Source organism: Periplaneta americana, chromosome 4 (assembly GCF_040183065.1).
Source record: "Periplaneta americana isolate PAMFEO1 chromosome 4, P.americana_PAMFEO1_priV1, whole genome shotgun sequence".
Classification (NCBI taxonomy): Eukaryota; Metazoa; Arthropoda; class Insecta; order Blattodea; family Blattidae; genus Periplaneta; species Periplaneta americana.
Window position 1 is genome coordinate 71,112,500 of NC_091120.1, and position 72,089 is coordinate 71,184,588.

Consider the following 72,089-nt stretch of genomic DNA (forward strand, 5'->3'; position numbering starts at 1 on the left):
TACATGCCCTGCCCATCTCAAACATCTGGATTTAATGTTCCTAATTATGTCAGATGAAGAATACAATGCGTGCAGTTCTGTGTTATGTAACTTTCTCCATTCTCCCGTAACTTCATCCCTCTTAGCCCCAAATATTTTTCTAAGCACCTTATTCTCAAACACCCTTAACCTATGTTCCTCTCTCAAAGTGAGAGTCCAAGTTTCACCACCGTAAAGAACAGCCGGTAATATAACTGTTTTATAAATTCTAACTTTCAGATTTCTTGGCAGCAGACTAGATGATAAAAGCTTCTCGACCGAATAATAACAGGCATTTTCCGTATTTATTCTGTGTTTAATTTTCTCCCGAGTATCTTTTATATTTGTTACTGTTGCTCCCAGGTATCTGAATTTTTCCATCTCTTCAAAAGAATAATTTTGTATTTGAATCATAATTTAGAGTGCTTTTCTAAATTTTTGTAAGTTCAGTGAAATTTTAATTTTTTATTAAGGTTCTTTCCATTTTCGTATCACATTTCACAGAATACGTATTTAAAATTTTATATCATTTAAAACATTCGTTACAAACTATATTTTAATTCTATTTCCTATTTTAGTGGTTATTTAACTATTATGCATCAATTGAATGGTTATCTAGGGTGCGTGGAATTGCAGGCAGAACACATTTGGGGTAGATGATACCAAGGATCATATATGATGTATAATTCAAATCGTTCTAAGAAAATATTATTCACACGCATCAGCTCCCCTGCACTAATAGAAAAAAATTTCTTTTCGAATGTTTTCTTTAAGTTCCTTAAAAGTATGAGTATTAGTTGTACATATTTTATTTGTGCGTGTTCCCAAGGAATAAAAGCAACATGGTGTTAGGCCTGAGGAATGAGCAGGCCATAATTTTCTGCTAATAATTCTAAGGCCAAATATACTAATTTTTTAGTGTAATACTATACGCACGTAACTTTTAATCTGGCGAAGCGCCGTGTGTTCACAGTCGCAAGCAGCGACGCGCGACGGTAGCAGAATAAACTTGCCGCTGATCGCCCGATAGGAACACGACGTTCTCTGGGACTGGGTTTAGGCGATCTAGAGCTTATAACTGATCATTTATAATGAGTGCTAACCCGTATTGACCATAAGATTTCCTATATTACGTATTTGACTTGATTTGAAATAGGCCTACTTAATGCAATGGCATGCTGCATTAGTTTTCTATATCCCTAAGCGGAAGAGAAGCCAAGTTAATTTAGTTACCCGTTGATGTAAACATAGCAGCTACGTCCGAAATATTGTGGAAGAAGTGAATTCGATCATTTTACCTCCCCTCCCTTATGCCCATGCATGATCTAACCCAAATGGTGGTATTGATTATCATGGTGATGATGAATTTTACAACTTCTTCGTGCTTATTTGGTCAGCGCGGCCTAAGGTTACCGCTTGAGACAACACATAATAACTTTGTGAAACAGGATCCTTTCCTTTGGTACCCACACTTGGGTGAAAAATGTTACTGTCACAGCACTGGAATTTCAAAAGAAAAAGTAAGTAAGAGGGTAAAACTAAAAGTGAGTTAGACTTCACAGTGCAGTGAGCATTTCGCCCACGCCTGCGTCTGGCAATGAAAGTGACGTTGCACACTGAGATTGTCATCTGACTGTGAAATTTATATAAAGAAGCGACAGTCGCCGCGCGTTAATCTGTTCCTATCTTCAGAGCGGCGACAACATGGAGACCCTTCTGGTGAGTATTAGGATCAGTGATGACTTCAGAGTGCATTCGGTGGGGGAGGGGGAAACTATCAGGAATTAAATACTCGTATTTCCCTCTTCTTCGAGTACTTGAAGTATCTGTACCATTATATCAATTTAATTTTAAGCTGCGTCCAGAATTTTGCACTTTTGGGCCATATTACGGACGTAGAAACATCCAGGGTCTCATTGTGATCCAAACGATAGCGTTTAAAAAGATAAACCGGATTCGATTCCCAGAATGGAAGTAGAGTTTTATCCCAAAGCAAATGATTAGTTATCTTGGTTTGTGATTTTACTGTACTGTCCCATATACTGTAGTTAGCATTGAAACACATTATACAATTAATAAACTTGCTTGATAGTGAATGTTAAAACGAAGATTTTAGTGCACTGTTCTCTTCTCCTTCTTCTTTAACCCGCGAGAGGCCGCAATATTTATAGAATATCTAAAAAAAGTAAGAAGTAAATGTTTAAGATTTGAAGAAAAATCACATTGTTGTTTAGTCAACTGTTCGAAGACAGGTCTGAATCTCACAAGTGATACCGCAAGACATCAAATATGAGGCAACTAGGCAAGTAGAAAATGGTGTAGGGTGGCCAGTTCTTTCCCCCTCCTTTGCATACATCGCCGACTAGCTATATATTACACTATCCAGACTTCAGATGCATACAAACATAAAAAAATCACATATTATATATATATATGTATATATTTATTTATTTATACCTGGTAGAGATAAGGCCATCAGGCCTTCTCTTCCCCTCTACCAGGGGGTTACAACTACAATATTAAGAATACAATTACAATTACAATTAATAGGCCTATTATAAAAATAATACATCCTTTTCATCATCATCTTCGTCATAAACTATCATGGAGTCGGTCTCTGTGATCCATTCCGTCCTCATTTATTCAGGAGTCTTCAGAAAACACCCTCGGTTTCTTCTAATTTGTTGCCTGTATCTGATTACTAGTGGAATTCTGTCCTCGTCTAGTCTCCATATACAGGTTGCACCAATTTTCTTCTGTATTTCTACTTGTTCAAATATGGGTTCATAGATAGCGCAGGAAAATTACCTAAACAAACTTTTCAAAGATGAACTAAACGGATAGGGAAATCTTGCAAATATGTGAAGAGATGACGCAAGGAAAACTATTCGAGCCTCCCTCTAAAAAATGACCTCAATCAATTTATCATACAGGACAAAGAAAAGCAGAAAAACTAAATTCCTATTTGGGATGAGGACAATAATAGCTAATTTAGCTTCTGTGGAAAATACGGATCAATTTTCTATCAAACCTAGGGACATAAGGAGAAGGATCTCTGAATTAAAACTCATAAATCAGTAGGACCTGATGGTATATCGCCGGAGACATGTTAAAATTGGGAGGGGGAGCCATGATTATCTAGTGCGTATATTTGAAATATCAATAAACAATGGCATTGTCACGCAAGATTGTAAAGATGCTATAAGTCAGGATCTCACTCGGAAACAAAAGATTACAGACCAGTCAGCCTCGCCTCTGTGGTTTGGTTTGCAAACAGATGGAACACTTGATTTCAGCATATCTAAGGCAGCACTGGAACGATTCAAATTGGTTACATAATTGTCAGCATGGGTTCCGAGGAGGCTACTCATGTGAGAGTCAATTAGTAACTATGTCAGGATTTAGCAGACGGAATAGATTCAAATAGCCAAGTAGATGCAGTGATTATCGACTTTTCACGCGCATTCGATGTAGTCACATACGACATACTGTTGGTTAAACTACAATCAAAGGGAGTTGGCTTCAAAATACTCCTATGGATGAAGGAATTTTCAACTTGTCGCACTTAGAGTGTAAGGGTGGGGGAGAAATTATTGAGTCCAATAGAAATAAAATTACTTCCCGAGTCCCACAGGGGAGCCCTTTCTATTGTGGCTTTTGTGAATGATCTGCCAGTTTACATCTTGTCCAGGGTTCGCTTATTCGCGGATGACTGTATCGTATACAGGGAAATTAAAAGTAATGAAGATACTACTCTTCTTCAGAATGACCACAATAGAATAAACGATTGGGCAATGGCCAACAAAATGAAGATAAATTCCCTAAAGAGCAAAGCCGACAGCTTTACAAGAAAAAGAAATAAAATAATTGTATCATATATGTTAAGGGGTGTAACCAATCCGGAAGTTAACAAATGTAAATACCTCGGAATAACTTTTAGTATCGATCTCGGCTGGGGGGAACTCGTTACTGACCCAGCGGGAAAAGCATTAAGAACGTTACACTTTGTGATGAGGGTACTAAGAAAAGGATCTGAAAAATCCAAAGAGATTGCATGTAAGTCACTAGTTCGTCCAGTAAGGGAATGGTGCTGGATATTGGGATCCTTACAGATTAGAACACATTAAGACATTGGAAAATATAAAAAAACGGGCTTTCAAGCGTTGTCGTAATATTCAACATTAAAATGGGAAACACGGACAGGAGAACACGAATTCGATTATGCGCACTGTTCAAAACATACAAAGGTGAGCCTGCCCGGAGAGAAATAAAAAGTAGGTTGCAGCCGCCAAATTACTCTTCAAGGAACGACCACTCATATAAATTGAAGGAAAGAAGGCAGAGGATGGACACTGGAAAGTTTTCTTTTCTCAATCCTACTATCAGGGACTGGAATGCTTTACTTACAGTCTTACTAAAGGCTTTACCAATAACGAAAACTGTATTTGTGCGAGATCGTGCGTATTTGCTTGTTTTCCGCACAGAACCAATACGCGGTAAGTGTGAAATACCACAATCAATATTCCCAACGTAACACACATAACAATTTCCCTCTTCTTACCGCTTAAGCGCGACATTCATTTTACTGCTTTAGGCTTTTAACATATTATTTTTAGAGACGTTTAACATAGTAACAGGGGAGAGTCGGGTAGAATCGGACATCGGGTAATATCGGACAGTGAGTTTCTTTCATCTACCACACGATGATAGTATCTGATTGGCATGGTTACGTTTCTGTGATGTCGCATAGAGAAACGTAACCATGTCATTCAGGTACTATCACATGGTGGTAGATGAAAGAAACGCACTGTCCGATACTACCCGATCTCCGATACTACCCGACTTTCCCATAATTATAAATTGGAAACTTACCACTGCAATTTCACCTTAATTGCAATGTTAATTATTGTTTTTAAATATTTGCAAAATTTAAGTAACGTCTACTACTCCACGAAACTTATTGCATTCCTGATACAAGTAACATTAAGGAAGCCGTGAAAAAATCAACAAGATTCCAGATGCCGATGTTATTACTGCAATATGTTATATAAATAATATTGTTAAAATATTAAAATGAAAAATAAATCATTACATAACCTTACCGTTTGTTTTAAGTTCGCATTTATAGACTGGGGGAAAAAAAAGACAGACGTATATCACGGCCTGCTGGAGTATAGTAAACACAGAAAACATTTTATAGCAACAATGTTGAAGAAAGATAATTTGGTTTTCCGAAGTTGCCGTCATTAAACAGAAACCAACATGAAGATTTCATTGCAACTAATTAGAAATTCGTCTTTCAGGTATGTAATAAACGATCTTCGCACAAAATAATGTACGATACACGAGCGGTATGTTTGTTTTCAATCTTTTCCTCGAACATGAAAACGTCAACATACCGCTCTTGTAACGTATATTACTATTAAAAATAGGTTTAAGGGCTTTATTAATAGATGATAGTATATTATGCACACTATTTAAAGGGTCTAATTGATGTTTTCTTATTTGAAATGTTGTATCAGTGAAGAAGTGTGTTGTGTCAGTGAACTGTGTAGTGTCCGTGAAGTGTGTTTGTGTCAGTGAAGTTTTATAGTTTATAGTAGTAGTGCAAAGTATTTGAACAGTGAAATGTTTTTGAAGTGTTAGTGAAATTAGGGTAGTGTCAGTGAAATGTGTCGTAGTTATAATGCAGTGAGTGAGTTGACAGCGAAATGAATATAGTGCTGAAGCATACTTGTGCATATATGAATATATACTCGTGGGTTTTAGTTCGAACTTAGGGTTAAGATACAAATTAGATTTACTGTTATTATTATTATTACTACTGTTATTATTATTATTATTATTATTATTATTATTATTATTATTATTATTATTGTGTAATTTATTATTAATTGTGTTTATTATTTATTGTCATTTTTGAGTGTAATTAGTTACCACTGCCACCGGGTATTTACCCATTTGCAGTGTGAATAAATACATACATATATATGTCTATTCCTTTTTGGATATTTTCATTGTATTTGTGATATTGTCATATGCATTTAGCTCTTTTGTTTAAAACATAATTTATCCTCACAGATATAATTGCGTTTAAGCCAACCTCCAAATCCGGAGCGATCCTGGGCCCTACAGTCCGATTTGAGTCTCATAATGGCCAGCTGGAAGAGATCAAGTTTGAGAAAAAATCTATATAGGACTCCACAATCGATTATTACAAATTAAAACACAATCTACACAATGTTACAGTAACGGGGTTGATGGTTGGAGCATGGAGAACCATTCCAAAATGTTTTAATAATTTCCGGACATAGCACTCCTTTTTAGATTGACCCTATTATTGCTATTAAGTAGTCTGTTTCAATTTTGACAAATCACCTGTATTGGTTTAACAATTAATGTGTTTTAATTAAGAATTCATTGAAGACTATTATAAAAATAAATTTCAAAATGCGTAAACTTCATATTTTAGTTTGTAAACAAAACATTTTACATTCACTAAATTTAATTGTTGTAACACTTTGTCCTTGTTACAACCCTTCAATAAGGGAAGTTTGTAGCAATAAACTACTTTATAATCAGCCTTGTTCAAATATAATAGACTGATTAGCCTAATGGGCTTTCAAGGCAAACCACTTTTATCAATTTCACTATGCTGCCATCTAGCGACTGCAAAAGAAGTCTCGTTAAAACCCTTATGGAATAGAATGGAGCAACTGTACTTGCATCTAGCAGTTGTTACCAAAAAATGCCTTTTTGACGGTGGAGGCTCTGTGGTTGTTTTCATATTGCCATTTCGTAACATGGGAAACGCCAATCTGATATATACTATATGTGATTAGGACTTTATATGATTTGTCTCGTCATTTTAAAAGTCAAATTTCGTAATAAAAATTATGTATAGAAGAGCAGACATTGCTAACGAGTCACAATATTTTTATATAGTTTGTTGTAATGTCGTGGAAACTTTGAAATATCTAAATAAATATCAGAGATCTTGCAAAAATTGAACACTTCTATTGTTGCAGCTTATTTTTTTATAAGATAACATGTATAACAGGTAATTGAAAGCGTTTTATTAGTTTTATAATTTTGTTATTTAAAAAAATCTTGAAATATGCGATATTTTGTCATTCATGTGTTACAAATATTTATTTTTAATTTATATAGGCCTATGAGATATAGAAATGAGTATTATGAATCTTCTATATGGGCTACATCAACACCAGAAGAAAGTATTTTAAGATCGAAATTATTTTTGACTCTTATTTCCTTTACAGCACCGTCATTTCATTCGAAGTTAATTTCATTAATATAGATGTCGAAGAGTATTGGTGATTGGCAATGTCTTAAAGCTTTATTAACATGAGCGAGCAGATGTTGAAGGCCCGGAATGTGAATTAATTTTTATTTAACTGTTTTTCTATATATTTCATTTACTGTCTGTAAAAGTTGATCTGGAACATTACTATTGTTTGAGATTTCAAATAATTTCTATGCATTAATTCGGTCAAAGGCTTTATTATAATCAATTAAAAGTACGAAAATTTAGAATTATTTAAATTCTCTTCTCCGATTCTAAATCCACTCTGAGGTTGTTCTAGAAATGTCTCATCCAGTGTTTTTAGTTTATTGTTCAATATATTTATTTATTTCTCTAATGGCATGGAACATTAACAAATAGTCATCAATTGTCCATCTGATTCATTATCTTAATCCTGGCTTCCCAATATTCTCCGGTCTCGGATGTTCTGCGAAGAGCCGGACAGCGCATTAAGTGGTCCCTGTCCATATCTTCATCCAGATTACAGAGCTTGCAGGTGGGCGATTGAAGTAACCCAAACCGATACAGGCGTTTGGCAAGAATGTCGTGTCCAGTTTGGAGTCGGAACTTCGCAACAGCTTGTTTTCTTGGTTAGTCAGATGTGCTATGTAAGGAAGTCTTCCAGGGCTTGGTTGTGTTGTTTGATTCTAAACTCATGAGGTATTGTTCCTTCATTTGCTTCTTTATGTAGAGTTTAGAGGAGTGATATGATGTTACTGATTTGAGGAAACTAGTGAGCATGGCAACTTTTTTCGCTAATGCATTTGCGTGTTCATTGCCAGAAATTTGACAATGCCCAGAAATCCACTGCAATAAAACTTCCTTTTGAGCTAATTTGAGTTTCTTCAGTGTCTTACGACAGTCATGAATCTCCACTGATACAATTGATTCTATGGCGGATCTTGAATCACTCAGGAATACAGTCTTGGAGAACATTTCAAGATGCAGTAGAAATTGGTTTGATGCTGTTCGAATGGTTTCGATTTCTCCATCGATATATTTCTGTACAGTTTATGACGAGTGTTTTGTTTAGCTAATCTAGACTTATTATCAGACAGTGTATGCGGGATGACTTAAGGAAAAGTGAAGTTGTTTCGTATCGGAGTATATGGCACGTGCCGCGCCGTCCGTCTTTTGTGTACCTGGCAAGTACAGCAGCGTACAAAAGGAAGGAACCCCGGTCCGTTCATAGTCATATTGCAACGCAGTGTGTGCAGTTGTGTTATCCTGTTCAAGTATTTAGTACGCGTTGAATAGTGTTGTGCTGATCTATTCATAATGTCGAAGGCAAAACGTTCAATTCGCCCAGAAATATGAAGTGCAATTAAGAAGTATGGGAGTGACATTTTATGTACGTATTAACGAAGACAATATCGTCCGTTATGTCGTCTATGTAAAAAAACCAGAACAGCTCAGGCTATAGGAAACCATTGCAACAGTACATTTCACAGGAAATGCGTTGAAATTAAAATCTCAGGAACCATCATCATCATCATCATCATCATCATCATCATTTAGTTGTGCGGGTCTAAACGAAACGTTTTGCAAAGACATGTGCAACATGATGCTCAGTGCAAATATTCCTCTAAAGAAATTGAGTGATCCCCATTTTAGAGGTTTTCTTCATAAATTCTCCCGACACAAAACAAACTATTTAAGCGATAGGCGAAGACGATTCAGCTTCGATAACTTACGAGAACATATCGTCATTTACTGCAACGCTAGTAATTCCATCAATGATGACAAGGACTGAACCTTGCAAGATATGTACTACAGTACGTCATTTTTCTTCTCCTTCTGACTGTACGGAGATACAGTAGCATGTTGACGTCGTCTGTTTACGTTTAAAACCTGTTGAGGCAATGGTCTGAATAACAAAAATGTAACATATAGTAAATGTGCACCTACATTCAACGATAAATCATCCCGCATCCACTGTCTACTTATTATTAATATATTATTATTATTATTATTATTATTATTATTATTATTATTATAAAGTTACATTCCTGTGGAATATTTCCGGATAGGTATACCTGTGCTATTGGGAAAAATGAGTAGCTTTGTCTTGAAATGTTTTCATGAAATGATTCTTATCATTATCATTAACATACACGACAAAGTTGCATACACCTCAGCTATAACCCCAGGAAATTGAAATTTCACGTTGGGTCTTAATTTGTTGCTGATATTGCAACAGTTCACATCAGCTTCTTGCATTCCAAGTTTCAAAGAATGGTAAATTTCATAATACTACTTGTTGTTTTGTCTTTTGTCTTCAGCTTTTCATCTTGGCGCCAATAGTCAACGTGGCTATAGGACATGAATACCAGAATGAAAAGCACGACAACGATGGTTACGCAGCTGCCTCTGAGCTCCACCAAGAAAGCGATTATAATAACGGCGGAATTCTGTTCAACGTGCAAGACGGCTCGGCACATTCAAACGTCAATCAGGTGACTGTCCCTGTACCGGTCGCCGTTCCAGTTCCTTTTACAGTTTTCAGAGCAGTTCCTGTCCCTGTACCTCAGCCGTACGCCGTGCCAGTGCATCAGCCACTTGCTGTAGAGGTGCCTCGATCCTTAGTGGGAAATTCAAACGGGCCACTGCTTGGTTCCTTGTACGGCTCTGGCCTGGGTGTCATGAACTTCGCACACAGGACGGGACAAAATCAAGCATTCAACTTGGGACAAGGTGCTCTGCCCATGTCTTATAGCTCAGGATCTGTAGGAAACGATCTTGAACTCGTCTTTTTTTCAGGTTACCCAAATCCTGGGTCTAATGCAATTGGGCATGCACAAAATTTTGTGTTGCAAAATCAAGGTTTCCAGCATGCTGGAGGCCACGTGTCCTGTCCTGCAGGATATAGTACAGGGCCCTCTAATCTCGGACAAATGTCTTCAGGACACAGCCAGACCACCACCTCTCCGAAGAGAGGAATGCCAGGACCTCGTAGAGGTCACAGATAAATCAATGTACCTTTCCGATTTTGCCATATTACGATTTTTGTTATGTAGTTTTGTTGTGTTTTTTTTACAATTTCATTGTTATAATTTGTGCACAAATAAATTAAAAGTTATTGAGAGTATAAGCCCATATATCTCTGTCAATTATTATACAGGGACACCATTTTAATTTTACTTCAATTTTTATTGTACCTGAGTTTTTTAATGTACTTTACTCTCACCCCCTCTACTAGTAAACTTCCAACCGCACTCCACACAGAACAGAGGCCGCGTACGCAGTCAAAGTCGCCTTACGGTCATAATAAACAGTACTGAATTAGTGAGTATAGTACGTTCCAGAATGTTCGAGTTTTCCAGTGACAAAGAACTTTCAATATTGAATCATATTTTCGCACAGGTACTGTCGTCCGTTTGTCTACGTAGCATCCCGGTTTTCCCCACCCGATTCTGCTCGCCCCTTTGTAAAGGCTAGTAGCTGGGCTGTCTTAGCTACTTTCAGAAAACATTAATTTCTGTTAGAAATTCGACCTCTACGTAATATTATACAACAGTTAAATTAACTTAAATAAAACGGCCTCGTTAAATGTCACGTTATTTCCCATCTTTCTATGACCCTGAGACAAAACCACTTGGACGGACAGTAGATAGCATGTCTGAGTAATTTTATCTTTTCTGATCGGGCAGAAGTGAAGATTGAATTTACAGTACGTAAAGTACTCTTTGATAGAGTCGGTACAGAATTATTTTGACATGAGTTGCTAGTACGAAGGACGAAACTGATAAAATTGGAATTAGGTACAACAGTCTATAGTGCGATAATATGCAAAAAAGATTTAAAGTGTGTATCGAAATGAACGATCACCATTTTCAAAATTGTGTTTAAATATTCATATTATGATTATTTTTCAATTCAACTTCATTCTCTATATTGTACACTAATGTGCTGTAGACAGTATAATGTATACTGCACAATGAATACATCCGAATGGATAGCTCAGTTCGTGTGTAAAAACACTTATTGTTAATACTGTACTGTATTTTGATTAAACAAAAACCTAATGAAAATTATCAAATTCAAAATCGCGATATTTCCTAGTTTACGTAAATGGATGAACTAGACTACTTTTCTTCCTTCCTATACCTAGTAAAATGAATTGTTTGTATTTTACGCCAGTATCATCGAACTCCAGTCGTGAATGGGGGTAGCAAACGGTGTTTCTGGTTCTCAACCGTTAATCCAAAGGTATAGCAAGGTTAATATTAGAAATGTTAGTAAAAATAAAATGATGTCCCTGTACATATTACACTCTACAATTATCTATATTCCATGCTGAACGTGTATATTAAAACCACAGCTGTGGAGTCAGAAACGAAACAATTATAGAAGGACTTAGAAGCAGGATTACGTGCATTAGCAAGTAATCAAGGGTATAGTTGGAACAAATTCTATGCAGTTGTAAGATATTTCGGTAGTCTCAGTTAGAAGCAATTTTCGAGAGAATCGCAGTCGGAAGTAATTTTGGGAAAGTCATAGTCCGAAATAATAATGGGAGCAGTCTGAGTCGAAAGAAATGTCAAGAGAGAAAAATATTTTGGGAGTCATAGTTGAAAGAAATTTTGGGTGCCAGAGTTGGAAAACATTTCGGGTGGAATTGGAAAGAATTTTGCCAGTCTCAGTTGGGAAGAATTTTCGGGGAGTAGCAGTCTGAAGCAATTTTGGGTGGAAACGGAAGCAATTTTTGATGTAGTCATAGTGGGTACAACTTTTAACAGTTTCTCGTGTAAGCAGTTGGTGATTTCATGTTTATGGATATTCAATTTCGTGTACAAAACATTATTAGACTTTTCTTTTCAATGCATTGTCCTATACCGTTATAAAGAATGCCTCCAAAATATCGTATGAAAATAATAGCACGTAACAGAGAACATAAATTTATGTAAATTGAATTTCGGAACCTATCTCTAATTCGTGTGTTTAGTGCCTTAATCAAATGCGGCACAACATGTTTCTGTTGGTTAACGAAAGCATATTCAAGTTTGCAGTCCATGATTCACTACAATTAATAGTTATCTTATCTTAAATGGAGTTATTTGCCATGAACCGTAGGATGTAGCCTAGTGCTTCAATATGGGTACAATAACCTGCTTAAACGTCTTGTATGCCATTTGACTAAGGAAATAACATTTCTAGTTAAAAAGATAGTTTGCTGTACCGGTACTGAATTTACATAACTCGATCTCCTTGATCACGTGCTGCTTTTCAGACACAATCCTAAAAACATCCCATATAAGTCTGACAACTTAATAGTTTTTACATTTTATATTTAGCCTACTTCCAATAAGTGCAAAAGACTACTCAATTTTACGATAGAGAGATACGACATGCGTATGACGTCATGACATCCGCTACTTATGTGTTGTTTAACACAGCTCAAAATGGATGTTTTCACGAAACAGAACGTGTTGTTGATGACAACGATGAAATTAATTATCAGTGAAATGAAACAGATTATTACCATGAAATATTTATACAGGCTGTAAGGGGTATAACTGCCATTATTTTAACTGATGATTATTCATGTCATAACGAAGAAGAAATGTGCTTACAATTTTTTTCTAATTGCAATATTTAACTAATTATTAAAGTTTACAATATTAGACGTTTTGCAACGTTGCTGGATAGGAAGGAGTGGGTTTATAAGTACACAGTACATCTCAAGCGGGTACACACATACCGGTACAGATGCTCTGTTCTAATGCAGGAGCGGACCGTGATAATACTGTTGTTTACATAAAACGAGCAGCAAATACAAACTTTCAATCTCATTAATGGAACATTATGGTAAATTTATATTTTATGTAACAATATTGCTTCATTTTTATTGTATGTCTAAAAAATAAACAAAAATGGCTTTCTGCACAAAATCACACGAACTTTTTTCTAATGCAAAATTTTAATCTCTCCCGCTTCTGTGAAGCAGTATCATTTTTAAACAAATTTCTGGTTGTGTGATTTTCGAAATGGGGTAAGAGACTTTTAGTTTCTAAAAATCGTTGACAAACAGCTACAAAAGTTCGACAATTAGGTAACCTTCTTTGAGGAAAACGTTGACGGTACATCTTTCTTGTCTCACTGGAATTACGACGACTTTCTTCATAAATTAATAACATATGATATTCCTAAACTGTAAATGACATTGTAATTTTTTTTATTGAATACCCTGTATGAACTACCATCCGCTTGGCAGTTACCTATGGATAGAGAGCTTGAACTCAGCTGACTCGTACTTACGTCTGTGCGGAGTTCTGCCTGCTGAACAGGTTGCCACGTCTCTCACGCCAGAATATTAACAAATTTAAGAATGGATTTTTATTTAATTTCACGAAAACGTAATAGACTAATATTAACTCTTTGCTAGATATATCTACTAATGTAATTGTTTTCGTAATTTTACTAACAATATAAGCCGTGTAACGCGAATAAAATAAGAAAAGGAATTTTTTTTCTGGGAATCTATCAAATTTTGACTCTTTGTAGTATGGAGATTTTTTGATCTTGTGGAGCGTCCCCGACGACTGTGAAAAGGACGGCACTTATACATTTTACACCCTGTATAAAGGACGCAGCAGGTTAGCTACTCCAATGCAACTAGAACATAGTAAAATGTTGTATAGATGGAAGAATGAGTAAGGATAGGATAGGATTGGATGGAACAGCAATAGAAAGCAGATGAAAGGACTAAAGAGAGCAGGAGAAAGAGACGAGTAGCAAAAGAGAGAAAGGAGGATGAGTGGAGAGAATAGAATTGACATTAAGAGGGCAGAAAAGAAGAGGCAAGGAGAGGGGATGAAAAGAAAGAAACGGTGAGGGAAAAAAGAGCAAAGGAGAGATTAGAGTAATAAATAAAGAGAAACTAAAGCGTGATATGTGCTATATTTGACCAACCTTTACTTTTATTTAGAAACACATGCGAACTTACTGTACATACATACATACATACATACATACATACATACATACATACATACATTTTTTATTTTAGTAGGCTAATTTACGACGCTTTATCAACATCTTAGGTTATCTAGCGTCTGAATGAAATGAAGGTGAAATGAGTCCGAGGTCCAGCATCGAAAGTTACCCAGCATTTGCTCATATTGGGTTGGGAGAAAACCCCGGAAAAAAACCTCAACCAGGTAACTTGCCCCGACCGGAAATCGAACCCGGGCCACCTGGTTTCGCGGCCAGACGCGCTGACCGTCACTCCACAGGTGTGGACTGACTACTTACATACATACACACATACATACATACATACACACACATACATACACACATACATACATACACATACATTACATAGGCCTACGTATATGCATACATTAGGTAGATATAGGCCTGGATATGCTACTGGAGCTAAATGACAGCTGTGAGCAGTATGGAATGAAGGTAAATGCCAACAAAACGAAGAGCACGGTCATAGGAAGAAAAGTAAAGAAGGTAAACTTGCGAATTCTAAATGAGGCAGTGGAGCAAGTGGACAGTTTCATATACTTAGGATGTACTATAAGCAGTAGTGTCGTGCAATGTTCGAACATGAGAGGGGATATCAAGATACGAGTCGTCCTACTCCTTAGGCATTCAGCAGTACATAGAAATGAAGCATATAGACTAAAATAACCGAGTCTATTGAAAACCAGCCAGAGGCCTTATGTTCGGCTCAAGTTTGCCGAGTCTCTGTAGAACCGAAGCTCCTTTTGCGTTTCTTCAATCTTTCCCCTTCCTTACATATGTTCGTGCCTTTCTGCTTAGCTCTTCCTCTCCCTGCACCTTTATACTTTAGCTGCATAAGTATGTCAGGCACATTATCTTGAGAAATTACATAAAGATTAATTTTTTTCGTCCTACAGAATACATCTATTATGGTAATAATTGATATTAGAGGAGAAAAATTCTCTCCGAAGCCGGGGATCGAACCCGGATCCTTGGTTCTACATACCAAGCGCTCTAACCATTGACGAAGATAGATAGATTTAAGCCGGATAGAATCCATCTCCTTCTGTGTTTTTCCCATTGTGGCCTGACTCCAAGTTCGACATGTATGTTGACATAAACTATTAAGTCAACTGTCATTATACAAGGAGCGCACTCAGTTAAGTGACTTGGTAGGACCAAAAAATTAATCTTTACGTTGACTCTTCGCCCAACAGTGCGTCGGAGCGAATTTTTCTCCCCTAATATCAATTGAGAAATTACGCATAGTAATGAGTAAAAGGTAATTTTTGTTCTTATTAATAGCCTATGACTAAACATTCACAGAAATATACACATAAATAAAACAAACAAAATATATTAAATAAACGCATATGTTCAGAGTACCGACTAGCATTGTGCAATGTTCACACATGAGGGAGTAAACAAGACTTCGTCTTATGTCATATGAAAACTAATCGCAAAATATGTGCTTAAATCCTTAGGCGGTTTAAAATAGCGTCCTGCAATGTTTGGACATGACAGCGGCAACCAATATTTTACAAACTTCGTCTTATTTCATACGACAAACTGATAGCAAGATTTGTGTTAAAATCCTTAAGCGGTTAAAACATAGGTAAAGGGATGAAAATGGAGGACAGCGATTTTTCATAACAAGATGGAACAACCACGACAAATAATGAACTTCGTCATACTCAACAAAATGCACCAAACATAGGCCTAGTGTTTGTCATAAACGACGATAATGGATAGTATGAAAATTAAACAATTTATTTTATGTAACAGGCTGGATAGTAGGCTAATGTTGTAATTATGTATAACATTACGAAAATGAAAACATTTATTTAACATCTTGGATATTATTTATTAACAGAGTGGGTAGTATAAGTTGTAATTATGTAAGTACGAAAATGAAATCTTTTCTTTTCTATTTAATAACAGGTAGAGTACTGTAAGTTTATTATGTGTAATATGAAAATTAAATCTTATTTATTCCCAGGTTGGATATTTCAAGTTACAACGAATTATGTGTAGTACGAAAACGAGACCATATATTGTTTTTATTAACAGATTGAATATTATAAGTTATAATGATGTGTAGCATGAAAATGAAATCATTTATTTTTTGGACTTACACATTCATCATCCGTACAATCACATAGGCCTATCTATTGTTACCGAGTGACTGTGATTTATTTGACTATTATGTGAATAATGTAATTATATCTACTTTCTGTCGGTATTTGGTATAGTAAAAACTGTCATATATTTTTAAAACAAAATGTGATTTACCTATATGTACGTATATTTCTGTCGATGTTTAGTGATCATTTTGTAATAAAAATTACCTGTTCTTACATCTAAATAAAACTTCTTACGCAGCTAAAAGCATGAAGAGATGGATTGGGGAGGGTAGGAGAGGCCAGCGAGCTTGAAAGGGCAGATTCGAGCGAGCGGGATAGATCCGCTTCTTCAAAACAAACTTCTGTTCTTGTCACGCTCGAAAAACTTGAACCGAATATAGCGCATGAAATCCACGACACTAATAAGCAGTAACATGAGCTGCTGCCAAGAAGTCAAAAGGAGAATAGAAATGGCAAAGGAAGCTTTTAATAGAAAAAGAAGCATATTCTGCTGACCTCTGGAGAAAGAACTAAGAAAGAGACTAGTGAAGTGCTTTGTGTAGGTGTAGCATTGTATGGGGGCAGAAACATGGACGTTACGACGAAGTGAAGAGAAGCGAATAGAAGCATTTGAAATATGGATATGGAGAAGGATGGAGCCGTGAAATGGTCAGAGTAAGAAACTAAGCTGTTGGAAAGAGTGGGTGAAGAAAGAATGATGCTAAAACTGATCAGAAGAAAGAAGGAATTGACTGTCTCACTGGTTGAGAAGAAACTGCCTACTGAAGGATGCACTGGAAGGGATAAAGAACGGGAGAAGAGTTCGTGGGAGAAGAAGATATCAGGTAATAGACGACATCAAGAATCATATGCGGAGACAAAGAGGAAGCCAGAAAATAGGAAACACTGGAGAATGCTGGATTTGCAGTGAAAGACCTGCACTTGGGCGGAACACCATGAATGAATGAATGAATGAATGAATGAATGAATACTTACTTACAAATGGCTTTTAAGGAACCCGCAAATTCATTGCCCCCCTCACATAAGCCCGCCATCGGTTCCTATCCTATGCAAGATTAATCCAGTCTCTATCATCATATTCCATCTCCCTCAAATCCATTTTAATATTATCTTCCCATCTACGTCTCGGCCTCCCCAAAGGTCTTTTTCCCTCCGGTCTCCCAACTAACACTCTATATGCATTTCTGGATTTACCCATACATGCTACATGCCCTGCCCATCTCAAACGTCTGGATTTAATGTTCCTAATTATGTCAGGTGAAAAAACAATGCGTGCAGTTCTGCGTTGTGTAACTTCCTTCATTCTCCTGTAACTTCATCCCTCTTAGCCCCAAATATTTTCCCAAGAACCTTATTCTCAAATACCCTTAATATCTGTTCCTCTCTCAAAGTGAGAGTCCAAGTTTCACAACCATACACAACAACTGTTTTATAAATTCTAACTTTCAGATTTTTTGACAGCAGACTGGATGATAAAAGCTTCTCAACAGAATAATAACAGGCATTTCCCATATTTATTCTGCGTTTAATTTCCTCCAGAGTGTCATTTATATTTGTTACTGTTGCTCCAAGATATTTGAATTTTTCAACCTCTTCGAAGGATAAATCTCCAATTGTTATGTTTCCATTTCGTACAATATTCTGGTCACGAGACATAATCATATACTTTGTCTTTTCGGGATTTACTTCCAAATCTATCGCTTTACTTGCTTTAAGCAAAATTTCCGTGTTTTCTCTAATCGTTTGTGAATTTTCTCCTAACATATTCACGTCATCCGCATGGACAAGAATGAATGAATGAATGAATGAATGAATACATACATACACACATAGAAAAATACGTACATGTTCGGAATATGCCTGTTATGCTTACATAAAAACATATGAAACTGAGTTTAATTGTTTTACGTTTAAGTTCACATATATTGCATACTGCAAAAAGGCTATCCTGACGCTTTATTACTAAGAAAACCAGACATTTCTTCAGCGCAAACAGTTTCTAACCTTTGTACCTTTATTAGTACAGTCATATTAATAATTTTAAATTCGTTCCTTTCTTAATCTTTGTTTACATGTAGGCTATTCTTTGAGCTGAATAATTCGTTCTATCTAAACCAGCCCTTTTCTATGGGTGTGCCGTGAATGATCTGCTAGTGTGCAGCGAGAAATAGACAATAGTAAAGGTTATCGTAGTAAAAACTGGTAGAGTAAAAGAAAAAAGAGTAGCAAAAAAAAAAATGTGAATCTACAAGAGCCAATTTTCAACGAAGTGTAATGTGCGAGCGGCAGAGAAAAGAATGACTCACGCCCAGTAAGGTTTGCCAAGTCAGTAAAGTTGAAATATCGTACCAACCTTGAACTGAATTGAATTGAATTTGAATTTAAGGCAGGGGGAACTACGACCCAACACTGCGATCTTATTTGATCTATTGCACTGACTCTCAAGGTAGGCACATTTTCAATCTACACCGATTGACCACACCTAGGTTTGCTGCGTACCCAAATTTCGAGCAGGAAACTCTACTCATCCCTAGGACAGCCCAATCCATGCATCGCCAGCCGGCTTTCGGGGAATACTAAGGGCTAATGATGATATGAAGAAATTTTGATGGAATAATGTAGATGCCTAACGTGTAGAAACGGGAGAAACCCGAAAAAAGCTCCTACTGCAACTTGTCCACCACAAGTTCGCAATGGACCAACCTTAAAATTATCATACTTTACATGTTATATGAAAAAAAATCCACCCTAGTTAAATAGATACCACTGTTTTAGATTATAGACTACGAGTGTACCGTAGGACTTTAAATTAAACTTTAGTATACCAAATATAGAAAAAAGTCCAATCGTTGATCAAAACAAATTGGGGAACCGAATTATACCTCTATGGAGGAAGCATAGAAGGCAGACTGGGCTTAATCTGGTTTCGTCTAAGAGCCTGGAGGGCACTTAAACTCGTCAACGAAGAGGGGGCGAGAATATGTCCTCTTTTGGGTAGAGGCGAGACATCACACCATATTTTATGGGAATGTGAAGCCACAGAAGCTCTGAAGAAACAATTCCTGCCAGAGTCCTTCATTACATCTAGCAGGGGGCAATTGGCGACATACGATATATTAAATAACGCTAAATTCTGTGACAGTGTGGGAAAATTTATGGTAAAAATTCGACAGTTGAGGATGGAACTGGCCGAAGGGGAGGGAGCCGAGGAAATAAGGGCAATAGTTATTTATTGGTGTTGTAATGAGTAGTATTAACACTGAGCGAATGAGGTAATTATGGGATAATGTTCTTTTTGTATTTAGTGTATCTTTTTTTTCCATTTGTTTTTTATTGCATGTGTATGTTTTTTTATGTATTACCTGTATATTTATTATTTGGATTATTTGTTGCAGTTTCAATAAGGATAGAATTGAATTGTTTATATGTAAATGTTTCACCGTGTGTGTATGATTTTTTCCCTTTTATATCTTACATTTATTTTATTTTTATTATTTTTGTAAAATGTGGTATGAAGTTAGATTAGTTGTAATTGTGATAATTAATGACAATGGTAGTAATAATAATAACTGTTGTTTTACTATGTTATTATTAGTAGTATTATTCTTGTTTTCTTTGAAATTTCAAACTGTGCATAGTTATAGCACGAATGGCCGTACGGGCTCGTGCGAAGGATCTTGTGTACATGAGTTTGTATAATTTATTATGTATCAATAAATGCACTTCATTTATTCATTCATATAGAAAAAGGTTCTGAATGATCAATGTTAAGAAAACCAGGACGTCTCGGATGAAGTTATGATAATTGAATGTTAATGGAAAATTTAGTAATAATGATCAAGAAAATGAAAGAATTCAGAGAAGATATAATCATCAAAGTTACCTTCATTGAGCACAAATTCCAATCTGCTTTCACCGGACTTGAACCTGATTCTCTGGCTTGGAAAGCAAGCTGGCAGATAGCATCAAATACAATAAGCTTAAAATAAAATGTTAGAAATTTCTTCCTTAGATACTTTCTTCTTCGTGTCGGAAATACAAGACGTGTGACTTTTGCGACTAAATCGCGTGTAATAGGTCTATTCTCTCTTGCAACTTCCGAATGAGTAGGCGGATTCTTACAAACCTTGGCAGACGCCTGATTAACATCGTCATTTAGTCTAGCATGGCGAAAAGTAAGTGCGCAGTGACCTTATAATATGGCCATAAATTATAGAAACTGGCTGTGGACTCAATTGTTATGAAAAAGAAATTCCTCAAATGATATACAGCAGTTGCGCTTCTTCCATTCTTACTCTTCTTATGCCACTTTTTCTTCTCCTTTCTCTTTACTTTCTCATATTTCTTTCCTTCCCCATTTCTTCTTCCCTTTATTCAAATTCAAATGTATTTACAATTTACAACTGAAATGAATATACTGTATATGAATAGATACCCGAAATGAGCATATGCTCGTGCTCGGGTACAGTCCAGGAGTCTACTTAAATTTTACAGGTATCAAATAATAATGCTGATGATAGAAATAATAGTAGTAACAACAACAACAACAACAATAACAACAACAACAACAATAATAATAATAATAATAATAATAATAATAATAATAATAGAATAATCGTGAGAGAAATGATACAAAGATTATAATACAAAATAATTCATTAATAATAATAATAATAATAATAATAATAATAATAATAATAGTGATAAAACAAAAATATTTACAGTAATAAAATAAATACTAAGACAGATAAAATAAAATATAAAATCACTAGCGAGAGTTAACACAACTTAAATAAGCATATTATAACCGGAAAAAATGACGAACTTGAAAATCAACAGAAAAGTTCGTTGTATCGCAGACGACAGCAACCGCCGTATTGACATTGTATTGTGCATTAATGGTAGTAGGGGGGAGCCGAAAGTCTACGTAACTGCATATCTTCTTTTCTTTATTATTTTCTTTCTCCTCTCTCTTTTCTTTGCCTTATCTTTTATCTTCTAATACCACCTAGTGTGGTAGAATTGCTCACATTAATGATTCTGTAGAAATCACCTTATGTATACTGTATTTGTGTGCCTCGTTTTATGGTGACAACACTTTTTAGTTCTTTCAGCACTCTGATTATTATATTATTTATGTCTTTGTTATATTAAGAATTTTAGATAAGGACGCAAATAGCCATAGTATTTGACGCGCCCTTCTTAAACCCTACTACTACTATTTATCTTCTACCTTCTTTCTTGTTTTCTAAATAAAAACTTCACTCAGAATAACACTCTGTTTTACTCGTAATTTGGCCTACGGGAAATATAGGCCCACCATCAAGTTGTATTAATAAAGGTAACGGGTACACAATTTGCTTCGATAGTTCTAGAGTTAGCAATGATTCCTATTCAATATAACCGAATGCCTATTTTTTTTAATTATCACAATAAAGATAATGGGTACACAATTTGCTTGGATAGTTCTAGAATTAGCAATGATTGCTATTCAGTATAACCGAATACCTATTTTTTAATTATCACAATAATGATAATGGGTACACAATTTGCTTCGATAGTTAGAGTTATCAATGATTGCTATTCAGTATAACCGAATGCCCATTTGTTTTAATTATCACAATAAAGATAACTGGTACATAGTTTGCTTCGATAGTTCGAGTTATCAATGATTGCTATTCAGTATAACCGAATGCCTATTTTTTTTAATTATCACAATAAAGATAATGGGTACACAATTTGCTTCGATAGTTCTAAAGTTAGCAATGATTGCTATTCAGTATAACCGAATGCCTATTTTTTTAATTATCACAATAAAGATAACGGGTACACAATTTGCTTCTATAGTTTTAGAGTTAGCAATGATTGCTATTCAGTATAACCGAATACCTATTTTTTTAAATTATCACAATAAAGATAACGGGTACACAATTTGCTTCCATAATTCTAGAGTTAGCAATGATTGCTGTTCAGTATAACAGAATGCCTTTTTTTATTTATCACAAGCAGTACCTATGCATTAAATAGCACTTGAGCCTTCCCATTTATTCTGAATAGAACAAACAAGAATAAATAAATTCCTTGTCATATTTATCTTCTAAGAATCCTAATTAATAAATATAATTTGCGTGATTATTTTAAAAATACTCATCTGAAACCTAGTGAAGAGAAGTAATGCTGTTAACGGAATTTCAAAATAAATTACAAAGACTTCGACAAATTTAAATAAATGTTTGAATTACATAATATAAACAACTCGAATGAAAATTATAAAAGCAGGAAGTAAGATCGACTGAAAGTATTCAAATGGTGAATATTTAGGTATAAAGACGTGAGTAACTGTATACTTCAACCCAAGTAAGTTGGTCAAGTAACGAATGGAAGAATGGATAGGATAGGATAGGATAGGATAGGATAGGATAGGATAGGATAGGATAGGATAGGATAGGATAGGGGAAAGAGATGAGACGAGAAAGAAGAACCGGATGGATGATGAGAGAAAAGAATAGAATAAAAGAGAAATAAGGAGATGCAAGGAGAGGAGAGGAGAGGAGAGGAGAGGAGAGGAGAGGAGAGGGTCTCATGCATAAACTGAACAATGTTATCATATAAGCCAGGGGGCCACGGATGAGCGACCGAAGCCTGCTCAGACTTCCTGGAATGTGAAGGGGCCCCTACAAATGTAGATCCAGTCGAACACAATGGAAGCACAATGCGATTCGGAATGTAAGAGTATATAAATTAAGCTGCACGCACCTAGCCAGCACTTGCTGTCTTTTCTTCAAGGCATGAAGCTCCTCTTGGTAGGTACTCACTGTTGTTCCTTATTCAATAGCATAATTGAGAAAATTCAGAGTGTATTAGTTCAGGATATGGTGGCGGTGGTAAAATGACAATAGAGACACCTAAATTACAGCTAAGTAACTTGTCTCACATCTACTTCTGAAGTTTCATATCACTTTCCAAAATACAATAGCAGTTTTAATAATATTATCAATAGTAATAAGAGAAGTGAAGGCAGTAGTATCAATAGTACTAATAGTAGCAATAGTATTAATAGTATTACTAGTATTGGCAACAGTGGGAGCAGCAGTGGCAACAGTGGAAGTAGCAGTAGCAATAGTAGGAGTAGCAGCAGCAGCAGCAGCAACGGGTTAGCATTAACAGAAACAATAGCAGTAGTAGGAGCAGCAGTAATAGTAATAATAGCAGCGGTAGTAGTAGTAGTAGTAGTAGTAGTAGTAGTAGTAGTAGTAGTAGCAGCAGCAGCAACTGTAGTATAATAGTGGCAGCAGTAGAAGTAGCAGCAACAGTGATAATAACAGTGGTAATAGTAGAAGCGACAGTGGTAGTAGCGTAGTAATAGTAGTAGTAGCAATATTGGTAGTAACAGTAGCAACAGTGGTAATAGCGTAGCAACAGTGAAAATAGCAGAAGCAACAGTGGTAGTAGCAGTAGGAACAGTAATAGTAGCAATAGCAACAATATCAGTAGTATTAGCAAGAGTAATAGTAGCAATATCAATAGCGGTGTTAACAGTAACAATGATATTAGTAGTGCTACAACAATAGTAACCAGTAGCAACAGCAATAGTATCAATAACAACAGTAATAATAACAGTAGCAAAAATAGCATCAATTGCAACAGTAGTAGCAATAGCAGTAATAAGAGAATCAGAAGTAAGAAAAGTAGACCTAGTTGCAACAGTACCAGAAGCATTACTAGATTAATAGTATTAGTAATATTATTAATAATAGACACATCAGCAGCAGATGTACTGTTAGTAGGCCTATAGTAAAGCAAGTAGTAGCAGTAACAGTGTTGATAACAGTAAATAAGTACGAGAAATTTTACAAGTATTGTAACATCAGTCACTGAATTAAGAGTATTGTTGTTTAGTCAACTGTCCGAAGACAGGTCTGAACCTCACAAGTGGTACCAAGAAGGTACCATTTATGAAACAAGTAGGCCAGGAGATAATGGGGTACGGTGGCCAGTTCCTTTTCCCCTTTAAGAATAGAAGCAATAATAATAGGCACGGATATTAGCACCAAATATAGTAATACCAGTAGAAATATGTTGGTAGTAGTGGAAGCAGAATTAGTATATTTTCTAGTAATATTACTGGTAGCAGTAGTAGTGGCTGTAGCAGCAGCAGTTGTAGAAAGTACTAATAGAAGTACCCAGAGGAAAGTTTAATTGTATGCTTATTTTATCCATGCTAGATAATCTCGTAGTTGATACAGTCATTAAATACAGTAATCTATTTAAAAATGCGTGGCATGAAATAAATATGGAAAAGATTTTGGTAGAAAAATCGTCATTATGGTTCCTTCGCTCTTTGAATTAGTAATTACATTATTTTGATTTTTCATCTGAGAGATTAAAAATTGATTTCAATGCATATTCATTTTACATTCATCCAGTCGTAATGGTCTGTCCAAGGGTAGGTTTTTCACTGCAAACCCAGCATTCTCTAGTCTTTTCTATTTTCTGCTTTGCTCTTAGTCTCCGTAGATGATCCATATATCTTAATCTCATCTATTATTTGATATCTTCTTCTAGCCCGAATTCTTCTCCCGTTACCATTCCTTCCAATGAATCCTTCAGTGTACAGTTTCTTCTCAGTCAGTGACTCAGCCAAATTCTTTTTCTCTTCCTGATCAGTTTCATCATCATTCTTTCTCCATATACTCTTTCCAACACAGCTTCGTTTCTTATTCTCTCTGTCCATTTCACACTCTCTATCCTTCTCCATATCCACATTTTAAATGCTTCTAGTCGCTTCTCTCCACTTCGTCGTAATGTCTGTGTTTCCACCCCATACAATGCTACACACCACACAAAGCACTTCACTAGTTTCCTTCTTAGTTCCTTTTCCAGAGGTCCGTATAAGATGCTCCTTTTTCTATTAAAAGCTTCCTTTGCCATTGCTATTTTCCTTTTGATTTCCTAGTATTCATTTTACAGTTTAGTAAAATTTTAAATAACCATTGTAAAATTACTCTAATTATACCATGTCAGCATTTCGTCGACACAGGTTGTAAACATTATATGCTCTCGAACTTATACACGTAGTAAAGTACAGTCCATTTAAAAAATATGGTAACTTTTGCTATAACGATTGTTCCTAAAATAGTTTTTCAACTCCTATGTTTCTATGAAAATGAATCACAGTGTAAGGCTCAGAAACAAAACTCAGACAGCTGTCAGGATCGGGGTACACAAGTCGCACGGATGGTCAAGTTTTGATTCCTTTTCCGTAAATGCATTGCGAGTAAGTATCTCAGGATACGTACTGATCGGAGGTACTATAGCTGAAACTTCGTACACCGCACAAGCATGTGACTCGATTACGGCTACGGTAACGTATTCCACCCTCCTTTTTTGTTGGTTATTTTACAACGCTTTATCAACTGCTCTGGTTATCTAGCATCTGAGTGAGGTGAAGGTGATGATAATTCTAGCGAGATGAGTCAAGGGTCCAGCGCTGACAGTTAACCAACATTTGCTTTAATGGGTTGACGGAAAAAACATCAACCAGGTAACTTGTCCCAACCAGGATTTTAATCCTGGCCCGCTTGTTTTACGGTAAGGCAGGCTAACCGTTACTCCACAGCGGTTGCTGTCCTTTTGTTATTTATTAGGAATTGAAAGAGTCAGGTTTCATGCATCGAAAATGTTAGTATATTTTAAACTTATAATTTATCGTATTATGTTTTATACTATTTCATTAACATAGATTTAATTTTATTTTTATTCTTTTAGTTTTAAGTGTGTACAACCTATAGGCCCTAATGCTTTTCTACTGTTGTTAATATGATTTCGAGTAACCACATTTGTTAACATATTGATATTCTTGAAGATTGCTTTATTGTACTGGTTCGGATTTGTTTCATTTCCCTTTATTTTCTTATTTTTTCCTTCTTTCTTTATCCATTTTGACAAGGATTCAACACACTTAATAACCAATTTACAATTTTGTTCTCTCTATACCTGTCGGCATCATCTATTTTTTTTTTTAATTTAATGCATCATTACATTTATACTATTTTAGTTTCTGCAACATGTCAATTGCTGTGTAGCGAATTATGATGATAGTGGTGATGATCATGATGATAATTTTTCTATAGAGTTCCTCATTCTCTTTTCCTAATGTTATAGTGGCTGACTTACCTGAAGAAATCCATTCCAAAATTGTCATCTAAGTTTTCCTTTACAATTGCTATACTTCAGAACCACATGGTCTCATATCTTCACTGTATTGTTAAATATTTTTCTCGGAATTTTTTTTATATAATTGTCTCTAGAAGATGCTACTAATATTTAAAATCTTCTTCTATTATTTCTATGGAGGAATCATTACATATTTTAGAAGATTTTAAATGTTTATTATTGATGATTTGGTTCATTAAAGTAGTTTAGAGCTTCTCCCAACACTTAGAAACTTGACAGATGTCGAGTACCATCCCTAAATCAAACTATCCTGACCACGTTTTAACGATTTCCCTGAGGGAAAAAAATGGAAATAGTAACTTAACAACAATTCCTTCCTCCCTCCCTCCCTTCCTTTCTTTCTTTATTTATTACAAGTTCCTTCCTAGTCGCCAATATAATCATTCTGACAATTAACAAGTAACGAGGTTGAATAATAAAAAACTTTTTTTTTTTTTTTTTTTTTTTTTTGCAGATTTGTGCCTTTGCCCTCGCGGCGGCTGCCCAATCCAACAAGCAGCAAGAGAGGGGCGCAAATGAAATCAACCCGGAACAGTCAGTTTTCTCCCAGGATCATGGAGGACAGAGCTTCAGTTCCATGGTCATAAAAACTGGAGGAATTGACCCCAAACATACCCAAGCAAAATCTGGCAGCGTAGGGGTTAGCTACGGGAACGGAGGTGTGGCTCTCAGCTTCAAAGGCCCTGCCATCATGTCCAAACTGGTGAGGCTTAACGCGATAGCTTTCAACAAACCAGTTCCTGCCCCCGCCGCTCAATCGCACGCCGTGCCTGTAGCCGTTCCCGCTGTTGCCCCTCAATATTCAAGATCTGGACATCACGAAGGCGAGAGTCCATCGTTCTATGCTCCAGGACATGGTTTTCTGCATAGCTTAGGGCAAGGACATCAAAGTATTTCGCTGCCACAATTTTTCGGACAAGGAGTAACACTTTCAGGACATGCGCGACATGTCATTCCATTATCAGGACATGTAGGGCATGCTAGTTCATTCTTAGGACTTGTTGGACATGCTCCTTCATTCTTAGGATATGAGGGTTATGGTGCTACATCACCTGGAACTGTGGGACATGCTGCTTCATTCTTAGGATATGGAGGTTATGGTGCTACATCATCCGGATCTGCTCCATTACCAGGACCAGTGGGACATGGTGCTCCATTACCAGGACACTTAGGACATTATGTTCCAATACCAGGACCTGTAGGACATGCTGCTCCAATACCAGGACCTGTAGAACATGCTGCTGCATTACCAGGACCTGTCGGACATGCTGTTCCATTACCAGGACCTGTCGGGCATGCTGCTTCATTACCAGGACCTGTAGGACATGCTGCTCCATTACCAGGATCTGTGGGACATTCAGCTTCATTACCAGGACCTGTGGGACATTCTGCTCCGTTATCAGGACCTGTAGGACATTCTACTCCATTGCCAGAACCTGTGGGGCATTCTGCTCCATTACCAGGACCTGTGGGGCATTCTGCTCCATTACCAGGATCTGTGGGACATTCTGCTCCATTACCAGGATCTGTGGGACATTCAGCTTCATTACCAGGACCTATGGGACATTCCACTTCGTTACCAGGCCCTGTGGGACATTCCACCCCGTTACAAGGGTCTGTGGGACATACTGCTCCATTACAAGGGTCTGTGGGACATACTGCTCCATCATCAGGACCTATTGGGCATGCTGCCCCGTTACCAGGAACTGTGGGACACTCATATCCAACATCAGGACACATTGGTCCAATATCTTTGGCTTTGGGCCATACTAGTCTATTGCCAGGGCATGTGGGACATGTCCCTCAATTACAGGTAACTGCTGGACATGTTGCACCGATAAAAGGAAATACAGGGTATAGTACTACATCAACTAATCATATAGGACATAATGCTCCATTACCAGGATATTTAGGACATAATGTTCCGTTACCAGGTCCTGTAGGATATAATGTTCCATTTCCAAGTTTTGTAGGACATAATGTTCCATTACCAGGTCCTGTAGGATATAATGTTCCATTTCCAAGTTTTGTAGGACATAATGTTCAATTTCCAGGCTTTATAGGACATAATTATCCATTATCAGGTCCTGTAGGACACAATGCTCAATTAGCACACACTCTAGGACACAATGCTCAATTACCAGGTCCTGTAGGACATAATGCTCAATTACCAAGTCCTGTAGGGCACAATATTCCATTATCTGGCCATGTTTCTCATCTATCAGGACCTCTAGGTCATAGTACTTCATCTCCAGTACCTACAGGGCATGGTGCGTCACAAAATGAATCTAGTAATCAAACAAAAGCTCCATAACTTTGCAAAACGTTGTATTCTATGTCATAGTGCATCACAGCACTAGAGATCTCAAATAAAATATTCATAGGCCTATTTGTTTGTTTCGTAGTTAAAATCAGTACATTCCAGACTGAGTCTATGTTGCGAATATGCTACTTTGTTATGTTATAATAAATGTACTGTTAAATAAATAAACAATTATATAAATAAACTTCTTACACATATATGCAGGGGCAATGACTTCTACAATTTGTTCTAGAAAAATGTGTCATTTTATTCAAGTTCGTTTTTCGAAAATCAACAACCTTTCTACCATTTGAATGGTGCTACCACATTTGAATCGTGAATTGCAGAAACGCCGCATGTCCATTTGCGTAAATTTTTAAGGAGGCGCAAAAAACTGATTATCTTTAAAATTGTTAGTTATTTTGAAGCAACTATAATAATAAGTTACAGTGTTTAACATACATAAACTTTATTTTCTTTAGTATTTTCTCAAAGAAATCTGAATTGCCTGGACATGTGGGGTTTCTACAATTCACGACTAGTAACAATTATGTTATTTCTTAAAACAACTTTTATTTGGAGAAGACAGAGAAGGACAATTTTATTATCTTTTAAAGAACGTAGCTGTATTTAAGTCAAGAAATGTTAAAAAAAAAGATATAACATATGAAAACGCAAATTTATATGAATAGCATATTTAATTCTTCAAAATTCAATTAACCTTATAAAAAATCAAAGGAACACAAACTGGACATTTTTTAGTTTCTAAAAAGTTCCATTTGTCCTGGATTCATGTCGTTTCTGCAATTTACTGTAATGTATTGCCGCTGTGAAATGCACACTGAACATTGGACATTTGAAATTTCTGCACCACTTGAAAGTCTTATGTATGAATATTGCAACCGTATGAATTTGAGAAAGTATGTGACTTGAGGGCTTCCTGCAATTCACGACTCTGTTTTTCATTGTCAATAACATAAAACTGTGGTTATGGAGTAAGGTTGCAGTCAGCTCTTAAAATAAACATTAAAACTCACGGGACAGAAAAAAAGACTCAAGCATCGACTACCAGTGTATAATAAAATTATCTCTTGAGATAAACAGATAGAATCCACACGTAATTCAGTTACGTAGATGAAGACTTCTCCCCAACTGGTCGGGAATCAGTTCCAAAAAAAAAAAGTTTACTGCTGAATAATAACACCTTCATGCAATTTAGAGTTTTTTCATATTCCTTTATTGCTACATCATCGCTGTTTCATGACATAATCGACTTTCAATTTATTTTTCTTTTTAAAGAAGGAATATTAAATAAATGAACTGTTCTTGTAAAAAAAAATTACTAGAAGGAAAGTTGCTCCAACAAAAGTTTACAGCACTGCCGAAGACCAGAACAGTGCACTGCCAGTGAGAAGACCTAGTATGAAATCGTGACTTGAACAGCAAACGACATATTAATTTGCGAAAATATAACTTAATAATTTATTTTTCCTGTAGTTTCTTTCTTTCTAATTTCTTTCTTCATGTCCTTCTTTCTATTCATTATTTTTGTATATTAGAAAATTGTCAGGAATGGAACTAGAAGACCAGATATTCAAAGATATCATACAAAAAGATAAAAAAAATTGTGGAAAGAACACGTGCAGCGGATATGATTAAGCTACCTGTGAGTTGATTCGGTAGAGGAGGACCAGTTTTCTGGCCTCGTACGTCTCCTACGTCTCCATACTTATCAGTCCTGGGTTTACGTATTTTTTGGGCGTTATAAAAGAGAATTGATTTAGTCCGAGCCAATGGTGTCTCTCGCCATGTTGAGGCTTCACAAACCATCAAAGGCCACTGAAATTTTCGAGGGAACGTAACAATCTTTCTCCGCAGGATTTCTCGTTGTCTGCAGCTTCCAGCTGTAGAATTATAGAGTTCATCTTGTAGAATATGTATTCAAAAAAGTAAAAATTAAGTTCTTTTACTTGCCATAAAATTATGACATGGAATCCACAGCTTTATTTTCTTCCTAGACGAAGTCGTGCTAAGAATTTTATCGCCCTTGGCAATTCATCGCTCTTGGCCGGGTTTCAATCCGCGAATCTCGAATCCAACAGTTAACATGGCAACCACTAGACCACCGAAAATACACGACGCCATTACATTCTGTTTTACTGTACATACAGAAGAAAAATTTTCAGCTGATATTTCAAAAGATCTAACCACCTCCATCTCGATAGGGGCTATTGTGTAGGATATTTCAGAACTGTTCAGAAAACAATTTCAACTAAAGGAATATGTCGTTGTTGTCTTCCTAACAAGTATTAGGCCAAGTGGCCTGTTACGGTCTCAAACTAGAATTTTCAGTCCATCTCTTCTTCGGACGGCCTAAAGGTCTTTTGCCATGAAACAGTGCTTTTGGAAATCTGCATCGATCCATTCGTTCGAGATGACCCTTCCACTGAAACTGATATTTGCTGATGAACTGCATAATTGGTTCTATTTGAAGTTCTAACATTATGTCCTCAATTTTTTACGATCCCAGCGAACTATCTTTGTCATCCGAGGCTTCTATTGAGACTTGAAAGCAATGTGAAAATGACGATCAGTGGGTTGCTAGCCCAGAGAGGTGCAACTGGTGGGGTTCCCACCTATGCAGCATTTCCTCTGCATATGACATTTCAGTTATACCGCTGATACTCGGTTCCCAGAGCCTCGTTCGTTCAAAACGGGTTGCACCACGTGAAGGTGAGGATGGGATTTGGGTAGGAGAGGTTGTAGATGGAATGCACATCACTACCTTTCAGCAACCCACTAAAGGAATATATGAACGTAAAATACAGAATTGCACTAAAAATTATTTAATCTAAAAATATTATGGATTTTCCCCCCTACAAATGGCAATATTTAAATTAAAGAAAATTAGCAAATAAAATATCTTAACTATATCGACTAGTAAAACAAAAGTGTTAGCCTTTAGAGGATTAGAAACAATTAGAGCCAAAATCGTGTTAAATGGAAGACTGATAGAACAAATTAATACTTTTAATTATCTGGGCTGCAATATCTCGTATGAAAGAAAAGAAGATTTTACAAATAAAATAAACAAATTTAATTATTTCTGTGGGGTAATAAAAATAACTTTAAAATACACTAGAAAAGAAACAAGATTAAAATTTTATAAAGTTATGGCAGTCCTTATTTGTCTATACGGCTCTGAATTCTGAACTCTTTAAATCCGAAGAAAAAAGAACCGAGGTGATAGAAATGAGATTTTTGAGGAGTATAGCAGGTTATACTCTCTTAGACAAGAAACGCAATGAAGACATCAGACTAGAACTGAATATATTCAATTTAATTAAAAACTCACAGAATGTAGGAATAAATGGAAGCAACACGTTCAAAGAATGACTCAAGACCGTATTCTTAAATTAATATTCGACTACAGACCAACTGGTAAACGAAACATAGGTAGACCCAGGAAAAGATGGCTTCAACAATTTTAAAATGTATATACTTCATGAGACCGGAACGAGCCAAATAAGGCTTAAATCATGTGGTTGTTGATGATGATGATGATGATGATGATGATTATGGATTTTCCTAATTCCCTTATTTTCCTCAATGTTCTTAAAAACTCAACAATGTCACCACGTTCCATTAAATATTTATTTTATCCTTGTTTCTGCTGTACTGGAATCCAATAGTTTTTAGTACTTTCCGTAATGAGGAATGTGAAGTTTTTTCCAGTAGAGTTTTATATTTTGTGAGCTTCCGGCAAAATATCGTCTAAACTGAGTTCAAATTCACCTTTACATAAAGCTAGTAAAGCGTCCTCATTACGCAAGTCCAATATTTTAAGACGAGAGTCGTGAATATGTTTTAGAAGGACTTTCAAGCTTTTCCCTCTATCCTTTTTTTTCATGTAACTATACAGAGTGGACTGTAAGTAATGCCATTAATTTCAATCGGGTATTCTTTGAGATATTCCAAACAAAAAAGTTTAATTCAATCCTGCTCGTTTTTGCTTTCTTTTCAGATAAAAATTGTTTTATATGAAACATTTCATAGTCATTGATGTATTGCCAAATTTATGCTTGGTCAGTTTAAGAGTGTAGTGTATTATGACAATAAATGATTCAAAGAATTTTATTTTTTTCCTTTAAATGTTATAGATTGTAAACTTCCTTTGCGGAACAAAAAAGTTGTATTTCTTCGGATCAAATTTCTGCACATTTAAACGACAAAACTAAAATTCTTTCAATCATTTATTATCATAATATACTGCGCTCTTAAATTGACTGAGCATATTGAGAATTAAATCAATGGTTTTCCCAAAACACGCCACGAAATGTCTTATACAAAACAATTTTTATCTCGTAAGGGAAACTAAAACGAGCAATATTTTATTAAACTTCTCTGTTTGACATATCTCAAAGAATAACCCCTTGAAATTAATGACATTACCTACGGTTCACCATGTAGTATATCGTAACCTTAGATACACCAGTCGTTTTATGTTTTCTCTCCAAACTGACTAAAAGAAATTGGCTGTCTTCCTTGCTTTGCATCGTCATATTAACTCTGGAAATAAATATAAACACGACACACTACTCCCTTGGTATCAGAGTATGTAATGTCCTCTACCATAGAAAGTAATTATTACTAAACACACCAACACTAGAACAGCAATCATAATATCCATAATCTTGAATGAAAAGTAATTGTAAATGACGTGCTTAAAACTGAACTTAACTAAATTTACAAGCAGACCTAGATTGAGGGAGGATAACAAAGAACGTTAACGTGCTGTAAGAACATCCCGTCAAACAGGTATATGGTAGTAAGTAGTAGACCACCAACCCCTTTTATTAATGATTGCCAAGATTCACCCTAACGTTTTAACTCAACGGCGAGAAGTTTCTTCTGTAACCAAAATGGAGTATAATTTCTTATAATTCGACAATGTTTGGAGATGTTACAAAGAGCGTATCACTAATAAACTGACAAACGAGAAACTACTGCACCTCACAAGATACCTACGACACCAATGCTATGGAAACGACATTATTGTAGGATTATTTAGGTGACAAACTGTAATAAAAATTTCGCACACTTGATAAAATAACATGCTAATCTACAATAACGATTTGATGTGTGTATCCGACATTACAATGCTGCTCCGACACAGTGTCTTCTGTACATATCAGTCATCAGTTGTTAGGGTTTAGTGGATAAATGTTATATTTTATTTATTATTATTATTATTATTATTATTATTATTATTATTATTATTATTATTATTATTATTATTATTTGGTCTGTCTTTCGTTTAGATTCTGGTGGTGCATTGAAACAGGATATGCTGTATAATCCCTTCTTCTATAACTATGTTTTTTTATACACTTCTCTAGTAATTTTAAGACGCGACTAGAATATACAAAGTGTTTCGTAACAAGTGGGAGCTACTTCATCGATGGACAGTCTCAAAAAACAATGCAAAAAATTCATATAAGAATTTTTCCCATTTGGTCCTTTTATTGTCATTAAAGTGGAGCTGTTTACAGTTAAAGGAAATCCTCAAAATAGCCACCTTTAACCTGAATACAAGCCTGTAGTCGTCGCCGTGTCGTAGATTGCCGTATCTTTTAAAAATACTAGATATTTGTAGGAAAAGTTGGCAGTCGTTTTGAATACGATTGAGAAATAGTTCAGTGTTGGAATGGGTTGTTAATAAGCAATTGTTTTCAAGCGCCCACAAAAAATCCAACAGATTTAGGTGTGGAGAACACGCAGGCCAGCCTTAGCATACCTAGAAAATAGGTAGAGACATAGAGCATATGTACATTTCATTTGCTTTAACTCGACAATATGTGGCAAATATTACATATGTAGTGAAGAATATTGCTGGAGAACCTTTTAAGTTTAGTGTAAATATTTGTAATTTAAATTTATGTATTGTATTGATTAAGGCTGGTTGAGTGGAAGAGAAGGCCTTATGGCCTTAACTCTGCCAGCGAAAATAAAACATTATTATTATTATTATTATTATTATTATTATTATTATTATTATTATGTGTATATGAACTTTTTTCAGTGTTTTTGTGCCTCCTGACCACCGATTAAGTGGGTCTCACATAATACTGAAAATAAATTACTTATAATTTTCAATTTATAACTTTTATACTAATTATTTTTTTCTGTTAATGATTTAATTGGAATATATGAGAAATAATTTATAGAATTAAATAGTATAAATATAATACAGAAAAATAAAAATAATAAAATCCAGCCAAAAATGGTATATCATGAGTATTTTATCTATGGGTTTTTCTGTTTTAGCTTTTTTTCATTTATTAACACATTACGGAACACCCCGAATACGTTAATGATTTCTTCGGAACGATGATTATGATACCAGGAAGTAAAAAGCAACTAAAAGATACGCGAGCTCACATCCTTCCAAGGGATTTTGGGCTGCGGATAAGAAACTGTATGAGCTTTAAGCTAGCAAGCCATTGTCTTATTCACAAGTCGTCGTTTGACGAGAAAATTTTTGATGTAACACACTATGTACTATTTTAAAAGGGAGAAGAAATGTAGCGAAGCACTAATAGCAGGAAATATTCGTCTAAGATGTTAGCCGAGACAAAGGCAGATAGGCCTACTAGCATCGCAATCCAAACTCTTAGATTGACGGCCGAAAATAGTTGCTCCAGATGTCCCCAAAGGAACTCGAAAATTAAGACTGTGTTTTGCGAACGCATAAATTTGAAAATCGCCGAAACAAATATGGGGAAATTATGTAGGTAGTGGTCCATTTCTTTTAATGCTCACCCCGACATTTGTCTTATCACCTTCGTTTGTTTGTTTACTTAGTTACTTTACGACGCTGTATCAACTACTAGATTATTTAACGCCGATGGGTTTGGTGATAGCGAAATAGTATTTGGGGAGATAATGCTGAGGGATTCGCCATATATTACCTGATATTCGCCTTACGGTTGGGGAAAACTACGCCAAGCGCAACTCCGGATCGATAGGAAAGTGTGTAAACAACGGGAAACCACAGACAAGAATAAATATCTCCGTTCAAAAAACCAGCAAAATATCAATTGATCGTCCCGAGTGATAGGCTATTCTAATCAGGAGTGCGAAAATGAGTAGTCCTGCTTTAAAAATAATTAGGCATCGGCCACGTTTGCCATCCTTGATCTGAATACAGACTGATTCAGTAAGAGCTTGCAAAAATCAAACAGAAAATAGGGGATGTTCTACAGAACATTTTGAGATAGTGAACGTGGGGCCTGCGAAGGTAGATTAAGGAGATACCAGCTTAAACATGTTCTGTAGAGCATCTCCTATTTTCTATTTAACTTTTGCACGCTTTTACTGAATCACTCTGTATGTGTAATTTAGTCGCACTGGATGCTGAGCCAGCCAGGTGGCCGAGGCCAGCCCCGTCAAACCAATAGAAATGAGGACTTAGGTTAGTGACTCCTTACTATATGATTAGGATGCTGATCTCATAAGGAATTTATGTAATTATTTCTTTATATTTAGTCAGTATTAGGGCACGTGTGTCAATGGCTAGTCATCCTCAATCACAGCCGTCAGTTCTGACAAAGAGATTATGAGGCATGAGAGCTAGGACTCAATAAATTTGTCAATAACAATAAATTTTACGGGTGAATTCGAGAATAGTGAGCATCAAATTTCCGTCGCTTTGGAGCATAAGATGCAAGATCCACTCAACATCTTCACCTAGATAAGAGGTATTGTCTCACTCTGACAAAAGCGGAAAAAGGTTAATTCAAGTGTAGTAAGTAAACTTCTGCATTCTCATGAAGACGACCGACTGAAGCTCACCGATTAGTCTTTGATTGTGGAGAAGGAAGTCGGGAAATTATTCTCTCGAGCGCATGCAGTCGAGAATAATAACCGATCGGTTGAGGCGTTTACTCGGTCGGTCGCGAGCGTTCGAGGTTGTTGCACTACAATTACATCAAAAGTCTGATACTCAAAACAGCTTACCCAAGAAGTTAACATTTTGTTTTAATTTCAGTATGAAATATTTGAGCATTTAAATAAGTAAACATAATCTTTAAATAACAAAATTCGTTACATGAAATAATGTTATATATTATCACTTATCAATAATGTTATTGATCATCCTTCTTATCAAACTCATGTCAGTAACGAAAATTTTTAATGTAGTTTAGTAAATATGTGATTGCATAAAAAGAAGATATTCTGTGATGCATCCCAAATTTCTTCTAAAGCATAAATAATCTATCTCAGCCACAGTATTTAATAAAAATAAACCAAATCGACATGTTCACTTTGCTTAAAATTTTAGAATAGTATATATTATGGTTATGCTTAATCGCAAACAATGATTGACGTTGAAGTAACTTATGGTAAAGTTTGATGTAGATTCTACTATTCCATATTCAAGGACCATACCACGAAATATCAAAGGTGGAGCAAACAAAATTCGTGCTGAAGTTACTTCAAAATTAAAATAATCAATGGAAGAATCATCATTTGTTTTTAAAATGAATAGTTTTTGTTCAATCTTATCCTTGGTATCCTTAATGTATTTACATTTGTCCTATAACCTTACGAATACAGCACTGTTACAAAATCTTATAACCGTTCCATTCAACTACACAACTAAAGGACAAAGACTAACATATTTTTTTATCTTCGTTTTAGTGCTGCTTATACTCTATCGGTCTTACTAATAAAACTGTGTACAGTTTTTATACGAGACTTATGCAGCGTTGAGACAGAAAACGTTACTAATAAACCATGCATAAGCGATGTATGTATAAACAGCCTGTAACTATACAATGGGAATTGCTTTGCAGTAGTTATATACACGAAACCCCTTGTTTAAGTGTTGTATATAGAGGAAAAATGGCCGCCTCTCTAACAGCTGTTCCTATCGACTGTCATTTTATGATGATGGATGCCTTCTAACCACAGAAGAACACACCAAAGAGCACATAATAAATAGAATATTATTGCTGTAGCTTGTACTCTTTGACCAAAATATAGTATGGTAATCGATCAGAGCCAGTTGTACTATCGATTCTTAACACGGCACACTAGAGCGCTCTACCGGATGCAATAAAGAACCTCAGATATTCTATTAGCTTTCGTAACGAAGTAATAACGAAACTATGACGTAACTGTGTAACAGTTATACTGGGTGTTCAGTTCAAAATGTGTCATGGCTCGCTGTATGCCGTCATGTGGCTAGCTGATGAGCCTAGAGAATTCAATCTTCCTACACTTCCGCAGAGGTGTATAACCTAAGAGGCAGAGAAGTTGCCTAGCAAGTACGGCGTTCATTCTGAAGAGTACGTACCGATACGTACGGTAACGCCGGTAGTGGCAGGAATGTGAACTGTTTGGAAATACGTACTGTCGGGATATGGGGAGAGGGTTAAGACGATTACTTACGTATTTGTTGACATTAACTTCGACGGTCAACATGGACACGGAGCATTTGATTTGTGTTGTGGAATGTTACCGTACGCAACCGATGATAACAAATATCCTGCGTACGACTTGCCGGCGCAAAACACAGTTCGAAAGAGGTTATGGTAGCACACAGACCGTACAGACCGCCATCTGTTGCTACGACGTTCAAGTTATACCGTACACGTTCTCAAATTCAGATTGAAGAACGCCTTAAATAATAGGCAACTTCTCTAACATATAAGCTGAAACTCGCTTCAAATCGGTGACCCAACAACAGTGACGTCATGACACACTTTGAAATGAACACCCAGTAGTGTTATACTCGAGGTATGTAGTGATTATTAGTAAGGAATTTACACACTATGTATAAACAAGCTACTCATTGTGTAAGTATTAGAGAGTTAAACGTCTGTATATAGAGTTTTTATTAGTAAGACCGTATATTTATAATTTATAGACAACATAATTTTGGACTCTCGCTCTGAGAGAGGAACATAGGTTAAGGGTGTTTGAGAATAAGGTGCTTAGGAAAATATTTGGGGCTAAGAGGGATGAAGTTACAGGAGGATGGAGAAAGTTACACAACACAGAACTGCACGCATTGTATTCTTCACCTGACATAATTAGGAACATAAAATCCAGACGTTTGAGATGGGCAGGGCATGTAGCACGTATGGGCGAATCCAGAAATGCATATAGAGTGTTAGTTGGGAGACCGGAGGGAAAAAGACCTTTAGGGAGGCCGAGACGTAGATGGGAGGATAATATTAAAATGGATTTGAGAGAGGTGGGGTATGATGATAGAGACTGGATTAATCTTGCACAGGATAGGGACCGCTGGCGGGCTTATGTGAGGGCGGCAATGAACCTTCGGGTTCCTTAAAGGCATTTGTAAGTAAGTAAGACAACATAATTTGTTAACATTTTATTTTATTGATTTATTACTCGTAATTTATTATTACTTAAAAATTTTATAGGAATGTTTGATCGAATCTGATAGTCTCTAGGCCCTATACCTATTAGGTTCCCTAATCAGGTTATAGGGCAGCAGACAGTTTAACATTTCCATTGCGCATGCTCTAGGCCTAAACACATAGATCGAAGGCAGTTTTCAACCTATGATACTTCAAACGTCTGAGACTGACCAGTCGACAGTGAGCTTCGGGTGTTTTGCTTCCTTCAGAGTCAGTACACGTGGCAGACTGCCTGCTGCGGGACCCTCGAACGATTCCACGAATATCATGATCCTCGAGCTGTTGATTTTATTCCAATGCAGAGCATTAATAGTGAGTAGTGAATTCCCGTCACTTTGCCGAATACAATGTTAAGATCCACTTCTTAGCATCTCAACAAAACAAAACAAAACAAGAAAGAAATTCCTTCAAGCCTGGCTCTCACTTCCGAGGGTGAATTCCACTACAGCGAACATCAGACACCCACCGCGTTGGCCAACAAGGTGTTAAGATCCACTTGTTAGCATCTTAACCAGACCAAGAGAGAAGGTATCGCTCAGCCTGACTGTCACTGTTTGTTCAGCCGCGCAGATCGAGTCGTGCGGATGCGCCGCGTGGTTTTTTAAGTCACTTTCTGCCTCCGCATGTAGCGGCGCCGGCCGTGAATACGATAATATCCACTTTGCATTATTGAGCTGTGAAAATACTGGTCCTCTGAGGGTGGCTGCCCACAGGAAAGTTGCACGCACGGCCGCGCCTGGTATATAAACCTGACACGAGAGGAATCCTCATTAGATTAGCAGCGTCTCCACGGCCAGACATGTGGATAGCTCTGGTAAGTCCAGGAATTAATTTTCGCCGTCATAAATTCGGTGCTTCATCCTTAAATTTCCGTAATATCCCAATTTCCTTTACACAGTAATCATCAATATTAAAATATGTGTACGTCCGGCGCCGTAACTCTGTCGCACAGTTAGGAATTGATAAGCGGAACCAAATTCCATAATTCGATTACCATACAGACGAAAGTAACTTATCTTCATCCTACGTAACCAGGCAGCGCATTTGTTCCCAAAAGTACAGAGGGTGGAGTAGTTTCTTCTGGTACATCCAGTCTGCTGTCAAAAAATCTGAAAGTTAGAATTTATAAAACAGTTATATTACCGGTTGTTCTTTATAGTTGTGAAACTTGGACTCTCACTTTGAGAGAGGAACATAGGTGAAGGGTGTTTGAGAATAAGGTGCTTAGGAAAATATTTAGGGCTAAGAAGGATGAAGTTACAGGAGAATGGAGAAAGTTACACAACACAGAACTGCACGCATTGTATTAGGGGCATTAAATCCTGACGTTTGAGATGGGCAGGGCATGTAGCACGTATGGGCGAATCTAGAAATGCATATAGAGTGTTAGTTGGGAAGCCGGAGGGAAAAAAATCTTTGGGGATGCCGAGACGTAGATGGGAGAATAATATTAAAATGGATTTAAGGGAGGTGGGATATGATGATAGAGACAGGATTAATCTTGCTCAAGATAGGGACCAATGGCGGGCTTATGTGAGGGCGGCAATGAACCTCCGGGTTCCTTAAAAGCCAGTAAGTAAGTACATCTATTACGTCACGAGGATGCATGGGGAGGGTAGAATTGCAAGCAGGTACGCATGGGGTCATTAAAAAACAATGATGTAATTAATATAAATATACCCCTGTGACGTCATATTATGTAGAAAGAACATTCTCTTAGTTTAAACAAATTTTATGTGATATTAGTAGTAAAAGATTTGCATTTCATAACCTCAGAATACTATGTTTTCGTTCACTGCAACGGGTTAGGTTTTCATCAATGAATTATTTCTATATATTGTGTAAAATGTAAATATTACTAATATGTATATTTTTTTTGTTATTATTTTGTCCCTGTAACGTCATGTGACGTAGGAAGAACATTTTATTAGTTTAAACAAATTTTACTGGCAGTTATAGTAAAAATAGGAATTTCATAATATCAGAATATATACTTCGTTCACCGTAACGGAATTGATTTTGTTAAATGAATTAATTGTATATATTATATAGCCAGATAGAGTATTTATAGTTAGTGTGTATCATGTTTGCTATTATGTTGTATAATACATATTCTATATATTAGTAGAGTATTATTAACAATCTAATTATATTTTCTGTCATATGTAGCACTAATATTTTGTACAGACCTAGTTTCGCAGATGCGTTCATATGGTTAAAAAGTATGTGGACAGATCATTTCAATTTAGTATCAATTCCATTTACAGTTATCATGTTCTATTATTATCATATAACGAACAAGGTTATATCTTTCGTAGCTTCCTGACGTAAGCATTTATGGCCAGAGTTTGAACCCTAAAACTCTAGGCTATACTAACCGATAACTTTCCTAACTTGTTTGGGAACGAAAATGCGCTGCTTGTACATAATTTACATTTAATACGTGCCTCTCATCTAATATTTTCGTTGTATTCTTTTAAGTGTTAGGCTTACATCACGGCAAGTCCCTCTAAATGTAACATTGGTGCATAATTCTCACGAGAACGATAGTCGAGTGAACCCATTTAATTCTAACACGTTCCACAGAAGTTAAATATTTAGGAATTATTATAGATCAGCATTTACGTTAGGATAAACAAATTTATTTCGTGTGTACAAGTATAAGAAAGACAATTTATGAATTTATAATACTTCGAAATTTTATCACTAACAAGGCATTGAGAATAGTATTTTCAGCTTTACTACAATTATTAATACAGTATGGTATAATAAACAGGGGAGGAGTAGCATCATCTGTATTTAATCCATTAATTTTATTACATAGAAGAATAATAAAAAATTGTCTGACCAAAAATATGGATTACCCAGCAAATTTAATTTATACAGATTTTGAAGTATTAACTATTGAGAAACTTATAAATATACTTTACTAACCCACAACAACAGAATCAAATGAAGCATAAATCTAATCGACATGAATATCATACTCGAAGATAAAAGTCTACTTTCCCATTGATTGAGCCTAAATGTCATACAAGTGCAGCACTTAAACTTGGTGCTAGTTTCGGTCCAAGACTTTATACAAATCATATTCTAAGTTTGAAATGTTTTAAAATTGGAACTTTTAATAAAGAAATTTATAAAATTATTCATGATATATAATATTAACAAATATGTGTATTTTTACCTTTTTATTTCTTTCGACTATATTCACGTTTTCATTGAATTATTCGAGGAATATCACTCTTGTTGACGTCGTACAAAATGTTGTCCAATTTTCTTTTGAGAAGATTAACTCCATATGTAGATGAAATTATTGGGGATCATCAGTGTGGTTTTAGGAGTAATAGATCAACTATTGACCAGATATTTTGTGTTCGACAGATAATGGAGAAAAACAGGGAGTATAAGAGTACAGTGCATCAGTTATTCATAGACTTCAAAAAGGCATATGACTCGATTACGAGAGAAGTTTTATATGATATTCTTATTGAAATTGGTATTCCCAAGAAGCTAGTTCGATTAATTAAAATGTGTCTCAGTGAAACATGCAGCAGAGTTCGTATAGGTCAGTTTCTGTCAGATGCGTTTCCAATTCACTGTGGGCTAAAGCAAGGAGATGCATATCACCTTTACTTTTTAACTTTGCTCTAGAGTATGCCATTAGGAAAGTCCAGGATAACAGAGAGGGTTTGGAATTGAACGGGTTACATCAGATGCTTGTCTATACGGATAACGTGAAGAAGAAAATCCACAAACAATTAGGGAAAACACGGGAATTTTACTGGAAGCAAGTAAAGAGATAGGTTTCGCAGTAAATCCTAAAAGACAAAGTATATGATTATGTCTCGTGACGAGAATATTGTACGAAATGGAAATATAAAAATTGGAAATTTATCTTTTGAAGAGGTGGAGAAGTTCAAGTATCTTAGAGCAACAGTAACAAATATAAATGATACTCGGGGGAAAATTAAACACAGAATAAATATGGGAAATGCCTGTTATTATTCGGTTAAGAAGCTTTTATCATCTAGTCTGCTGTCAAAAAATCTGAAAGTTAGAATTTATAAAACAGTTACATTACCGGTTGTTATTGATGGTTGTGAAACTTGGACTCTCACTTTGAGAGAGGAACATAGGTTAAGGATGTTTGAGAATAAGGTGCTTAGGAAAATATTTGAGGGTAAGAGGGATTAAGTTACAGGAGAATGGAGAAAGTTACACAACACAGAACTGCACACATTGTATTCTTCACCTGACATAATTAGGAACATAAAATCCAGACGTTTGAGATGGGCAGGGCATGTAGCACGTAAGGGCGAATCCATAAATGCATATAGAGTGTTAGTTGGGAGGCCGGAGGGAAAAAGACCTTTAGGGAAGCAGAAACGTAGATGGGAAGATAATATTAAAATGGATTTAAGGGAGGTGGGTTATGATGATAGAGAATGGGTTAATCTTGCTCAGGATAGGGACCAATGACGGGCTTATGTGAGAGTGGCAATGAACCTCCGGGTTCCTTAAAAGCCAGTAAGTAAGTAAGCAAGTAAGTAAGTATTAAATGTCACTGGCTTCTATCTGATTGTTAATTTATATTAAATAAGTATTTTTCTCTCTTTCCTTTTCTTTTTTCTTGTGTGTTAGTTGCACTTTTGCTTCATCGGGAGTGCGAACCAAAAGTGTACCATTATTATCGTTCAAATAAAATTATTATTATTATTATTATTATTATTATTATTATTATTATTATTATTATTATTATTATTATTAATACTGTTCTATTACCATATTAGTGCCTATTTTGATCTGTTTTCATAGGAATTAGCAGCTAATACAGCCCTAAGAAGGCAATATTATTAGAATCGGAAATATTACATTTCAAACAGGAACACTACAACATTAAGGTTCACGTTATCTGCTTTTGAACAGCCGCTTTCCTTATTACAATAGTGTGTGGATTTAGATTCTGATTGGCTGCGCGATTAGTGACGTCACGATAGCGTTAAAGAATTACGGACGGGTGGAGTGCGAAAATTCTGATAGCATTCATGTGTAGTCTAGAGTTTTTTTTGGAACTTTCCTTTCTTCCCCTTGCAGTTTATATAAAATCAGAGCTGTTCGTTCTAATTTACATTTTTTGTAACTCATTTAAGTTCGTATAAAGGACAAACATAGCCTACCATCATGACTGTAACACAAAACAATTAGCACTTTCCAAAATAGATATAAACAATTTCACAGTCTCCTCAGCGATTGAAATTGGAAGGAAACATTCCGTTTCTAGTTCAAACTTAATTGCAACATGCATACAATGTAATCAGCATGAAATGTTACATTACTGCACACATCGTAGGCCTACTTTACGTTACGGAAAACTGAGCGTTAAAGAGAGCGTTTCGAAATAAAAAAGCAACGCCTATTTCATTAATTACAAACAAGCAATAGCAGAATTAGATAACACGTAATTCGCTTTCACAATTATCCGTAATAATTTCATGCCTTTCCCTAATAAGTTTCTGTTTCAGAAGGGAGCTAAACTCTCCTCAAAGACATGTCTAAAAATTCGTATTCATAAACCAGCGTTAGCGATATATGATATGATATGATATGATATGATATGATATGATATGATATGATATGATATGATATGATATGATATGATATGATATGATATGATATATGATATTATATGATATGAGATATGATATGATATGATATGATATGATATGATATGATATGATATATGATATGAATCCTGTACAAGTAACCAGTCGATAGCCGGGGCTAGTTTAGCACGCTCGTAGCGCGGGCTACCGAAATGTCTATGAATAGCACCCGTACAGTTTAAACAGATGAACTATAAAGCAAGGCGCTCGAAATGTAATGGTAACACATCTATCGTTACAAAATAAATTTATTTGCAATAGGTAGCTGTAACATTAAGCCTACATACTTAAAGTTTTGTCCCGTGCTATGTCAACACCAAGCAGTACACCACTATGGAATAACGCTTAGCATGTCTGACCGTGAAACGAGGGGGCCCAGGTTCAAATCCTGGTTGGACAAGTTACCTAGTTGAGGCTTTTACCGGGATTTTCCCTGAACCCATTAAGAGCAAATGCTGGGTAACTTTCGCCGCTGGATCCTGGACTCATACCGCCGGCATTATCACCTTCACCTAACTCAGAAGTAGATAACCATAGCAGTTGATAAAGCGTCGTAAAATAACAATTAAAAAACTACCGAGCCAAAAATCTTTGCAAGACGGAGAACTGCATGTGTCTCATCTTTTATGAACACCTCTCTTACAGAACGATATAATGTTCTTAGAATGTTATTTCCTGCTTGAAAGAGAATGCTTATCAGGGAATCTTTGATTTTTCACAATGTTATAATCACAAGGGGTCATGTGTAGTGAATTTGCTGGATCTTCCAATACTTCTCAATTATTCAACCTTTTTAACAGACTGATCACTAAGATTCGGATAAAGTAGCTGTATCAGGATAGGCATCCTTGGTCCTTGCGTTTTGTTTACAAACATTAACTACTGATGTTTTAGATAGGGAGTGGGGAGTGGGGAGCACTCTTCCCAGCAGGTAGAGTTTCGGCTAGTGGAAGGGGGTAGTGTTTACGGAATCTGAAGCAAGTCAAAGCTTTATCCTAAATAGTTATACAACTACTTTATCCGAACCTTACTGATCACTGTAGCGGCTACACGACAACTAGCATTATCGTAAAATACAACAGAAGTCTCCTCAATGGCCTGTGGTTGTTTATGACACGTTGCTGAAGTACTTGTGTTCCCAGTACTTAGGGTACCAAGTTGCATTTACTCTTGTACGAGAAGGTACAATACACGCAATGATTATGCCTTTGTGATCGTAACACCGAACAATCATTAGTTTCAAAAGATCCCGCATTGCTCGACATCATCGTGGACACGGTGAGTCTAGAAGTCACCATTTATTTGGTAGTCGTTTTATCTCATGATGCTATGAACGTAACCATGTCTCATTAATTGTGGTAATGAGACCAAAAAACTACACCATTACGTTCATATCGTTCCGAATGCGCTCTTGCTGCTACATGTGCTGTTACATCTGTAATTGTAAGTAAGATTGAGAGAATCCAGCATGCACAGATTTTTCGCATGTTCTGCTCTTTTAACTAAAATTGTATGAACAGATGATGCACTAATATTTACTTATTTGGAAAGTTTCACACGTAGCTTAAGTCTGTCGTCTTCCAACTAAAACTCTTACAGCCTCAACGTGACCATCCATCATTGGCAACTACGGTTCTACCAGCGAAAGATTTGTGTCCACTGTTCTCTCTTCCTTTACGAAAGACTTCAGTAGTTAGTTATGGTATTAATTCTCTCCTTAACCTAAAGCATTGAATTCCGTTTTTCCCTCGTGTAACTTGGATCTTGTTCATACTTATTAAACATTATTTTAGAGTGGCATTACTTAAAGCATAGGCTATAGGACTATGTACGAGTATTATCAAAATATTATTATTTAGAGAACTGAGGCAGATCCCAACCGATCTCAAATTTTGAGATAGATGTACGACTGTGTACTCCTGCCATTTAGGATATGTCAAATCCATCATATTCCACATTGAAAATTAGTCGTTAGTGGGTAGGAAAGCTTTCTCAGTGAATAAATTACATATCCCAACTGTGTGGGATTTTGTTTGTGTCCACTGTAATTTCATGGCGTTGTAGTCAATGTAATGGCATCCACTAACACTTTTACTGTACAGTAGTGGCAAAAAAACCGGACCGTTCTTGTAGGTGATTTCAGAGTCTTGATCACTCCAGAGCGTCGGTGCATATTCCTTGGACACGAAAAGTATTTTCCAATTATCCGGCAAAATCAGGTATCCGGCACTGGCTTTGTCCCACAGTTGCCGGATACTAGGAATTCTACTGTATAAACCAAATTATGCCTACATATTACTCATTTTCTTTATGAAGATAATATGGGTTTTTGCTACTGAATTAATACGAAAACAGTAACCAGCTGCGTGGCTGTTGTTCAACTGCACAGGTGGTTTCGGGTCCAAGGAATATGCACCGACGCTCTGGAGTGAACAAGGCTCTGAAATCACCTACAAGGGCCGGTCCGATATTTTTTTTTTTTTTGCCACTACTGTATATTCATATCCTCTTTGGATTTATTTAGTAAAAATGAAAGTTTTCGATCCAGTTATGTACAGATTATTCGTACCAGAACATTTCCGTTCGTGAGTACCTCAATGAGATGTTTTCACAACGCTGGATTGGCCTGGGGTCAACCATCTTACCAGCTCCTCTCGACTGGCCAGTTCGCTGCCCTGACTTCACAACCTGTATTGTTACACAGGAACAGTACGACATCATTGATCAATTGAAGGACGCCGTGAGATATGCTTTCCAACAGATTAGATCAGCAATGCCAAGACGATTATCACCCGAATCTGGCGACGCATTATTTTGTGTGAGAATTAACGGAGACATACTGACTTTTTGGACACTTAGGATACATAATTAGTGTAAATCGGATGTATGTCTGCATTATGGCCAGAATTACATAAAGTGTGTATATTTGAGGTATTTAAAGGGGGGTAACGGGACTTTGTGCCTACTCTGTACAATACATAGGCTATTTTCTTCCGCTACACTCAGTGATTTAAGGTATTATTCCGGTGAATATCACTGATATGTAGTTCTTTACTTGCAATTAAATTGCAGTCATGATTCGTTAGTAGAGTTAAGAATAACGTGTAATGAAATCTTGAGAACGATGAACTAATTGTTACACTGTTTGACTGGCGCGTGTGTTTTTTTGCGCTCCAATTCTCCCACGGTAGTCTTTCTGAAAAATGGCTGATTTTCATTAGAACAACAACTAAGCCTTACTAGAGCGCATACGCTACTTTCAATCGGTAAGAGTAGAGCAGCTGTCATCAGGACAGAGCACCCTGGGGCTAGCGTATCTTACCAGCGGAGAACACACTGCACTATGGTGCATTCGTAGTTGCTAGCGGGTATGCTCTCTACCTCTTCCTGCTGCACGACGAGGCACACGGGACGGCTCAGCTTACCCCTCAGGTTACCCTTTACCCATTTCAGTGAGTGCTGACGACCACTGGCGTAGAGCAATAAATTTTTCTTCGAAAATACTTCCTTCAACTGAATATAACATTCTCAACGTAATTTGCGTAACGAAAAATATAAGTTCGTTATTTTGCATATGTTCATGATGCTGATTTATTTGCGGAGTGCACCACATGAAGAGTTACAAACTAATATATCATAAATGGATCAATATTTCTAAATTCTGGTTTTTAAAAACTTTATAACAAGAAGGGACCTTCGAAAAAAATGATATTGGGAACTTTTATGTATGCTCTCTCCATAGAATTTAATATGAAATGACAGTATAATATTTGAATAGTCTGAGTTTTTTTTTTTCAAATAGTTGAGCTAATATTTTTCTCTATAATACAGTGTTTGAAATTTAGAAGCATGTTAGATAAATATACTAAAGAAGAAAGAATTGAAAGTGATGTAAAATAATATCTTTATAAGCATTCAGAATAACCTCCTCTAACATCTAAAAAAAAGTATTAATTCTTTTACGAATGCTTTCTCTAACTTTTCGCTCGGAGTAATCTAGGGCCTAAATGTCATCATCTGATTTACGGATTAGACTTCAGTCTTGCTCTACAAATTACGGTGAACTATTACAATTTTGTCAGATCAAGTAAACACACGCAATTCCTATTATTTAGATTTAATTTTCCTTAAATTTGAAGTTTGATTCGTAACGGTACAAGTGTCTGTGATTATTTTATGTCGTTACTTTTTCTTTTGTTTCGAATAAGAGTTAGCCTATGCCGTGAAATTACATATCGTATATTTACTGTTCAAAGTTGTACAGAGTTTACTACGTCTTATTAATTTCAGTTTTATTAATGCTTAACACATGATCATATAATGAAATTAGTTTACAATACGATTTGGATTTAGTACTGCCCTTTACAAAATATGTTGTTGTGTTTTCTAATACCAGGCGTTTGCCAATAAATTCATTTGGCCTCTTGCACTCCAATACGAAATATAAAAATGCATTAAACAACATTTTCAAATAATATCATATGTATTTGTCCATATCCTATTTTTCATCCATTTATTATCATAATACACTGCTCTCTTAAATTGACGGAGTATATTGGGAATTAATTCAATAGCTTTCCCAAAATACCCTATCAAATGTTTCTTATAAATATTTTTTTCTCGACATGGAAGCAAAAACGAGCAAAATTGCATTAAACTTTCTTGTTTGAAATATCTCAAAGAATAATCATTTGAAATTAATCACATTACTTACATTTCATCTTATATTTTTCTTGAAAACAGTATCCTGATTTCCTTTTCATTAAACATAGGCTTTAAATTTCGCCTCAAATAAAAACTTTTAGTTGTATTTAGATTTTTTCTTTTTCCTTATTATTATTATTATTATTATTATTATTATTATTATTATTATTAATTTTATTATTAAAAGTAGTATTATATGATGCTTATTGTTACACAGCGCAGAACTGCATGCATTGTATTCTTCACCTGACATAATTAGGAAAAATAAATCCAGATGTTTGAGATGGGCAGGGCATATAGCACGTATAGTCGAACCCAGAAATGCATACAGAGTGTTAGTTGGGAGGCCGAGACGTAGATGGAGGATAATATTAAAATGGATTTGAGGGAATTGGGATGTGACGTAGAGATTGGATTAATCTTGCACAGGATAGGAATCGCTGGCGGGCTTATGCGAGGGCGGCAATGAACCTGTGGGTTCCTTAAACCCGCTTGTAAGTAAGTATTATTATATGAAGGATTCTAGATATGGGAGATTCGAGGGATTCGAGAACTTTTCAGGATTCGGATCAGATCGAGAAAATTTAGAATTTGTTGAACTACTACTGTAGTAATATCTCTGCCAGATAACAAAGAACCGCACTAAGAGTGTCAGAATTATATTTTCGATTTTGGTAAAGCCGATTATTCCTTTGTGTGGCTATAGTAACGGGATGTTAACTGAAAATTGATGGAATGAAAGCGAGGGAAGGGAATATAACCTGAAAAACAATTAGTTAACAAATTAAAAATTTAATTTGAATTCTCATTAATGATCTTCGTATCTGAATCTGATGTATGTAGCCATTGCGTTAGTAATCCATTTCATTAAGTTCTTTAATCATGTCAATAGTATGAAGGAATTAAATATGTTTCTTTGTTGAAATGCTAACATCTGTGATTACAGGCAACTCGTTCTTCCTGCTGCCAAACATTGTTTCATACAACGCTATACAGAGTGATTCACGAGAATTTACCGTCCTTTCAGAGCTCATTTCTGAAGACATTTTGAGCAAAAAATATCATATAAGCTTAGTTCCTATTCTCAATATTTTCTGAGTTACGCTAATTTAAAGTTGTTTGTAAAATACGTTTTTTTCTATAGTTTGAAGGTAAAAGAATAATACAAAAAGAGAATGAACCATTCAGAAGTATCATTTCTTTAATTGGAAAGTATTATGAAGCTAAAAATGTGCTGTGAACTTCTTAGTTGCTTCATACAGACATCTTTATCTATTTTTAACTAGAAAATTTCATTATTCTTACGCACTTATCACAACAATTATTACAAATCACACCACTTCCACCGACTTAATTATTTGCAGTTCAATTTTGCATCCTAATTTACAGTATTGGAGAGTTTATAACACATTTTAAAAAATGACGCCGTCCGTTTGAGTACACTTGGTCGCATGCTTGTGAACGGCACTCGTCGTGCTACGTAACTGCATACGACTATCTTTGATTTTCGTAGCGCTCGCGCTGGCTGCTGACTGCACGCTGACCAAGATCACACGTTCACAGCAATGCGTTCCAATAACGAAACGTAACTCTGTCAATATTGAGAATAGGATCCATATTTATATGACTTTTTTGCTCAGAATGTCTTCGGAAATAAGCTCCTTAAAGGACGGAAAATTCTCGTGAATCACCTTGTATGTTGTCTCCTCCTTAACGTAATAAAGTACTTAGGAACTATCCCTTTAAAATGCTATTGTTCCTTCAGTGGAAGAGTACACAATTCAACTGTTAGCGTGTACATGTCTCATATTACCATTTACAGGGGAAAATACACTACTGTTAGATGAGAGGGCAAACGGCTTATAGCTGGGAACCTCGAGCTAAAGTTAGTGAATTGCAAGTCGGGAACCAATGGAGGCATGGGATGCTTACCCTGCCTGCCATTTTAAACATCATTCTTTCTTCGTCCCCTTTCATTCATTCAGTGGAAGAGTAGCCCATGGAACGAGTGAAGTAGCCAATACGATTTGAACTTATGTCCTTTCTTCTCCATTCACCTAGGAACCTTTTCAAAAACGTGAGCTCGCTAACCTCTTAACCATTCTTCCCTCTTCTCATTTTACTGATTTGTTAACTTTAATAATGAATTTCCTTTCATAGCTTCTTCAAAAAATCTTCCTTTATAAACTTAAAGATCTGTAACATTTTGTTACAGGTATGTGCCTTAATAGTCGCTGTGGACGCAGTTGTAGTGAACAATGGCGATGGTACACATAAGAATAACTTTGGCGGTGGTGGAGCCTCCACACTTGGGAATTTCATCAACCCGGGCAGCGCTTACAGTCACGTTATGAGTTCTGCAGGTGGATTTAGCGGCTTCTACGACCATGGTCAAGGTGGATCTTCCAGCGGACATTCGAACACTGTCATACACCAAGCACCAGTCCAAGCTTCAATGTCTTCAGGATTTCCAGCAGCAGCACTTGGATCTCAAACTACACGACACTACTCAGATTCCGCAAATTATAACTGGCCCTTGTCAAATCAAGGAAGTCAACACGTTGTCAAGGAAGTTACCGAACCTACAGAAGAATCAGGAAAAAGCTCCGGGAATGAACAAGATCCCGTCAATTATTTTGAGTCTTATAAAACCGGAACTAAACACAGCTCCCTTATACCCTCCGGTTCAAGCAGTTCTAACTTAGGATACTTTCCTAAATTCAGCAAGAGTTTGGGTTATTCAACTAATTTTAATCAAGGCTCAAATTCAGGACATTCATCTAAATTGGGATATTCGGCATTGACTAATACAGGTATAGGACAATCTATAAAGTTCACTTCTCCAGGACTGAGTAAACCAGGCGTAGGACAAGGATTAAACTCAGGGTATAATAAGATGCAACTCTTGAAGCAAGGATATAGCTTAGACCATGTATCTACTATTTCAAATTCAGGTTTTAAACCTTCGAAAACTAGTTCGAGTTATGTTACTGATACAGATGTGAAATCTGATAGCAGTGGTGGTTTTGCACACGGTTCGAGTTTTGCTACAGGTTCGTCTAACTTTAAATTTGGTACAGACCACAAACTTACTTTCGGGAACACCGGTGTAAGACATGGCTACAGTATCGGACCTAGTGCAACCGGTTCCAATCTCTTGGCATCGGGATATGGTAGCAAATTCAACACAGGATCAAATAGCCTCACAAATCATATTGGAGCAAGTAGTTCTGTTGTAGGACATGGAACGACAAGTAGCACAGTTTCAGGTGCTGACAGCTCACTGGGTTATACATCAAACAGTGGTGTAGGTGTCACATCAGGTTTAGAACATGGTACAGGATTAATTAGTTCCAATTCAGGATACGGTACCATAACCACGAATAATTTAAATTCTGGACATATCTCGACTCCCGGCTTGCAACAGTCTTCAACGATTTCAGGACTAAGCCTTACGCGCACTTTAGATCCTGCTAGTGTTGAGGTAGGACATAACTCAGGATCAGGGTATGTTACGGTAGATGCGTCCAAATTGAGTCCTATGTCAATTATGGTTAACCCCAATCTGGTCCATGCTACAACTGATGGCAACGGTTATTACTTTTCGGCAATGAAAGGCTCAAAATACGGTTCGATTTCAGGTATATCTTCTCTAAGTCACGGACACAACCAAGGACATTCTTTAAGTGGAACAAGTAATAAAGACGGAATGTATTTCTCTGCCATGGGAAAACATCCCACTGTTTCTAATTCAAATAACGGTTTCAATTTTGGGTCAGTTCATCCCGTTAAAGAAATCGCTGATTTGAGTCACGATTCTACTATTAGAGTTGGATCCGGAAGCAATGTTCAAGGACACGCATCTCTTATCGGTTCAGGAAACAGTGCTCAAGGACACAAATCTGCCATCGGTTCAGGATCGGTGTATTCTGAACATAATTCAAATTTAGGACAAGTGTCAGATAATTCTCATACGCGATACAATTCAGGTTCAGGAAATGCAGGCTCCGTACAAAACTTCAACACAGGACATGAAAACGGCCATAACACTCCGCAATTCAACACAGGATCAGGATACCGTCCAGCTTTTCCAGAGACTTCTAGAGGACCACAAAATTCACAATTCAATGCTGGATCAGCATTTAATACAGATTCGAGAGTAGTACAGAATCCTTACTCAGGTTCAGGTAACTCAGGTGGACCAGGGTCACGTGGGAACAGTTTCACACATAACTCTTATTTAGGCTCGGGTAACTCAGGTGCATCAGGATTGCATGGACACAGTTTTACACATAACTCAGATATTGTGGTAGGATCAGGAAGTGTAAATGTTGGAGTGAGACAAAATAATCCTGCCATACATTCAGGTGTAGCATCCGCCAACAGTCATCAAAATACAGGATCAGGCAGTTATGGAGTCACTGTGGGACCTAGTAACATCGGTGCTGTTCGTGTGGTAAACAGTCCAGCGTTAGAAAGTCATGCTCATAATCAGAATTCAAACATTCCTTCAAGATCTGTTAATTATCATGGTGAACGAAACTCGGGTTTCAGACCGTCACCCGAAATAAACCCAGTAGCGAGTGCTACTACTCCAGCTTACAGAAATGTGGAAAGTTCATCGCAACAAAGCTTCACTGCCCGTCCAGGCGTGCACAGAGGCAGAGATCAAGGATTCGCACTTTCTAGACATCCAACGAACATGAATTCAGAAATTCCTGGCCCTATATCAAATCCTCCTGACATTGAAATACCTACGAATGTGAGAGAGATGGGTAAGAAAGCGAGAGCCAGCGGGGTGGCTACCTCAACTTCTAACTTTATATCTGGTAATGGAGGCTCTAACGGATTGGGCATGGTTACGGTCATTCGAGAGGAACCCAAGTAAAGAAAACGCTAACTCATCCTGTTATACCGCCATATATTGCCAAAGTTTTTGTTGTTATTGCTTGTATAAGTGTATTTTATGCTGCATTATGTGTATGTTATATAAGAACGCTGTTAATATTAGACAATTGGAAGAGACTGGATTTGCATGTAAGCTTTATGTTCCAAGAAAGTGAAAGTATGTTACAATAAAACACAGTATAACTTGAACTCGTGTTGTTCATGCTGATCTGAAAGATGAAATGCTTTCATAAGAAGAGAAACCACTAGACATTCCTGCTATAATTAAGACAGATATTAATCCTGCTTTTAGCACGCCACGCTACAAAGTTGTAACTGCTATATATAATCGCAAGCTTCGAAAGAAATGTCTGTACTTAAAACAAAACACAACGCGATCCATCTAAAGGCCCAATTAGTTCTGGAAATCAAAAGAGTTGCAAAAAGCAAGCAGCTAAGAAATGAAACCAGAAGTCCGTGGAATCAGTACAAGCTATGAACTATAATTATAGCCTATAGATGTCCTAGTTCAATTTTCCGTCTACTTTTAGAGACGTGATTATATTTTCTCAATATCAAACAAAACACAGATAAATCTAACTTCACAAACACGACAGAAAAATGACTTCCGATTAGTTTCAAGCAATGATTACATCAAAATTAAAGCAGATGTGGTAATCACCAAATACAGACATACTTATATCGAACATGACCTACAAAGCATGCCTGAATGTTTAGCAGTATTGTCCTGTTGAAATTGAAAGTTTGATGCAGCTCCAGACTCTTCCATAATGACATTCAATGTGATTTTTTTAATATTATCTTTTGTACAGAAATACATTTCTGAAAAAGCATTAATAACAGACCAGTTATTATGAAATTATATGATGGGAGTAAAATCATCAGTTGCACTGAAAGTTTGATGCAGCTCCAGACTCTTCCATAATGACATTCAATGTGATTTTTTAATATTATCTTTTGTACAGAAATAAATTTCTCAAAAAGCATTAATAACAGACCAGTTATTATGAAATTATATGATGGGAGTAAAATCATCAGTTGCGCACACCTCTAATATCCTCTTTCACAGAAATTGTAAATTAATTTTAGGACTCCAAATTCGCTGCATATATTTTAAATTTCGGAAGAAATATCTACACTTAAAATATAATGTCGGACTATGTTTCTATAGGTACTATTAGTTCTTAAAACCAATAGGGTTACAATACACATAGGAATATAAAATAACAAAAATGTGAGATTTAAAAAATGTTTTTATAATTCAAACTAATAAGTATGTAGAGTAGAGAAAACTGGGCTAATTTCATGATATTTTTACTTAAATTTGTCACGAATTTTTACCAGGGACAAATATAATTCTGATGGTATAGTATAAATAGCAGAAGATGTATTATAACATAGATTTTCTTCACCGCGCTCTTACAGTGACGTGAGCATATTTTTGAAAACTAACTTACTTGAAGAGTTGTGAAATCTAAAGCTTTGAATTTTTTTGTGAATACATCTTTTGTTGAAAGAAGAATTTCTTCTTTTGCTGTGTTCTGTGATCTAAATTGTTTTCTATGGTAAGTATTGACATGGTATATTTTTTGATGAAATACATAAACTTATCAATTCACTGAGTATGTCACAGTGTCTTATCGTAGGAGGTTATTTTCTTAGCGTTTTCTCGTTGCACTAGGCCATTTTTTCTTTAACTTTTTATACGATATAACAATATTATCTCGTGGAAGAAATATCAAATGCATGAAACGTAAAATATTTGTATGTGTGTATTCATTGCATCTCTTATATATTGTTCGTCATCCTTGTTACAGATATCAGATAATCGCAGGGTCAAATGTGATAATAAATACAAAATAAGTGATATGATAGAAGCAATTCGTATTGTCTAAAACAAAGGAAAAGTGCCGTAGAGGAACCTCGCCTTCTTCTAGACACATTCCACGAGAACCAGAAAGAGACCAAAGTAGCAGTCAAGGAGAATGACATTTCCAGTCCTTCAAGTGAGTTAAAAGAGGTAGACAACGAAACAGCATCATCTTCAGAAGCCAAACAAAGAATATCTATGCTTAAAGAAAAGCTGAATGATAAGTCTAAAGATTTTTGTGCGGATCTTGCTCAGGAAACTTCGAGAACGACAAGCATAGTGAAAGATGGATTTAATGTGTCAGTTGTGATCAATGGTTTCATGATACACATCAATACCTTTCAAATGACAGAAATAATTTTAATTGTTTGAGTTGTAGGTACGAATCTGACTGAGGAATTTAAAATTTGACTGGATATGTCTAAATATTTTGAATTTAAGAACCATCACGAAAATACCCTTGTACTGTCACGAAATTATGCCAGCTCTTCTAGAGTGCTATTATTATTCTTTTTTCTTTCTTTGTATTGCTTGTTTGTAAATACTGTATAAATTTATTTTAGGTAAAAATGCTGACATATAACTTCCTCAAACCTAGTAATGTACGTACATTAAAAACACTATTCTTTTTTTAATGTGAACCTTATTTTTGCACTAAAACTCTAGTATCACGAAATTAGCCGAGTCTGCCCTACAACGAGTACAAGGCAAAGAGCACGATGCAAAGCTTAAAAAATTTCGCATCACAAAATGAATTTGGATTGTACTACAACAATGACCCAGATCTAATCACTCACACCTTTCTGAAATCTGCAGTCTGAGTATGAAATTTCATTCCCTAGATACAGGCACATTGAAAGAGGAATTTAATCGATATATGAATGACTATTAGATTAGGATAATGAATTAATTTTGTTGTGAACCAAATAAAGTCGATAATTTTTATCTATAGCTCTTTTATTCAGGGCCGGAACTTTTTATGTACCCTAAATCAGCGACGCAGCACTCTAAATAAATTGTTTCTCTCCCATAGAGAACCATGACAAGAATTTTGATTATCCTCAAAATTTTCTCTTGAATTTTGACATGGGAGAGAATTATTAGTATTTTTTCTCAGAACCTCCTCAATCAGGGACAGCGATTTCTTTCTTACTAACAAGGAAATAGTCCCAGGTCATATGAAAATGCATATTTTAGCTCATTTTCATTCGCTAAGAAACGTGGTGATAGTCGTTGGTTTCGCTTTTTCTCGTTTACAAAATGCATTGACTTGAAAATCATTGCTACTTATGCCGATTCTTGCGCGCACTCGGATCCTCATAGTTCCGCGACACCATACCGCAGCTCCCATATTAGTTCTCTACTCAATTTTTCTTTCTCTTGTCTTACATTAGTAGTAGCCTACAATCCATGACATCGGACAGTCATTCGTACACCGTCCAAATCCATAGGTATGCAGCTGGAAATCTAGGAATACGAATGTACATATGCTTTCAAGAACCGAAAGTAAAATTTGGACCTAAAGTAAAACAATGTGTAGATGAAGATAAGCTGTTTAATGTAGAAGTCAATGCAAGTAGTTCCATGAACTGATAAAAAGTCATGTGAGAAGATGGTTAAGAGATGTATTTCTCCCGAATGTTAAGAAAGACACATTACTTCTAGTTTCCTGGAGTGGTCACGTAGATGACACTATATGAAGAGTCCACTGCAAGAATGATGGATGTCACTTTCTTGTCAAAAATGAACCTAGACTGTCAATGCATAGCTTAAGACGTATAGAATCTACATAGAGAGTTATGTGGCATTAACACTGACAGTCATTGTCCAGTAATGATCGGAAAATCACAGTTAAGCTTTGAGCGCTAAGCATTTCAAACTTTCCATTGCTTCTCCTGAAAAATGTATTCTAAATGACATCCATCATTCTTGCAGTGGACTCTTCATATGTATTTACTGATGAAGAAGTAAACAATACTTTACATAGTAAGACAAGAAAACACAAATTATCCCTCCAAAAACTATAAGATTTGTGCAACCCTTGGATGTGTATTTTTTGGACAATATAAAATTGCAATTCGAAGACTAGAAGATTATTTCAGACATAAAAATTTTTGTGAAAACATTCCAGATACATTCCACGATAGGGGCTTCATAATGACATTAATTTTGTAAGGTGTATCATCAGTTTCATTCATTTGTCCTCAAAGACATGCTAATATAAGCGTGACGGAGAAACATGTGAGATAGTTTGATAACGCTCTTCGAACAATATTGAATGTTAAAAACGTGCGTTCAGAAACGTGGTTTTTTATTTCCTTAGAAATAAAAAGACCCAAAAATTATGTTAACATAATAGAAGCGATGTTACAGATTTTCGAATAGATTGGCTGCAACGTAAGAGTCGAAATACATTTCCTTCATCTCCATCTAAATTATTTTCCTAGTAATTACGAGAGTTTAGCGCGAAACGAGGTGAAATATTTCACTAAAATATAAAAAGAAAATGGAAATGAAGTATCAAGGGAAGAGAAGTATTAACCCGTTACTGCATAAAGTTATTAATGACCTGAAAAATGCGTTTCTGAGTTTAAGTTTGCTAGTTGGTGACTTAAGAATGCTTTCTTACCATTTTTATCTTTATTTACTTTCTGGGATAAAAATTAAGGACCGTCCCATAAATAGGACGCTATGCATAATGGTCAGTGACACAGTAGCTGAATAGAATAACCCCTCTTTTAGTTCAAATAGTATTTATGTATTTATTATGTAGCAAATACATATACACATATTAGAATCAGTGGTTCAACTGCCCTTCCCACACAAGCCTACGCATTGTACAACACTATTCTGTGTGGTAAGGGTAGAAACATTTAGGGTGGAGTCCAATTTGACACTTCGTGCAGATGAACTTTGCTTTCCCTCTACAATTAGCACACCTTCGCTGAGTTTCATTTTCAACTGGCCAGTACTGTAAAAGCCAGGAGACGGCAAAAGTTGAGGAGCGGTTCTGAAGAGTTTTGAGGCTTCATTTTTCTGTACAGAAAGCAAGCATCTACTAAGGCAACATCAAGAAAAAAGCGAAGATGGATCACCACTCTGTTGTTGCCGCTGTTGCTAACATTGGTACTGCCAACGCTGGTGCTGCTGTTTCTGTGCTAGCGCTGGCACTGCTGTTGCTGCTAGTGAGGGTGCTGCTATTGCTGCTGCTAGCGCTGGTGCTGATGGTGGTGATTGTAAAAAAAATAGTAGCTCTATAGCCCATGAAGGGCCAAGACCGACCAGCCTGCTGCTGGTCTCACGTCCAAATGCCGAAACAGAGGAGGACAATCATCCATCATCCAACCAGAATGGCGGTATCGTGTGGTTAGCACGATGATTCCCCCCTAGCCGTTATAGCTGGTTTCCGAAACCGAATTTTCGCTACTTATCGTAGCTCCACAAATGCATGATAATGCTGGGTGGGGACCGGTCCCATACAGTGCCCGAAATTTCATGAGAAAATTTCTTCCCCCATGAGAACTCGTACCAGCGAGCATTCTGTAACGCGAGTCCGAGGCAGGATGCCTTAGACCACGATGCCACGGCGCGGTACGTTGGTGGTTATAGTAGTAATAACAATACTTGTAGTTGCAGTAGTACGATGGCCTTCTACCTGGAATTACCTTCCCTGTCTTGGAAATTTTCATATATTAGCTTCCTTCTTTTCGGACGGCAATAACTTGTGCGAGAAACCTCAGCTCCATTTTTGTCTAATGTACTTTCAAAATCATTTGTTGCAGCATTTATGTTAGAAGACTCTGGCATACTTCCATCAACAATGTCATCTTCATTATCATCATTACATATTTTTTTTGTTGTTGTTGTAATTCCGTTTTTCTAAGTAGCATTTTACCGCCACGATTATTCAAATAAGCCTCATGCTCGTCATCCGACTTATCACTGTATTTATTTGTATCATGGAAATCTTCTGGAGGGGTCACATATATTAGATTCTCATTATTATTATTTTGATTTTCCATTAACCCCAGAATTTCACTCACGGTTAGACTGAAAATAAAACAATGTAATGGAAACCATATACATATTAAACTGAATACTACAGGAGTGCACACTGCATGGCGTCCTATTTTTAGGTCGGCACTTTATTTCACCTAGTACCTAGCAACATATAACAAAATTTTATTGTTGTTATATACCACATGAAAACTGAAGTATTCAACTCATTATGTGAAAATCAAAATCAGATTTCTGTACCACCATTACAGAGTAACTAAGAATGAACTTACAAGCGGTGCGTCACAAAATACTGTTATCCTGCCATCTTGTAAAAAATTAGCTGTTATGAACAAATGTTAGCGCGGAATTCAAATACTGCAACACTATAATACAATGTAATAATTTACTTTCTAAACAATGTCTCCAACTGTACTAAACAAGAAAAAGTTCCATAGAAATCAGTATTTTACGCACGTCCCATTTTAGGACGCTATGCAGTAATGGGTTAACTGCGACCGAACACGAGAGCTGCTCATTCGGTCCTTAAATTTTGTTAACATTACTGTATGCTCGTTTTTATATTGATTGTGTTATTTTATTTCTATTTTTATTGTTATAATTATATTCTGTATTCTACATATTTACATTTTAATAATAATAATAATAATAATAATAATAATAATAATAATAATAATAATAATAATAATAATAATAAATAGATACAAGTTAACTTATCACGCGTTACACAAAAAAGTTATCCTTTGAGACAACTGACTAAAATAAAAAAATAAAAAATCTTGGTGGCTGATTGCTGGATGTTGAAAAGGGACTGCTCTGAACAACATTCGAGGAGGTCAAAAAGGAGGAAAGTTGAGGTGAAATATTGAGGTAAGATTGTGAATGCAATAATTGCTAATGGTTAATAGCAAATTGTAGTTCAGTTTTTCTCATAAAATGATTTTGGAAAATAATTTGTATGACGTTTCACAGATCTACAGTAGGTAGCAATTAATTTTTTAGTTTTTATTATAATTTGTATGAAAACCTGACGTGTTGAAAGAAATTAGATATTATTTTCGAATTCAGCACAAAAAAAAATCCGTTAAGAACCGCGAACAAGAAAAAAGTTTCAAAATTCAGACTACTGTAATCGTCCCCTTTGGTAGGATTTTGAACTAGAAACCTACTGCATTAGATCTATATAATACAGTAGTAAGCATGGTAACGGTACGGCTAAAAAAATTACGACAAAGTAGAGCGAATCATGTAAAAAATATTTTGGAATTATCAATTTGTCTTAGGATTTATGTCTCTGACAGACGCCTTTGTGGTGACTCACGGCTAACACACGAGACTTATGCAAGAGAGAGATGGTTCAAACCCCGGTTTCGGTGAACATAACATTCGTGGTTGACGAAGGAAGTTAGAGAGGGTTTTTCTAATAGTTGTTCCCTCTCCTTTATCATTCTGTCAACACTTTCCACAATATCCTTTCATTATTATCTTCACTTTGAAAGTAAGACATTTCACTGTGTGTTGCCAGGACTCTGGTATTGATGAGGAGGCGAGACCTGGCACGTGAGTTGTGCGAGAGGGGAAAGAGTGAGCTATCAGAAAGAGAGTTTCTTTCATGATGCTTAATATTAAATGCATCTAGCGACACAAACGTTCATTTCACACTAAAACCTATCTTCCTCCTCCATAACCATTGGTGATACAGCCACGGCACATGATAAGGTTACAGGACAGATTTACCTCCTCTACTGTATCCTCGTGGTATGAGAATACAGATGCATGACAATGGTGATAGTCATAGACTACTCAAATATATTGGAACGGAAGACTATCTCCAGGGATTCTAGGTTACTTCATTTGAGGGACGGAAGGCTATCACCAGAGAATGTTATGGGTATAAAGGGCTGGAGTTGGATGCGTGATGCGGGAGAAGGAAGAATGACCTAATGAATCACATGTACACAACTGGCATACAAGTTATTCCACACGGATGTACAATAAATCTATTTAGGTTGCAGTAAACACGTCAGGAAATGTACTGTCCCGCTCTGTAAAGTCATGTGATATTCTCTCTGACGATTCGGAACTACCCATACTTACAAGTTCCATATGAACAGTAGAGCTTATTATCAGGATTTAAAAGTTAGTACGAGATAGAATAAGTTAACTTACAACGAAACAAAATTTTCCAAGCAAATCGAGATTATTTAAAAAAAAATAGGAATAATCTGCATTTAGGAGAAGACTACCACATTCTCAGTGTCTAAGGCCTTGATGAGAATTGAAGACACTAGTACCACGCGCGAGGGATCATGCGTCTTTTCTGCGAAACGTCTCCGCTCTAGTTGTGCAGACGCACGCATTTCTTGCATTTCCTACCAACATGAGTACAAGAGTGGCGCATGATAGCCTGATCCAATATTTTTTACCAATTTATTTCGCGTTGATGCAGTGAATCAAACTGTGTACCTTAAATAGTGATACTTCGAGAATGACGAAAGAGTAGTGCACGAATTAAAAGCTTAATACGTCGTTAGTTTAAAAATTCCTCAGTTCCTATAAATCATTACCATGGAACAATAATTATACAGTAATAATAATAATAACAATAATAATAATAATAATAATAATAATAATAATAATAATAACCACAATCATCATTACTTCTTTATCGTCTCTCTTCTATCAGATCAATGCCCTTTATGGTCTCTTTCCAGTGATTAAGGTGCCAATCCTATAGATCTTGTGTCAAAAGTTGACGGGAAGTGCATCATTTGTATATATTATTTCATAGAACATCTTGTTATTCATCATCTTTTACAGTACTCACCTCGCGACAATGGAATTCCTTATCACAAAGTATTAGGAGCTGCAAAACAATAAACATTTTTAAAAACAGCTTCAAGGATAACATTCTTAGCAATTCACTCCAATCATAGGCTACTGACTTAAACTATCACTGACTACATTGTTACTTCTTCTTTCAGACATCATCCTGATGGCGCTGTATGCTCAAAATTCTCATAATAATCTCTTTCTATTATCTAACATTATTTGAAATGTATTAAAATTCTATGTATTTTAGCTTAATTCTGCAACATAGTTTGTATTTCACTGTTTAATTAATAGTTCATAGTAGGCCTATTCTGTTGTTTAATTCATAAATAACTCTTGTATACATGTAACTCTTATCTAAATCAAATTGTTGAATTCTTTGTAGCTTGTAAGTTCATATATATTATATATATATATATATATATAGCCTACTTTTTGCTGGTTGAGTGGAAGAGAAGGCCTTACGGCCTTAACTCTGCCAGCTAAAATAAATCAGTACTATTATTATTTTCAATTATTGCTCTACAGTAGTGGCAAAAAAACCGGACCGACCCTTGCAGCTGATACAAAAGAATCCTGTGCTGTGTATTGTGTCAAACTGTGGTAATTTCAATACGGATAGTGAAGCCAGAGGTATGTACTGCTATTTAATATAAAAATACGCAGTTATCTTTGCCGAATAGACGTAGAAATGTAATATTCATTCCAGATGAAAATAAAACTCTCAAAGATTTTTTTTTCGTCTGTAAGTTTGAGTTACTGAAAGATACAAAAGACGGTAAGAATCCAACAAATGCAATAAATTTCATTGTTACAATTAATTATACAAGATGGATGTGTTTTGTGACTAGCAAAATTTGAATCTGTGACTCTGAAATCAGCTACAAGTGTCGGTCCGGTTTTTTTTGCCACTATTGTACATATCAATATTATATTATAAAATGGAAGTAATGTGCAATTTTTAGTAGGCCTACGTCTGAAGATTTTTATTCAGCAATGCATAAGTTGTCCTCCGTCTTAAAGTTCTCACTTCACAACCACAATTCTGATCTGTCACATTTGAGTACAGTTTAGACTTCGCAACCATATGTTAAGACAGGCCTAATAGTGCCATATAGCCTACATTCCAATCTTGTATGATTTTGGACCTGTGAAGTCTCGACAACTTTGGTTAATGACACTCGTGGTGCTACTGTAACTAAGATTTTTATTTATTTTTTAATTCTGTAGGCTACACTGTAGTACCCAAAATATTTAAATAATATTTTATTTAACGTTTTCAACTGCTGGGGTTATTTGGTGTCAAAATTCTACGTAGGGCCTTTACACGAGATAATACCGACGAACTTCGTTTGAAATCCTCTACCAGAGACAGTGTTACTTAGCGTGCCCTAAATCTACGAAACAGACTTCACTTCTTCACTTTCCTTCCGGAAGAAACTATGCTAAGCAATTCAACGCCCAAGGCCGAGTTTGAATCCGTAAACTCAAATCCAGTGGTTAACATGATAACCACAAAACCAAAATGAACGATTTCGCTATGGAATAAGAAAAACGAAAGTAAAATTACATTTCCGTAAATAAAACTGAGCTCATAATTCGTAAGAATCGAAGAGAATAAATTGTTATAGAAATATAGTACAAGAAGAAATTTACTTCAGACATTTCAAACCGTAGGCTATAAAATATTTAAAACACGTATTCCCTTCTTGCTCCAAAGATTTATGGAAGACAGGAAGTGCAGTGCATACACATATATAGGCCTACTGAAACGATACTTTCCCCTTTTTGCACAAGTCTTAGAAGAAAACACTAAACTACAAAGTAACGTGTGGTTATAACACTTTTGGTAGCATACCATGAGCTTATTATTCAGAGAGATCGACTTCGATAGTACTTGCCTTTAACCTAAGTTATGCTTGTAGTGGATAAGATCGGAGAAACATGGTTTTCCCAGAGATTTCTCATTCTCCTCAGCATTATAAATTTCATTTCACAAAACAGCCCAACTTCCCCATTTCCCTCATTTCATCACTTCTCCGTGGTGTAGCTAGCCGTTCAATCAGAGGTTCGCGAGTTCAAATCTGTGAGTTTTGTTTCTCCTATAATCTTGAGTTTCAAACATCTTCTTATGGCCGGCTTCTACAAACTCATGAAATAGCCATAGATAAATTTTATTATCTCATGATTAAAATTTGTCTAATGATAACTATTTGTGTTTCTACAAAAAAAAACGTATCCAATTTATCCTTGTGTAAGTTAGCTCTATAATCTGCCAGTATATTATTAACAGTATAATCAGGAATGCTGTTCTTGAAATTAAACAGTTTTATTTAATTCAATAGGCTGTGATTAGCGTTGATTCTTATTGTTTACACATTTTATTCCGGTTACATGAATAAGTAATAATTTATTTATTTTTTATTTATTTATTTGTTATTGAACATAACAGGCAAAGCCCAATTACAATGTTCAAGACTGAAAAGTAATTTATCAAACATAAACAAGGAAAAGGAAACAAAGATACTCCTATTAAAAACTGAAACAATATAGAAAAAAGAGAAAGAAAAAAAAAGAGAAATTCAAAATAAGGTGTGAAAGTGGCTTCAAATTAACTAACAATAATATTCTGTAAAATATGATAACAAATAATTCTGTATTTAGAGAAATTCATATTGACAATATCAACATTTGGATGAGGATGTAATTTATTGTATAATTGTAACATTTGGAAAATTGGGGAATTTTTGTGGGATTCTGTATTTGCCCTCGGCATGAAAAATAAATTTCGAAATTTTGTATTTTGACTAGTATTCAATTGTGATTGACTAGTATTCAATTGAATCACATATACACAAATAATTATTAAACTGATAATATAACAACATTTTCATCAAGTAGAAATAATTAGGAATAAAATAATATTAATATTAACATTCCTAACCTGATATCATATGGGTTCCATCTATACAATCTAATAATCTGGGAACCCACAAGTGCTTTGAAATTATTCAACAATGATTTGAGCTTCATTATCTATGGGCATGGTAATATATTCATTACCCATAGTAGCAACTAGTTTTGAAATTATTTTAATAATGTGGTATACTGTAGTTTCTGTATTTGAGAATCATCTCCAATTAATAAGTTATTTAAAAAGTTCCCATAGCATAAAATCTTAAACAGGTTAATAATTGATTCATGGGCGAAATTGGAGAGGAACGGTTACATGTTGGAGTTATGTTATGCTCAATTTTCTCCAAAACATTGAAAACCGTGTTTTTCGTCAGTCGATATCTATAAAAAATATGCATAATCGCTTTAGCCTATATATTTAATAGGGATTACGCCTGAAAAAATAGAAATAACTTTCTGTTAGTTACTTGCATGCAGGTCAATACTGTCATTCAACATTTTAACACACTCCAGCATGTAACAGCATGTAACACAATGTTACAACCAATTTTTGCATGTACAGTAGGCTATGGCTCACTTCTATTATCTCGACTTATCAAAAACGCAGTTATCAAAATGAACTATTTTATACAATCCTAGCATTATAAAGAGGTTGTTACTACATCCAATATCGTTCGTAATCGGCTTATTATAGCACGCGTGCCAATAATAGCAATGACATATTCGCTATGACGTAATATCGAAACGCTTGACTCGGGATGCATGCAACTCATCTGACTTTCTTGTTTACCGCTTCTACGCGTCTTGTAACAAGAAATGAAGTGCAGGACACAAGGTAACGTATCATTTATTTCCAATCTTTAACAAATGTTAAATGTTATGTTTTATTTAACGACGCTCGTAACTGCAGAGGTTATATCAGCGTCGCCGGATGTGCCGGAATTTTGTCCCGCAGGAGTTCTTTTACATGCCAGTAAATCTACTGATATGAGCCTGTCGCATTTAAGCACACTTAAATGCCATCGACTGGCCCGGGATCGAACCCGCAACCTTGGGCATACAAGGCCAGCGCTATACCAACTTGCCAACCAGGTTGACATCTTTAACAATTTTGTATCACTTTTGTAATATCACATAAAACACTTCTGGCCGGAGAAACTATATTAACAAAATAAAGGAACATTTGTAAAGTAAAATTTGATACTAACCTATAACTAGAATTTGTAATACCTGCAAGGTCATCTATTTCTCTTTATTCAATGCCAATGCCAGGCGCAACTAATCGATATGAACATATGAAGATTTTGTCAGCTATGGATGATATATAATTTATTTCAAGCAATTTATAATGCTTAGATACCATAAACTGTTGTATCCAACTCGTGGATAATCTCATTACTATCGTCCGTGCGACAAACATTCACTCATGCCGCCATAATCATCAAGATTATCCACTTGTTGCATAAATAACCATTACATAATAAAATATTGATGTTTGTTTTACTTTGAAAGCAATACACAAGTCGACCTGGTTGGCGAGTTGGTATAGCGCTCTCCTTCTATGCCCAAGGTTGCGGGTTCGATCCCGGGCTAGGTCGATGGCATTTAAGTGTGCTTAAATGCGACAGGATCATGTCAGTAGATTTACTGGCATGTAAAAGAACTCCTGCGGGACAAAATTCCGGCACATCCGGCAACGCTGATATAACCTCTGCAGTTGCGAGCGTCGTTAAATAAAACATAACATTTAGCAATACACAAAATTTAACGATCGAAACGAAATTTGACAATATTCCTTATCTTTCTCGAAATACTCTCGGCGTTGCAATATTTTGCACTATTTATATAACTTCTTCGTCTGATGAAAAGGATGAACTATAATCTAGTTCCATTTTATATAACCTATTGTGTAATAAATACGTAGAAACCAACTCATTCAGCACTTTTCGTATTGCAGAATCAACGTTCTTGGCTATCAGCTGTGATTTATGTCCATCATATTGGTCTTAGTAGAGAGGATAAAGTTAACCGGCTATCCTCGAATGGATAATTTACCCATATGATTTGCCAACTATCCCGGGTTTGTAGAAACGCTTTTGAAGCTATTTTCATATTTATCCAAAGAACAAATATTTACCCAGCGTTGTAGAAAATCAGTCATTAATCAATTAATCAATACATTCACTCCATTCCTTTTAATATGCACACGTCAAGCAGTGTAAGTTCATATCTTTAGTTACTTGAGGTGATGTACTCTAATCATCAATTATCATCTAATTCGGGAATAAAATCTTTTAATTATTCTTGTTCTTATCCTTCTCAGAATTCATGGAGCAAAACGGCGTATTGATTACTACGGGAACTTCTTGTTCATGTAATTGACATTACTGAGTACCACAGAAAGACAAACGCAAAACAAGGACCCTATGGTGGAAAAATGAATCTCCATTGTCCTTTCTAAGATCTATTCACTGGAGAAACACAAATTAGGGTGAGCAAATCTTCGCAATACAACCACGCGGTGCTCTCTTGAAGACGCATTCAAATATAAACAAGATCACAATAAAGATTTGAGGAACATATTATACTGAGTTGGCATATTGTCGCTGTTATTCCAAAACCTCATAAATTCAATGACCGCTGAAATCAAGATTTCGGACTTAATGGTTCCAAATATCGATTCTCAGTGGTTAAGATCGCTTGTAGAAGTAATAATAAATTTTACGCAAATGATAAAATGTAAAACCACATAGGCCCTACATTAGTATGAGAGCATATCTGTTAATAGAAAAACTCGTATATGTAATGTTTGGATATAGCCTACGACTATTTAGAGCTATTTTTATGTTAAAACAAAATCTGGTAAGTGGTCAAGGTGGGATTCTGGTAGTTCTATTTTGTGAAAGCATTTGTGTACGATCCAATAATATTTCTGTTCTTAATGAAACATGTTTTCTGTAGTTACGAAGTTTTGGAATAACAGAGACAATATTCAGTTTTTGAATAATAGAGGTAATATTCAGTTTTGGAGTAACAGATAATATTCATGTTAAGAAGTATAAAATTATCCTGTGCAGATTTAGCGAATCTTTGCACATCGTAATGTAATGATTCCAGTGTACAGAGGGGTCCAAAAATGTACTCACAGTTTGCAAGTCCATATTCCATGACATATTTGACTTGATGTGACAATTTTTGGCACTGAGAGAGGGTTATGGTATGTGTTCGAAATGACCACCAACTGCACACCGAACTACGGCTGTTAATGTATCAGAACATGACTCATTGCTTTTTGCACGTACCTCGTCGATTGTTGCTGGTCTTTGTTGATACACGTCATCCTTGACGGTCGCTCAGAGATAGAAGTCCAGAGGTGTCAAATCAAGAGACAGAGGTGGACAGGGCATTGAATCTACCGGGGGTGTCTGTGTGGTGTGGTGTATCAGTGCGTGGTTTGATTGGTCCTTTCTTCTTCGAGGGTACCGTAAGTGATCAGGCGTATCTTCATATGCTTCAGACAAGGATTTTGCCTGCCATCCAAAACCTGTTTGATGATGAACTCGTTTACATGCAACAAGACGGAGCACCGCCTCGCTACCATCGAGATGTCAGGACGTACTTCGATAGAACTCTACCCGGACGGTGGGTGGGTCGAAGAGGTGCTGTTGAGTACCCGCCTCGACAATAGTGAAGATAATGGTGATGGTTACAGAGATGAAGACAATGAGGATGGCAACAGTAGGTAATGAAGAAAATGACGACGGCAACAGTAATGAAGAAAATAACGACGGCGACAGCGATGAAGATAATGAGAATGGTAACAGTAATGAAGAAAATGACGGCGTCGACAGTGATGAAGACAATGAGGGCGGTAACAGTAATGAAGAAAATTACGACGTCGACAGTGATTAAGACAATGAGGGCGGTACAAGTAATGAGGAAAATAAAGACGGCGACAGTGATGAAGATAATGAGGACGGTAACAGTAATGAAGAAAATAACGACGGCGACAGCGATGAAGATAATGAGAACGGTAACAGTAATGAAGAAAATGACGGCGTCGACAGTGATGAAGACAATGGGGCGGTAAGAGCAATGAAGAAAATGACGGCGGCGATAGTGATGAAGACAATGAGGGCGGTAACAGTAATGAAGAAAATGACGGCGGCGATAGTGATGAAGACAATGAGGGCGGTAACAGTAATGAAGAAAATGACGGCGGCGACAGTGATGAAGACAATGAGGGCGGTAACAGTAATGAAGAAAATGAGGGCGGCGACAGTGATGAAGATAATGAGGACGGTAACAGTAATGAAGAAAATGACGGCGACAGTGATGAAGATAATGGGGGCGGTAACAGTAATGAAGAAAATGACGACGTCGACAGTGATGAAGACAATGAGGGCGGTAACAGTAATGAAGAAAATGAGGGCGGCGACAGTGATGAAGACAATGAGGGCGATAACATTAATGAAGAAAACGACGGCGTCGACAGTGATAAAGACAATGAGGGCGGTAACAGTAATGAAGAAAATGACGGCGGCGACAGTGATGAAGACAGTGAGGAGGCAAGAGCGGTGAAGACAATGGCAACACTTAAGGTGACAATAACAGTAACAATTTATTATTGTGGCGTCCAAAAATTATGACACCAACAATGACAACGAAGAAGTTTGCCTTGTCGTGGTAGCTGCTGCTATGGTTGTGTTTACAATTCTGATTATATAGCCTACGCTGTATGTTAGACATACATGACATACTAATTTCAATGTATGCTTGAAGATGAGAGTAGTTCATCCAGCTGTATTTCGCCTCCGTTTCTGAGCCGTAACGAATCTTCCTCCACTGATATTGTGATGTTAATTACGCACAGGAAAGAAAGGGGAGTCGGATTTGCAACCCCCTGCAATGCGGTAGTGAAAGTGTGGGCCGCGCTGTCGAGCATGGTAAGTCCAAGTATATAAACCGCCGACGCATTGGCCAGTGCACCTCAACCGGTGCATCGAGCTCAAACATGAAGATCCTCCTGGTAAGTGCAGCCAGCGTGACAACACGCATCAATCACTATCAAGGCATTCAGTTCTTCATTGTTTTGCTTATTTACTTTACGAACTCGGACTCAATTCCCGGCATAGACTGGCCATTTATCTTCATCCTATGAGAGTAGCAGTGCCCTCGTGTTTAACAGTGAACTTGCGCCGTGTTAATACGGCTAGAAAATCCCACTTCTTGTGAATTTTCAGTCATAGTGCATAATCCACATTCAGCAGGAACGGAGGATAGGTCTACGGTGCTAAATGAATTATAATTATTAGTATATTCATTCAGCTATTTATTTATTATATCAGCAGAAAATATTGTAAAATGATTATGTAAATCCATTCATTGTATTAGATTTCAGCTTTCTCGGTTTAGCATATTTTCGGGGGGAAAAAAACTTTATAAATAACATCATTAACAAAGTCTGGACGTTTAGGTATTTCTACAGCAATAGGTACTTAAAAATAGACAAAAAGACAATTTAAAAACATAAATATTAAAATGTAAATGTAATGTAAATTTAAAAAATGTTAGTCTAATTATAATCGTCAAAAACGATAAGTTTAAAAAAAGTTAGAATACATTTCATAAGAATTGTATACGATATTCATACAACGCAACTTGTTATTGATGGGACATTATCAAAAATTAGATTTTTAGATTTGCTGAATTTAAACTCTGCCTTCTGTCAGATATAGCAGTTC

General features: G+C 36.1%; 4 protein-coding genes across 4 annotated transcripts in view; all 4 read left to right on the top strand.

Moving 5' to 3' along the window:
- Positions 1-1,600: 1,600 nt before the first annotated feature.
- LOC138698826 (uncharacterized) lies at positions 1,601-10,418 on the top strand. The gene is made up of 2 exons (XM_069825044.1): positions 1,601-1,737; positions 9,625-10,418. The coding sequence occupies exons 1-2, from the start codon at positions 1,723-1,725 to the stop codon at positions 10,309-10,311; spliced, it is 702 nt and encodes a 233-aa protein (XP_069681145.1). The 5' UTR covers positions 1,601-1,722; the 3' UTR covers positions 10,312-10,418.
- A 12,726-nt stretch (positions 10,419-23,144) lies between these two features.
- Positions 23,145-29,183, top strand: LOC138697901 (mucin-19-like). Its single transcript, XM_069823488.1, has 2 exons — positions 23,145-23,246; positions 27,134-29,183. The coding sequence occupies exons 1-2, from the start codon at positions 23,232-23,234 to the stop codon at positions 28,991-28,993; spliced, it is 1,875 nt and encodes a 624-aa protein (XP_069679589.1). The 5' UTR covers positions 23,145-23,231; the 3' UTR covers positions 28,994-29,183.
- An 11,042-nt stretch (positions 29,184-40,225) lies between these two features.
- LOC138697900 (hornerin-like) lies at positions 40,226-56,591 on the top strand. The gene is made up of 2 exons (XM_069823486.1): positions 40,226-40,246; positions 52,018-56,591. Exons 1-2 carry the CDS (start codon positions 40,232-40,234, stop codon positions 54,688-54,690), a joined length of 2,688 nt encoding a protein of 895 aa, XP_069679587.1. The 5' UTR covers positions 40,226-40,231; the 3' UTR covers positions 54,691-56,591.
- Positions 56,592-71,338: 14,747 nt separating this feature from the next.
- The window catches only part of LOC138697902 (pupal cuticle protein 36-like), a 7,364-nt gene continuing 6,613 nt past the window's right edge, over positions 71,339-72,089 (top strand). The window contains exon 1 of the mRNA XM_069823489.1: positions 71,339-71,374. Within this exon, the coding sequence (XP_069679590.1) occupies positions 71,360-71,374 (15 nt within the window). The 5' untranslated portion in view covers positions 71,339-71,359. The remainder of the gene's footprint in view (positions 71,375-72,089) is intronic.